The sequence below is a fragment of the Poecilia reticulata genome, chromosome 21, assembly GCF_904066995.2.
Source record: "Poecilia reticulata chromosome 21, P_reticulata-male-v2, whole genome shotgun sequence".
NCBI lineage: Eukaryota > Metazoa > Chordata > Actinopteri > Cyprinodontiformes > Poeciliidae > Poecilia > Poecilia reticulata.
Window position 1 is genome coordinate 12320836 of NC_088850.1, and position 55280 is coordinate 12376115.

At 38.8% G+C, this 55280-nt stretch overlaps 4 protein-coding genes across 5 annotated transcripts; 1 reads left to right on the forward strand and 3 right to left on the reverse strand.

Annotated features, from left to right (window-relative positions):
* Positions 1–240: 240 nt before the first annotated feature.
* prkg3 (protein kinase cGMP-dependent 3) lies at positions 241–26410 on the reverse strand. The gene is made up of 40 exons (XM_081602807.1): positions 26307–26410; positions 25847–25970; positions 25664–25749; positions 25418–25532; positions 25212–25327; positions 24859–24944; positions 24636–24779; positions 24440–24556; positions 23889–24017; positions 23699–23769; positions 22093–22221; positions 20711–20871; positions 20452–20634; positions 19479–19524; positions 18869–18981; positions 18617–18790; positions 18475–18523; positions 17240–17405; positions 16886–17140; positions 10629–10718; positions 9763–9825; positions 9518–9644; positions 9062–9228; positions 8825–8938; positions 7752–7857; positions 7561–7624; positions 7315–7392; positions 7148–7236; positions 6637–6702; positions 6470–6517; positions 6311–6352; positions 5213–5324; positions 4943–5079; positions 4760–4849; positions 4251–4392; positions 4000–4163; positions 2624–2740; positions 2356–2418; positions 1852–1927; positions 241–413 (listed from the first exon to the last, which is right to left on the reverse strand). Exons 2-40 carry the CDS (start codon positions 25967–25969, stop codon positions 327–329), a joined length of 4305 nt encoding a protein of 1434 aa, XP_081458933.1. The 5' UTR covers position 25970; positions 26307–26410; the 3' UTR covers positions 241–326.
* A 1133-nt stretch (positions 26411–27543) lies between these two features.
* On the reverse strand, positions 27544–33855 carry fdft1 (farnesyl-diphosphate farnesyltransferase 1). Of its 2 annotated transcripts, XM_008397834.3 has the most exons (8): positions 33625–33855; positions 31660–31757; positions 30857–31040; positions 30588–30716; positions 30014–30205; positions 29422–29598; positions 28614–28766; positions 27544–28532 (listed from the first exon to the last, which is right to left on the reverse strand). In XM_008397834.3, the coding sequence occupies exons 1-8, from the start codon at positions 33721–33723 to the stop codon at positions 28311–28313; spliced, it is 1254 nt and encodes a 417-aa protein (XP_008396056.1). In that variant the 5' UTR covers positions 33724–33855; the 3' UTR covers positions 27544–28310. The 2 variants fall into 2 exon arrangements, with proteins under 2 accessions (XP_008396056.1, XP_008396055.1); XM_008397833.3 differs by lacking the exon at positions 33625–33855 and having other exon boundaries at positions 31660–32251.
* A 6961-nt stretch (positions 33856–40816) lies between these two features.
* On the forward strand, positions 40817–48761 carry LOC103457577 (uncharacterized). The gene is made up of 3 exons (XM_008397837.3): positions 40817–41075; positions 41339–41449; positions 44670–48761. Exons 1-3 carry the CDS (start codon positions 41062–41064, stop codon positions 45799–45801), a joined length of 1257 nt encoding a protein of 418 aa, XP_008396059.2. The 5' UTR covers positions 40817–41061; the 3' UTR covers positions 45802–48761.
* gata4 (GATA binding protein 4) lies at positions 47842–55060 on the reverse strand. The gene is made up of 6 exons (XM_008397836.3): positions 54103–55060; positions 50275–50441; positions 50052–50177; positions 49151–49232; positions 48106–48275; positions 47842–47981 (listed from the first exon to the last, which is right to left on the reverse strand). Exons 1-6 carry the CDS (start codon positions 54620–54622, stop codon positions 47856–47858), a joined length of 1191 nt encoding a protein of 396 aa, XP_008396058.1. The 5' UTR covers positions 54623–55060; the 3' UTR covers positions 47842–47855.
* Between the last annotated feature and the right edge of the window lie 220 nt (positions 55061–55280).

The following is a 55280-nucleotide window of genomic DNA, read 5'->3' on the forward strand; positions in this document are numbered from 1 at the left end:
GCTGAATATGAAAACAAGAGTCCTACCATTTTGCCTCTACACCTCCTCCTCGTCTGCGGAGGTACATTTGTGTGTGAGCCGACGCTCGCTGCAACAGAGGAGCTTCCGCACATATTGTCACAGTGACTCCCTGGAGCTTCAGTGTAATTGGTGTGAAAATTTGGTAAGAAATGTGTTGTGTGATATGTCAATACCCAGTAGCATTAATCTTCCTTTGGCCCCTTTAGAGGCTGAATAAACTAAGGTTAGTGTCTTTAATTAGGGTCCTTGTTGGGATGGCATGGACAAACCACCCACCATTCGATTCTTCAACCTAAACGTGAGAATTAGAAATCACGGTCCCATCCAGAAAACTCCTCTTCTGCCACTGAGTGGTCCAGAGGAAATTTATCAAAGTTGATGTAGCAGGGACCCTGAAAAAGAAGAAAGATTTTTTTTTTTTTAATTAACAATCACATATGAGTCTTGGAAAAAAAATATTTTGTTTAATCTGCACAATCCCTATGAATGGCAAAAAAATTGTTTTGAAATCCACAATGTATTGAAACTAAATTAAAGGCTCACAATGACTCATTTTCTAATAAAGAAATCTGAAAATCTAGTTCCAGGTATGGGTTCAGGTTTCAGACAATATCACAACCACCAAAATAGTTTAAATACTTGAGACTCCCTTAAAAAAACGTTTATAACTTCATATTTTACTAGTTCAAACGCCCAAATGTACCTTAAGACGCATTAGACAGTGGAAACTGTCTTAGCATTGCTGCAGAAGTCAACATCCAATCCGCTCAGCGCAGATATCGTGTCAAGTAGCATTGTGCCTAAACATTTCAGCTTCCCAAGCTGCATTTTCTATTGGCCATTTAAAACACGGTCTATGGAAGAAATCAGCTAATAGGCAGATTTTCCACAGATAAATCTGCAAATAGCTTATCCTCGAATGCTGAAGATTGCTTAATCTCATGCAAAGCTATGCAGAGACTCTGCACTGATGAAGTCACCCTTTCACGCAGAATGCTTGAAGAAAAATTCACAGTATTGTGTGTGCTTCTTGTTTAATTTTAATACAAGTGTCTGGATGTTCCAATAAATAATAAAGTGTTTATCTCTGCAACATTCACTATGAGCAGCAGCTCACTGAATTTGAGGGCACTCTGCAACATCTTACTCTTCCCATTCAGAACAACAACTTCAGTGGGAATTTTTGCTTAATTTCCAGCTGAGAAACGAGAACAAGAATGTCTGAGTACAAAGAGAATCCACCATTACTCTGTCCTGACGCAGAGGCATACAGAGCCATTTTACACCTTTTATCGCAACCGACACGCAATTTACAAAGTCGTGGTGCATCATGAGCAACAACCGAGCTTCACAGGATTTGATATTTCACAACATAAGCCTCAGATCTTCAGAGTCATGCAAAAAACATTTTTCAGACATATCAGCAAATGTGGCAAGATAAGAAACAGTGTGACAGCAGCCTCAGGCTACTCCACACTGCGTACACTACCTTTTGCCTCACATACATTTTTTTTTTTCTGACAAGGTATATTTTAAGCCTTTTTTTATTATTGCTAGAGGTCCAACTTTTGTAACCTGAAATCTTTATAGTGCCAATTGTTAGATTATATTTCTTTAATATATTTTCACCCTTCTCGTTACATTTTAGATGTAATGATAGGTTTCAGTCCAACATTAGAGCTGCTATGTCCAAAAATCTGGAAACACAGTATAATTAAAAAGGACAGTAAATAATTTCTAGTAAACTGAAGTAAATCTGCTATCTGATATATTTCAGTTGTCTGCTTCATCTAAACATAATAAAAAGTATTTTGTGATGTTTTCACTTGCCTTGCGGACGAGTCGTATGGTTGGAGCGTCGAGCTGACCCATACGCAGCTTGTGCCAGTTCATGCTGCTGTACCACCTTAAAAAAAAAAGACTAATTAGAGAAATATTTGATCAGGCTGTCTGTCGATTCATTGTGAGAATTAATATAATCTGATGATACCCTGACTCTCATATGGTCACAGCATAAAGAAAGAAGCATGTTTGTCTGCGTTTGCTCATAAATTATGCAATTATGTAAATTCATATAAGCTAATGCAATTTTGTAATACATGCCAATGTTTTAACACATTATATGGGTTGACTAAATGTGAATGCAGCCACTGCGCTACGAATAGTGCTGTGAACCCAGACCTGGCATGCACAAGCGCATTTTGTTTTCCGGCACAAATGTTCCATAAAGCTCTACTCAGCGTCTAATGCACCGAGTGCTGTAGGGGATGACACATGAACAGATGAAGGATTTTTAGACTCTGCCTCCTGGGGACGACTCGTCGCCATGGTTACCTGTGATGCCGGACATCTTTGATTCCATTCTTGGTGTTTCCTAACCTCTGACCCGGCCGAGGTCTACAAAGAGCGTTCAAAGAGACAGTCAATCAAAAACTGCATGAGCTCAAATAGCACCAAACAAAACACAACCAAATGCAACTTTACAGCCGTTCTCTTGATTTTGCTCTATTCAGCTCTGTTATGGTGAAATATTATCTTTAAAATTCCCAAATTTTAAGAACCACCTTGCTCTGACATTATTTAGTTGGTTTTTTCTGCTTACCTGCACAGTTTGCTGATGATTGACTTTGCTGCCTCGCTCAGGTAAGGTGGAAACTTGAGTTCTCCATCCAAAATTTTGGAATAAATCTTCTGAGGCTCCGAGCTTGAAAATGGAGGACTGGAGGTTTAAAAGCAGAACAGAGAGTTGTTGGTAAATCTTTAGTTCAGACACTCAAGTCAACGCATAAGACGTCATCAATCCTATGTTTCTGCTGCCATCTGCTGGTAAATATTTTTTTCTGAATATGAAAGTGTTAGAAAATTATTTTGATATGAAAAAAAAAACTGGCCATTTTTTTTTAAGTAAATCAGCTCACAAAAGTACTCATGCCTATTGTACCTTTCCACACCTTGTTCAATTAAACTATCTATAGCTATAAATAATTCCCATTCAAGAGGATCAAACACATGTAAAAGTACGGACTCCAGTCACATGAGACAAAAAATTGACCTTCATGGTTTACAGCAGCCATCTGAAATGGCTCTTAACATGATAAAAATGATAAAAATCAAACTGATTTTTTTAACACATCATGGGTTTAGCGCTATTTTTTTATCTTTTTCATTGAATAATTGCATTGAAGTTCCTACTGACTCTAGGAGCACTTATGTAGCATGTGTTTTAATTACTGGTACTCTTTTCTTTTTTTTAATTATGTTGCCGGGTTTTATTATTTCTTTGCTTGTTTTTTTTTTTTAACATTATTTTTCACAAATATCAACATCCCATAGAAAAAAAATAGTTCCGTAATATTTTTGCATAAGTTTTACACCTTTCATTCATTTTAAAACCTAAACATAGAAATAAAATGTAAATTAAAATGACAAAACATATCCAATAGTACATACTTATCAAAAATCACAATGGTTATTTGGATTATAGAGGTTGCAGAATCCTGGTCTATACATGTAATGAGCTTATTCCCATAAAAACATGGTAGAGGCAGCATCTTGCTAAGGGAATGTTTTTTTCTGGTCAGAGTGGAAGGGGAACAGCATCACTAGAAGAAAATTTGTTATAAATTGCAAAAGATTTGAGATCGAGACCAAGGTTCACCTTCCAGCAAGACAATGACAACGAAACTAAATATACAGTCAGAAGAACGATGAATAGTTAGATTAAATGCACCACATGTTTTAGACTGTTTTGTACACAATTTTGAAAACCTCCTTTATTTTATTTTATTTTTTTCCAAATGTGCAGTTATGCTCTACTTTTTATCTTGCTCAGTTTCTTCATAAAAAAAATAAAAATACAGTGGCTGTAATGTAAAACAATGTGAAAAAAGTTGAAGCGGTATAAATACTTTTTCAATCTGAGAGAAAGTAGTGAGGCATAATTTGCTCTGAGGCCTGGATCCCTTCAAATGTAATTACCTTCCCACCAAAAGTTCAAAGATCAGGATGCCAAGTGACCAAAAGTCAACTGCGAAGTCGTGACCCTGGTTCTTGATAATCTCTGGAGCCATGTACTCAGGCGTGCCCACAAAGGAGTAGGTTTTCTCGCCACGCACCAGTTCCTTCGCAAAGCCAAAGTCAACCTGGGAAACAAAATCAGAATCTCTTCTAAAGCAAACCGTGAAAGAAATTTAGAGAGTTTAATGAGCCCTGAATGCCCAAGGACCCACCAGTTTGATGTAGCCTTTCATGTCCAGCATCAGGTTCTCAGGCTTAAGGTCTCTGTACATGATGCTCTTCTTGTGAAGGTAAGAGTAGGCCTCCACCACGCAGGCAGTGCAAAACACAGCAATGTGTTCATCAAATCGCCCTCTGTCATTACAGAGATGAAAAAGATTTTTAAAAAGAACTGCACTTCATTAACTTGGTTGGCAGTCTTAATATTCTTTCATTCGCATGTCTTAACCTAAGTTGTTGACTGCTCTTTTTTTCTTTTTTTTTGAAAAGCTATTGGGTACAAACGAGTAAATAAGACGGGTTTCGTACTTGCATGTCTTTTTTTGATTGATGTCATAAACATACAATTAATCCTAATTAAACCCAATTAAATTGTCTGAGATCCTGAAGAAAATCTTACATAAATATATTTCTTTCTGTTCTGTCTTATCAGATTTGCCAGATGTGATTCATTCATCCACTGTGCTGCTTTTCTATTTCACTAGGTTTTCGTTTTGCTTACACTTCTTTGAGCTTGGTCCAGATCTCGCCACCACCACAGAACTCCATCACCATGTAGATGTACCTTGTATCTTTAAATGCTGCATGAAGTCTACAAACGGCAGAGAGAGAAATTATTTGTGTTTAATTTTGTGGTTGTACAACGTCAAAAAAAAATGCAGACAGTATATTGGATGGCAGTTACTTCACAATGAAGTCACACTGGATCGCTTTCAGGATCTTCTTCTCAAACAACATGTGCTCCTCCTGTCTCTTGGAAACAATTTGCTTCTTGCTGACTCGCTTCATGGCGTAGTATTTCCCATTATTCACTGTGGCCATCTGAGCTCAACAAAAAGACGACATAATTTTTTACCAAACATGAAGCTACTAGAAGCCACCGTTTCCATCGCAATGCCACTTCTGTAAAAGTTGGTTAGTGCACTCATCCATAAGACGAACTGGCAACACCTACCAGCTGCACACGACCAAATCCTCCAACTCCAAGTGTGACAGGATCTCCTTGATAGCGTCCCTCCTGGTATAAAACAGGAACCAGATCCTTAAACTTCAGGCTGGAGCTCGGACTAAAACAGAAAGAAACGCATTTTTCATTTTAAGTAAGTAATTTGTAGCATTTATGTTTGCTTGCAGCATGAATTTTGGAGGGTGAAGTCAAGTCCAAGTGTATTTATGTAACAGATATAATCAGGAATTACTAAGATGCAATCAAAGAATTAAACCCAATCCAACATTTCAAGAACAACCCACATGAATTCCTTTGGAAAACTAGTTTCTGCTCCATGTGTTACACCTGCTGAGGTGGTGGCCCCACTAAAATAGCTGATTGAGAATGTATAGTAGGTGGTGTGCTAACAGAGGCTGGACAGCAAAACCCAAAAGTCGAGCAAAGCTTAGAGCTAATCTGCAATAAAAGTATAGCACAACGCTGCTTTCCTCTTCCAATCGCTGTTCCTTAACATAACTAATATAACCAAACTAATTACTTGCAGGTGTGAGTGCTTATGTAGAACGGATACCCTGAAGAAAGAAACTGCAGTGTTCTGAGTCATGCTGGAGACATTAGCAAACCGGCGGCTAACAGCTTTCTAAAACTGGTGTGAGATAAACTGATGCAGCAGTAATTGCTTGACTTAGACTTGAAGCAATGGTGAAAGCAATTAAAGTTAACACCACCATATTATCGAGTACAACAGTTGGTTACCACAGAAACGAAACGGAGTGTGAATTTTGTCTTAAGTAAATATTTGCAAAAACAATCTACTAACAAAAAATCTAACCATGATGTGTTATTTTAACAGCGAAAAGATATGTGTGAAATTATCCTGAATGAATTTACAAAAGAGTTTGGCAAACAGCTCTAATTTAATGCAAAAAAAAAAAAAGAAGGTGGTTCTGAGTTTCTGAACTTTGGTTTTGACATCATTAAAGTCTCTTAAGAACATTGTAAAGATGTTAACATACTAGATGATAAATATGGGCTTCTACATGTTCTTCCAGCCTGCAGGCACCAAAATCTTCGAGGCTTTAGTTTTCTTTCATTGTAACTCACCCTGGCTTTTCTGGACCTTGCGCCTCTTTCATCACTTTGGAGCTAAAAGTAAAATAAATAAATAAATAAATAAATAAAACAAGATGGAAAATAGCAATAAACTAGCTGGTAAAATATTTTCACAGTACGCTTTTGGGATCTCAGAAAATAGTTACATACTCGTCAAACAGCTCGAGGTGCTCTACTGGGATTGTCTCTTCAAAAACCCTTTAAAAAAACAGCACAGTCATGTTAACAAGTGGCAAATCACTGTCTAAAAATAAATGATGCCAAGGTAACAGAAACAAAGAGGAAATGCCCATCCAAAGCGTGACTGACTGACTCACTCCTTGTCAATAGAGAAGCATGTAACAGGGCCATCGGCCGTGCAGGTGGCAGTTCTCAAGATCTCTCTGTGAAAACAAAAACAAGCAAGCATTTAAAAATATTTCCATTATCAGTATAATTGATTACATTTTCAATAAGTCAAACAAAAACTCCTTTGTCAAAAAAAAAAAGAAAAATCTGATTGCTCATTTTAGAAAAGTTATGGCAATAATATTCCTTTCATGTGGTTAAAACAACACAATTATTATTTTTTGGTTTATTATTTACATCATGCAACATAATAAAAGCCCTAAAATGCATTTAATATCATAGTTAAATGCATTTTAACTGTTTGTTTTTCTTTTGTCTTTAAAGTCTCCAAAATGTAAAAAAAAAAAAAAAAAGAAAATCTGCAGATTTTGACTGAAAAATGGTAAATAGGGCAGCATTCAAGGCAGGTACACACATCTTCACATCTATTTTCAAGGTAAAGTACATTTCCTCAGGCGGTTGCTGCATTTGTATGCTTACCGTATGAGGGCCTGCTCTCCGAAGTGCTCCCCTTTTCCCATCCTTCGAATTTGTTTCTGTTGTCCGTTCACGTTCTTGCTCACCAGAACCTGTGAGGACAACACAACTGAGATCAGTGGAGAAACTCTTATGTGTCGGTTTACACACACATTGTAACATGAAATTACCTCTCCTTTGAGGATGATGTAGAAAGTGTTTCCTTCTGTTCCTTCTTGAACTATAACCTCTTTATCCTGAAACTTAACCTGTAAAAAAAAAAAAAGAATTAAAGATTTATGTAGCAATTATTGTATGATCAGTTGTTTTGACTAATAATATAAAGTATATATCAATCATCCGATCACTGTGTGTTTAATAAATGTTCAATAAAGTGCATGTTTGTCATAAGAGGTTAATCATATAAAGTTACGGACCTCCTCCATGGAGTCAATAATTTTGGACAACTGCACATCATTCAGATCCTTGAGAGTACGAGACCTGCAGCATGTTATTAAAATAGTAGAATCAGACATAATTCTGTTTGTAAAGTAAAAGAATGAAAAAATAGGACCACCTAAGAACAATTCAACAGATCCCACATCAGCTGGAGGACAATGAAACTCACGTCTTGAGGAAACCCATGAGCTGCTCTCGTTTCTTCTTGGACTTGTTAGTTATAATCGTCCTGTACGTCTGTCGCTCCATACGCCACAGATGCACATGTGTCTTAGCTGATTAAGGATGTGAACACACAACGAGGTCAAAACTTCTCAAACTGAATAATAGAAACACAGTCTTTCCAGGTGTTTTACCAATACTTCTTGTTCTTACAGTCCTGCATGGTTAAGGCAATTTCATTGTAAGGTTTGTTGCTATGTGACATTTATTCTAAATTTAAGGAAAAACAATGCAACGCCTTTCAGTGAATAGCTGTTAATAAGCTGTTTGCTACAAAGACATTATTCTGTTCGTCAAACCGAATCGAGCTGGTTCTGGTTCTGAGGCTCGGAGTTCGTCCAAGATTAATTTCTCCTCTCAGATTACAATTAGAGATCAAAAACAAAATTAGGCCATTAAATCAACTTTGTTTTTTTGGTTGTTTCTTTTGATTAATTAATCATTAATGAATTGATTTTAGTTTGATAAGTAATATATTCAGGGCTTGATTCTATTAAGAATAAGGCTTCCTGTTATTATTTAAATAAAATGTTTATTAATTACGTTTTGCTCTCAATAAAATAAAAATGCTGAGATAAACTCCAAAGATATTTCATTGGATATTTCAGGAGTTCATCACTATATGTGAACATATTAATTTTAATATTGTGAGACTGTTTGGTTAATAACTTTAATATAAATTAAACATACAAGGAGGTGCCAAAACCAAAGGCATGTAAAAATGTCCTTCTTCCACATATTTCATTCAATGTCATTTGATTTTGACCAAAACGTATGAAAAATTCTACAATCCAAACACGTCTTCCACAACTGAATATATTTACTATCGTATTACGATGGAGTTATTGAAGCCATTTGTCCATCACATTAAAATCTACAAGAAAGATGCCACACTTATTGATGTTCAGGGCAAACGTAAACTGCTACAATGCGGCATAAAATCACCGAATTAACAGTTATCATCTGAGATTAGAGACAAATCATCACATCCTAATGCATCAGTACAGCGAAGAATCTAACCTTTGACTGTCGCTGTCCTTTTGCAGTTGTAGAGGATGGCCAACTCTCCGAAAACGTCTCCTTTCGTCAGAGTCCTCAGGTCGCGACCCGACTGAGTCACGATGAGTTCACCAGCTGAAAAGAGCAAATACCTCTGACGTTGCTTTCTGGATAGGTTAAGAGTAATGTTCAGTTTTTAATTTCAGGTTTATTGTTATCGTGGCACACAGAGAGGCTCGCGTCCGGACATGATCCCACCTGCCACTATGTACATGCTGTCTCCCTCCGATCCCTCCTTAATGACTTCTTCGCTAGGTTTGTAGTTCGATGACATTAAGAGGTCCACCATCATGGCTATTTGCTCATCGTCTAGGCGGCTCAGGAAGTCGTTCTTCTGGATGGCTTTAACAATAAGATTTGTCTCACTGCAGAAACAAACAAACAAAAAAAAGTCACCTTGAATGTAAGATCACAGATCTCATCGAGAGATCCAATCACCAAACACAGCATGTGTACTCCGGGGTCTGATAAATGAAAAAGAAGATGGGAATTTTTACCCTTGGTCCAAATCATTCACTTTCCCTTAGCACTACTTTATGCAGAAGTATTCATTATTTTTTTTAAATGAAGAAGGGAAAAAAAATGACCCAGATTGGCCCCAGGAGTCCTGGAGGGATGGCGTTGTCAAAAGCAGTGAGCAGTGTTATTCCTGACCTGGCAGTCTTCTTAACCATGTTGCTTAAAATTTCCAGTTTCTCTGGAATTGGTTCAGGGGCCATAACGGCGGCTCGACTCGTCCTGAATTCAGGCTCTGTTTCATTAGCAGTCTGGGAGGGAAACTCTGTGGAGAGGCAGACAGACAAGAACAAACAAAAGACCAGAGATCATCATCAAAAATCACTTCAACCAGCTGATTAGGTGCATCAGGTGTGTAGTTGATGCCCATGTGGGCCTCATACCAAGATCATGGTACTGGCTCTGCAGCTCCTGCAAAAGTTTTTCTTTGTCTTTCAGCCGTTGCTCTGTGAAATGGGAGTAAAGATGCTTGTTTACTGTACAACGTATGGTTGAAAACGTGCATTTTTACCAAAAACATTGTTTTGCCAGAGAAAGCACATCAACAGAAGAAAGCAGTCAGACAAAAAGACTTTCTATCTCAAGCAACAGAAATAGCAGGAGTCATTCCTTAAAGTCCCATTGAAGAAACTTTTCTAATTTCCTGTAGGAGGTGGCTGTGCTGCAGTGCTAATGCAAACTTCTACACAACTACAAACGTGCAAATGATATTTCAGCTTCACTTTTTTACATTTTCTTCTATACCAGCGTTAAATGTATAAGCAGCTCTAAAAAATATACATTGCTTTTATGTATATGTATATGTATACATTGCAGAGTGCTGCTTTCCAGTAATGCTGAAATGTTTCAGTAAGTTCATAAATCTATGAGTTTAAATTACAATACAAAAATTACAAAAAATATGTAGGTACAATAATTAATCAAAGAATTTGAATTTTTAACCCCGCCCTACACAAAAACTGTACACAGATTTTCAGTAAACATTATAATATACATAAATATATATTATTATATATCACAATATCCAACCACGTGATCTGAAGCATGTTTTAAGAAAGAAAATACACTGTTTGCATGTACTGCTAGCAGTAGTTATATTATTCGTTTCATATTGTGCAAGCATGTGGAGACAGTGGGCAGGTTACTGCATCAACTCGTTGACTTTACCACTTTACATACAATTTAATTGAATTAAGTTCATACAGAATGCAGATTAACCAAGAGGTGATATAATGCTTGCTGTGCTCACCCAGGTGCTTATTTTGCCTCTGCAGCTCCTGGTTGATCCGACATTGTTTTTCCAGCTGCTGCTTCAGCTCTTCCAGCTGTTTCTCCATAGCTACAGAGAGAAGATAAGAAATGTAGCAAATTATCTGAAATAATGACAACATACACATAAGTTTTCTACTTATAGAAACACAAAAGGTACAGTGCCATGAGAAAGTAACATTAGGATATTTCATTAAATAACTAGTTCTTAATTGCTGTTGCCAGTTAATTCTCTGTCTAATTAAGGGGTTTTGTAAAGAGGCTGATTTTCTCCAGTTAAGCGCCAAATATAACCTTGTTATGTCCATGAATTTATTTTTACTTTTGTGTAACCAAATCATTAGGTGTTGCAGATTTCTTCCCAGGTCCCTCTTGCAAATGAGATCTGGATCTCAAATGGAGTTTTACCCGGTTAAATAAAGGAAAGACAGAAAAAGAAAAAAATTAAATAAAATATGTAAAGAAATTAAGTTACACTTGAGCGGTCTCTTTCTGATTGAGAAAGCCTGCACACATACATCAACAGTGTCAAGAGCCTGCGATATCTCCCACTTTCTGCCTTCTTTTAGCATCTTGCATGCTGCTTTCAAGGTAAACTTGCCTGGACAGTAACACCTCAGCATTTTGGTAAGTGTTTTGAATTTCTGTCTTGTAGACTATTTTCTTTCTGAAAGTCTTACGCACCTCTTTCAAACTTACTGTAAGGAGCTCAACAAACTAAATGTCTGCGATTTTAAACTTAAAAATGCTGAGTAATCGATCAAACATACAATATGTCCGATTGTAATTTCAGTCATTTTGGGAGGAGTAATTTATTCTCCACCAGAAAGGACCGTTTTTCGTTTTTATTGTGCATTTATAATGGCTGAAATTTTCAGTGGTGCTAAAACTTAGATTAAACTGCTGACTGCCAAATCGTGTCGTAAAGGTACATAAGGGGGAAATCATTTGAACTGTCAATGTCCAGGGTTTATTTTCAACAAATCACCAGCACTGCCTGTGAAACAACATGAGGTCTGCTGAATAATGCAAGCTAATGATGGACAGTCAACAGGGTTGCATCCTGTCAGCTTTTACTGGAAATCCTTTGCAGTTCTTATTAGTGACAAACATTTCAAAGTGATTGCATTGTGGGTAACTTTACTTTTTTTAACTTTGTGCTTTCACGGAAATATGACGCTGTAAAGGGCTGCCAATAAAAGTTATTCTTTATGCTTGAGTGAAACTAGTCATCTAGCTCCTCTGCTTTTTCTCCCCCCCAGCAGAGATCAGCTGTTTACACAAGCTCTGCAGATATGGTTCCTTCCCAGATATTAGGAGGATGATTATGTCACTATTGACGGGAACTCCATGGGAATTGTTTCAAACAATAGGTGATTGGCTCCCTGACCAATAAACTGAAGATGGACCTCTGTAAAAATCGACATGTTTGCTCTCGCTCACGGCGCACTTCACGTGACCCCGAATATATTGCTGCCTCACCCTGAACATTGGACGGCTCTGAGATTAGACGAGGAGTCAAAGCAAATCGTAAAGTTGTAGGGCAGCAGAGCAGCACGCTTTGAGTGGAGGTCACTCGGAAGATGGCGAGAAGTTAGATAACTCATAAAAATCACATGCTTTAAGCTTCAACTCAGTGACGGAGAAAGCGCAGCTGCGTAAACCTGCTGGTACAGAGTCAACAGACGTGGGCAAAATCAAAACTGTCCCTACTTCCTGCAAATTACAAGGATTTGCCTTTAAGCATTTTATTAACCGGCTCGTACAGCACAAGCACACAAGAGAGCTGTGCACAAACACATTTTGTGAGCTTTCTAGGAACTAAATGCTATAAAGAAGTACAGCCAAGGGACAGAGTGAGGAGATAACCTCCAGCTCACACAACATTAAATGAAAACCACCAGGCAGGTGTAATCGAGACAGACTCTATAAATATTTGCAGCTTGTGCATTCACAGATTTATTTTTTATTTATTCTTTTTTTTTTCCAAAATAAGACCATGTGAAGGTAATATAAACAATCTTAATGTACCAAGTGATCTGTGCTGGAAATGATACTTGGAGGTGTCGGGATGGGAAATGCATTCTTCAGCTGTGCAGCAGGAAGATGATGCCAGCTATCATTATACTGATCCAGCCATTGCACTGTACACTTCCTGCTGCTTTATCAATAATTCATAGGAATGTGTAACTACAGCTGGATTCTCAGAAGGCATACTGAAATAGTTGGATATAATTAACATCCCTTCTATATTAGGACTGTATTAGATGTTTGGTGTGATAGCAGTAAATAGACACTGGAATAAAAGCAATTGCTTGTCAGCATCTAAATATTCAGATGTTTCCAGATTGTACACAACTAGAAGTCGCGGAAAAAAACTGTAGCATGGTCAAACAGACAGACTTACCTGCAGGAGGTATAGATGAGTACTGAAGCTGAGCACCTGTCCAGCTTAGTCAGGCCGCATGGATCAAAGGAGCCAAACGATCAACTTGGCCTGGCCCCAGAATAACCACTTCAGCTGTGGAGAAGTTTCACTTCTGAACCTGCTTGATTCCTAGACGGTCTACAGTCTGCAGCCCTTCTGGCATTACCACCTATTCCCTCTTTTGTTTTTTTTTTCTACCCTCGCACACTTTTCCGACCTCACATTGCAAAGTCTGTGTTTCTCTCCACTCCGGCTTTCTCTCGTTCGTTTCCCCCTTTCCTTCTCTTTCCATATCTGTCAATCTCAGCAGCTATAGTGTTGAATCATTAACCCGTAACCTGAGGCTCCGCCCATCACACCAGGCAGGTACAGTAGGGAAGAGAAGGATGGTCTGGAGAGAAAGTTAAAGATGAGAATGATTTATGTGACATTAATTGACAAAATATTATTTTGCTAGTGCGTTGCATAAAGAATTCAAACATGAGAACCATAAGGAATGACAAAAGAGGATGGGTGGGTGAACATAAATCAATTTTATGTATTTTTTTATTATAGAAAAAGCTTTCTTCTACTTATTGTAACCATTGTATGATATTGTTAAAATTAGGATATGAAAATGTGTTGCATAACACTTTCCGCAACATATTTCCATGCATTTCTCTAGGTTCATCTAACCTAGGAAAGGGTTAGACAAACGTCTTACTATGTTAGATCGGTTAGGAATAACCAAATTATTTCCATTTGCAAAATGGCCGAATGACAAGGGAGATTTTTTTTTCATTATTATTTATTATTATTCACTTCAGACTTGGCTGCTGAACAAAACCAACAACGTCCTGGATGGGTTTGCAATGCGACTGACTTTGAGCTATAACTAGAGTCTCTGTCTTGTTGGCAATTAAAAGAAGAAAATTGCTAGAAAGTCACTAATCCTGGGTAAAGGCAGACAGGTTGTATAGCTGGTGGAGCTAAACATATACAACTGAATGTCTTCTGCAGAGACGTAGGATTCGTCTCTGAAGAATCAAATAATTTGAATTAACATAAGGATATAAAAAAATAAAATAAAAAAAACAACAGATCCAGAACTGAACCTTGTGGAGTCCCATAAATATGTAGAGACAGTATCAAAGAAGTTATTGTCTATCCTTACTGAGACTGTCTTAATGGACAAAATATAATATTATGTTGCTCCCCCATACTTACGGATTGGTGGTCTGAGTCAGACCGCATTTTTTTTTTTTTCTCCAAATGTCATGCTGGCCATTTTGACCAAACAGTTCAATTTCAGTTTCCTAAAACAAAATTTGTCTCTAAAGGTTCATCTGTTTGTCCATGAGTGACTTTGCAAAGTTTCATTTGTTTAGAAGTGGCCTCTCAGTCTATGTCCATACTCACTTCAGTATGTATCACTTAACCTATTAGAAGCTTACAAAGCCACGACATAACCATCTGTATTTTACCAAACTGTTTAAAGGTCTTCAGTGTATAAACCTTTCAGATTTTAAGGTAAGAAAGAAAATGCCCTTCTTTTTCTTCTAGCATTTAACTAACAGAAATAATGTTGGTAGTCCTAATCTAAAACAAGAAGTTTTTATGTCAAACAGTGGAAAAAATAACTCATGATGTATTTTAATAGAAAAGACATCATGAGTAATTTGAAAACAACCATTCTTTTCTCATTATTCTCATATTAAGTTGCTTTCCTCCTTACACCCACACAGTAGGAGCTGTGGACGGTATTAAGAGGTGAGGGCAATCAGTTCAACTCTCAGATTCCAATCTACAGGAGCTGTTTTGTTTCTATTTTTTCCACAAAGTAAATGCTGCTTCAGACCTCTTCGTATTCCACACCACAACTGAATCTAAACGAGGGTTTGGAGTGGTTAGGATTGTGACAGAGGGCGTGGGGCTTTATTGTTCCTGGTTAATTATTGATGTGTTTCTGGTTAATCAGCTACATTAATGACTCTACCGCGGTGAGATAAAAGGCCTGGGATCTGAATCGGTGAAACCGGAGGCAGCTGGCTGTCAGGATCGCCGTGTGTCCTGACATTTTTACATAAAGACGAACCTCATGTTATGCGTCAATTAAAACCATCTGAATTATTTGTTGATGCAGATCTTAGTCGCTTAACTTTTAATGGAGAAAAATGTTTGATGCCATTTGGTGCCTTAAACCTTTCGCACATTTTGACAGAGATAATCCATCTAAAACCTGATCATTATTTCTGTTTCTACTATATTTTCTATATTTATTGAGATACTTATTTTATTCAACTATTTGACTTGCCTTTGAGAGTTGCTATTTCTTTTTTTGTATTTTGTTTTGCTTTTTTGTGCTCAATGACAATAAAGGGAATTCTGATTCTGAAAGTTAACTGTTATTGGGATTTTAAGAGTAGTGTTTCATTATGAAGTGGACAAAAATAATACATTGCTTTCAAATATCTGTGAACAATAAGATGTGTAGATGTGAGCTGTGACTACATGAAAAACTGAAGGGGCATGAATTCCGTTGCAAGGCAACCAAAGATGTAAATCAACCAGATAAAATGTAAACTCTTCAGATGCCATTCTTTATTTGTTTCTACAAGATTCAGTACATCAACATAGAACAAATTATTTACACATTTGTGTATTTATATGTGTGTCTAATGAATAACAATAAAAAGTATGATTGTGTTTATAGCTCTGACAAGTGAAACAAGGGCAACAATGTCACTCAAAAACATAAAAACCCATTTTAAACATGAGCAAAAAAATGAAATGTCAAGGTACACGTTGTTAAAGGCCAACAATGAACAATTTTAGCTGCAATGATTTATTCATGGCCATAAATGATGCATGAAATCACTTCTCACTAAGAGTGACCTAAAATATAAAATAATGGAGGCATCTGTGATGAATAAAACTTCATTCCCACCTGGATTTTTATCACGTTGAAGTAGGACCCGTTCATCCTACTTTAACATGTCGATACAATCGTGAAACATGTCAGTGCTGCCACAAGAAATAAATTTGAAACGAGATCTCTCAAAACGCCTTCAGGAACAGCCTAGTAGATTTTCACAGACCAAAATTTTCTTCATTCATCTGTCGCTTTTTCATTGAACAACATGCAATCGGTCAACAAACGGCAAATCGTAGCAAAACAAAACTTTTTAATACTTCACATTCTTCCTGACAGAAGAACCTAATATTTTAAGTGCACAGAAAGATCAAGTGTGTGTCTTATACACTTTTTACTCATTTACGTTTTTATGTACTCTAAACTGCAAACAAGCAAACAGTACATAATTTGAGGTATTTAAAATACCTTGATGAGGAAGCAATGCTTAAAATCCTTTATATTAATACCAGAAAGTAATGAAAGTAGAGCAGTTCTATCTTAAACATTCTTCTTTTTCTATGTAATTTGTTTAAAAAGGCAATTGTTTTTTTTTTGTTTTTTTTTTTGCTTTTTATTTTTTGCACACATTACTTTGCTCCGTGTCCGGGGTGGATTTCGGTGGAGGGGAAACAGGAAGCAATTAACATTCCAAAAAATCATTTAAAAATATTTCTTTCATTTGTGCAAAAGCTTTTCACATGCTTCAGGACTTCATACCTAAACACTTGAAAAGTGGCTTTCCCTGCAATGGATTTTAAATTAGTTTGTTTTGCTCCCGTCTGAGGTAGATCAGCAGGGCTGAGATGACGTCAAAACATTTGGGTGGACGGCCAAAAGCATGCAAGGCAAAAAAAAAAAACACAAAAACAATACATTTCAGTGACTTTTTTTTTTCTTCTTTTCAAGATTAAGCTTCACTGACTGCTGACATCTCTGCTTGGTTTTTCTCCACCGTCACTATGTTGTTGATTCGGCTCGTCTTTCCCCATGCCGCAGGCTCTCTCGATGTCCTTCGGGTGTTCAAAGACCGCCTGGACAAACTGACCGAACAGGCGCTCCATGTAGCTCTCCCCGCGAGGAAACAGACCCTGCAAGAAGGCAATGTGTCCGCCGTGAGCCGTCAGTAGCAGGGCAACGTTTGGCAGCGTCTGGACTATGGAGACTGGGAACGCTGCAAAAGCCGCAGACACATTCAGAAAGGTCAGAGACATTTGGTATGTTGCGAAGTTAGTAGGTCTGTGAGGACCCGACCTTCCTGTCATCTACTCACTACTCTGTGGAGAGAAAGGGTCGTCGGCAGCATTGAGACACAGGATGGGCACGGCAGTGTGGGGGAGCTTCTTAGCTGGGCTGGCATCGCGGTAGTAATCGATACACGACTTGTAGCCGAATACTTGCGAAGTGAAACGCTCGTCGAACTCCCGGATCGTTCGCGCCTGGAACGGAGAACAGGATTAGACGACAGATTACGGGAAAACAAACGCTCAACTCATGCTCTTATTTTCATTCTTCTCTACTTCCATTTCGTACCTGTAAGCACATCATTTCATAGATATCTACTTAAATCATGGCAAATCTGATTTTATCTGTTATGGGAGATAAGGTGTCGTAAAGATGTTCAAATCTCAGGTACAATCTGAATCAGCTGTATTGCACTCTAATCCCTTTTACTTTGGTCCTGGTTCGTTGAACCAGCAGACTCAAAAAGACAGATAAGAGCCCCTTTTCAAACCAAATTAAATGAGTGACCTCCAGCTCACAAATATAAGACATTAGAGACTTATAAGCAAATATAGAAAATGACTTAAAATCGTTTCTTGTCAAAGCTGGTGCAGAACCTTTCCCACAGCAAGTTGTGTCCATTTGCTCTTCATCTCTTCATCATTCACAAATTAACTCCTTTCATTTGCTAAAGAAATTAAGTGGAGGTTAAAAACCTACACTGAAAAAAAATCTATAATATAGCATACATTTGCACCAGTCCCGTGTGAAAATTACACCAGTCATTATATGTGAAATACATCTTATGAATGTTGCAGTCCAACTTAAATGCCTTATGAAATAAAAAAAAACTGAAGTGTATGGAGGAGTAACACCACTGTAACGGTTTAATCGGTGTTAATTAAGATGAATAAGTCATGACTGCAATTCCCTCCATTGACCACTAGAGGCCCTACTAGAGAAAAATGTCATGGTACGACCTGTTTTCTCAGATGTTTTTTAATTATTGCACTTAGAGTGACTAAAATAAGCTTATTAGAAATTCTGATCAAGTTAAAAAGTAATGTACAATTTAAAAACATTTCAGTTATATTTGTTCATCAAGGGGTTTTTCTTTATGTGGGATTTGTTTTTCTCCACAAGGCAAATGTGCTAAAATAAAAGTAGAATTTTTCTGCATTTTAAATTATGATATGATGCTACGATATTAAAAGAGGAACTTATATTCGTTACCAATGGTGTCAATAAATCAAGTTACAAGAGAGGATGTTCAAAGAGTCGTACCTTCAAGACATAGTCGACATCCACCACTTTCTCCAGAATCTTCCTGTGCCTGCAAGAAACAAGGCAACGTTTAGTTTTCTATAAAATCTCACTCTACACACTTAACTGTGGCTAACTTGAATGTTACAACAAACTGTGCGACCTGGTGACTTTTTGGCGAAGGCCGTTAGTGAGGTGTTTGTTGAAGAGGAGCCAGTTGAGAGGCTCCTCCATTGAGTCGGACGACTTCAGCGCATCCCAGGCGACGGAGATGGTGATGCCTGCCACCATTCCCGACTCTGTGCGCTTACGGGCCAGATAGTTCAACAATATCATACTGCAGAGGAGAAGAAGGGCCGGGAAATAATTAGAACAGGGTCAAAGAGATGCGCTGAGCTGGTCGCCAACCACTCACCCTCCAAGAGATACACCAGCACCCAGAACCGGAGCCTGAGGGTACATGTTTTTCACATGCTGCACAACTTGCTCCAAATCTGAAGTGTTGGCAGCGCAGTAGGTGACTGGGGTCTGAAAGAGGTACAGATTCAAAGGAGAAGTGTTGGATTCACAGCTAAAAGGAGGGCTTTTATTTATCATCATCATTACTGGCAACTCCCACACTGCAGTTGCTCTAGCAAAACCCAGGGGGTCTTTAAACAACATTACTAAAACCAGTGTGCTTATAACAAACATTTAAATCCACAAAATGTTTTATTTTTATGTTTAACTCACTAAAATCAACAAAAAAACATAATATACAATTAATATTCACTAAATTATTCTTGAAATTATTTTTATTTTCTAACCATGTGAATGAACTTTTGAAAAGAAAAAAAAAATTGTATATTTTTTTTAGAAAAAATATATTTATGGTACATCTTACAATTTAAAAAATACCTTCTGAATAAAAACATTTTATGTAAGCAGAACTACTTCAGATCAATCGCATTTATGAGCTACAAAAGTGGCTAAATCTGCAGTGCTGGTCACTAAAACAGCGTCTCTTTGAGGTTCATATTACATACCAACAACTCTTCTCCTCCTACTCCTCTGTTGTTGAACACCACACATCTGGAAAAAGAAGAATCAATACAAGGAAGTTAAGTCTGTAGGACAGTTGAAATTAAATAAATATTTCCTTAGGATAGATTAATTTATCTATTTGATATTACTGTCTGAACAGAAACTAGTTTCGACAGCTCTCTCCGCAGACTTTTGGATGTTACAGGAGCCCCTTAGCACTTACGCTGGGAATTTTTCTTTTAATTAAATATAAAATTTTTACATATTGGTAACTCTTAATATTTATTTTTACTTCATGCAAATGAGACAGATTTAAATGCTTATTGTTTTCTAAAATGATCAGAGTAACTTGACACTCTTAATTTGTCCATGACTTCCTGTGTGGTGCAGAAGCCCATATCATATATATTATGATATTACATGTGTAATATGATATTTCTCACACCTACAAGAGACTACTTTTCAATCCATTAAAATAAGGCAGACGTTTTGATTTTTCCAAAGTCACGAAATAGCTACACACAAGTTAGAACAATGATTAAAAAGAGACGGCTCAGGTCTGAACATGTGGTCAAACGCTACTGGGACTTAATGAAACACACATTTAACTTTCTTTATTTAGATGTGGTATGAAAACAACCTAATGCCCGCTGTTATATATGGTGGAGAATCCATGACTCTGCAGGCCCATTTCTCTTACAAATTCCCTCGAAACCATGTTAAGAGGGCAACGTATTGTCAACTCTTTGAAAGATCAAGACTTTTCAAATAAAATCTGGTGGACTCAAGATTGTTTTCTCACTCTTTTGAGTAAATGGATTCGAATAAATATTGGATTTTTTCTGAGTAAGCTTATGCTACTTAGCAGATAATTGAAAGCTTTTAGCACATTCTTTTCAGCTGCATCAAGGAGTGTATGGTACATCTATCCCTAATTCTTTTCCTTTTTTTATTAAGAGCAGAAGCAAAGCTGACCTGTAGCCCCGACTTGTTGCCTGGCTAACAGCATGAAGCACGTAGGGCTGCTGGCTGTTCCCCGTCAGTCCTGGGAGGATGAGCACAGTAGGTCGCGCGCAAGAGTCCGGGTAGGTCTCACTGGTATGATTGTCAACCCAGTCCAAGGAGATCTGACCACCATCTGTTGTACGAATCAACTCACTGAAAAGAAATGAAGGCAAAAGTAAATTACCAAAGGCAAAAAAGTAAATCGCATAAATAAAAGGCTTCCTCTTACTTGCGATAAGAGACAGGGGGTCTGGATTTAAGGAGCGCACAGACCAGGGTCTGCAACCGTCCTCCCCAGCACCAGGGAGTGGGACAGAAGCGCTCGGCTACCACAGGACAGTGCTTTTTGAGGAATACACTAAAAGCTTCGCTACATATCAAGGCAGGAGTCTGAAAAGAAAGAGAGGACAAGTAAACTCTGAAATAAACAGAAAAGGTGTTGACATTAAAATCAAACAAGAATGTCTGCAGCCATAAAGCATTATGTAGCCAAAGCATATAGGGTCTTAGTATTGATCAAATGTAAGTAGCCGTAAAAATCTGCACTTCTTAATTTTGAAATTTACCAGATTAAAGAATTGCATAGCTGAGTTTGTCATTATTTATGGAAAACACCATAAAAACAGCATCCTGCAGATTGTGAACATGTACACTACATGAACTCCATAAAAGATTATAATCAGGGGTGAAAGTAGTTTTAAATTCTTGGGGGTACTATGGCAAAAATAATATATATATATATATATATATATATATATATATATATATATATATATATATATATATATATATGTACTGCTCAAAAAAATAAAGGGAACACTTAAACAACACAATATACTCCAAGTAAATCAAACTTCTGTGAAATCAAACTGTCCACTTAGGAAGCAACACTGACTGACCCGACGAGGGTCCCCGTTGTTCAGTTTGTCACCTCATGCCAAGATCGACTCAAAACCTTCCGCGATCGACGTGTTGCAGCCCTGCTCTAGCAAAGCACGAACAGTTCAGAAACAATATGAAATAGGGAAAAAGGTTATTTATTAACTGATTAAGTCGTGCTTTAGATTGTTCTAGAAAAACTAATCAGTCACGGCTGATTAGTGGGTGAACTCACGGCTGCACAGTGAACCCATTGATTATTTACAGCAGACAGCCGCTCCCCTCTCTTGCAGGTACTGCGTACCCCTGCTAAATCTTTTAGGGGTACGCAGTACCCTGCCGTACCCCTTTACTTTCACCCCTGATTATAATCAATACAAAATGAGCAAATTCATAACAAGGCAAAGTATATTTAGTGATGTTATAAATTATTAATAATCATTATTTCGAAGAATGAATAAATAAAATAAATTAAAGCATGTTTGCCGAGGTAAAAACAGAAATAAAATAAAAAACTCTGAATATAGAAAAGTAAAACCTATTTAACACTGCAATAATAACTGCATTTAAAAGAGAACGAACGAATTGAAAGAAAACAATTATTAAAAAAAAAAAGTAGCAATAAATAAACCCACATTCTGCGGAAAAAAACGAAATGAATAAATAAAAATAGAATTAGTAATAAAGCGCATATAAAGCAGTTATGTCAGCTAAACCAGCGCTGTGACTGACCTCACACTTGCGGCCCCACAGATAGTATAGAGCAGCGGTCACGGAGCAGATGAACACCGTGTACGGCCTGGAAACAGACTCCCAGTATGTTCTCCACAGCTCCACACTGGATAAATACATGCCAGTGACCTATGGCTATCCTCCAGCACAAACCTAAACCCGCAGTGCCGACAGCGCTCGACACAACAAAGACCTGACAAACAGAAAATGATTAAAGTAACCTCGGGGAACCTGCCTTCATCCCCATCAGCTACCGATCAAAGGTCGTTTCCCGATTTTCCACAACCCCGACAACAAGTCCCATCAGTGGTGACAGCGGCGACGTCCACAGCGGCCTTTATTGACCGGTATATTATCCGGGAAATGCAGCTTCCTGACTGTCAGGCCATTATCGAAGATTGTGTTTGGGTTTGAACCAACCAGAGTCTGCCTCTGATCGTGAGACGTTTAGATCCCGCCTTCTGGCCTTCTTCTATCGGCATCAAACTCAAAATGTGCTTCAGCGCCACCTCCAACGGTGTGGTGCTATGCTGTAAGTGCAGCTACAGAGGCTGTGATTATCCTGTGACTAAAATTAAACTAATAACATATCAGCATTGGCGAAATGTTCCAACATTCACTGAACTTTGACTTCAGTTTCTAAAAACTCTCAAAATCAAAGTGTGATATTTTTATGGCCACGAATGATATAACTTTACTTTGTCTTACACACAGAGACAATTCTTCAATAAATGGGGCTATGTGTGCACCCTTATTTCTGCTGCTCCACATACGTCTGAACTGTTGAGATGTTGAAATCCAACCCAATACCTTTGTCTCGTAAATACTGATTCTTTGGATTGTCTTTTACTGCAAAAAAAACTGCAATTAATAATTGGTTACCCTTCCAGGGAGTAAAATAAGTTATCCCACAGCCAGCATACCTGGGTGGGCCCCATATGGGGAAAAGGAGGGTAGAAAATATGAGTCCCGTATGGGTTTGTCCGTGGTTTCCATGGTGGCCCCACATGGGTTTGCCCATGTAGGGCCACCACCCAAATGGGCCCACATGGGCATGTGGGGCCACCATGGAAATCGTGGACAAACCCATATGGGACCCATATTTTCTGCCTTCCTTTTTCCCATATGGGTCCGACCTAGTATGCTGGCCGAATGCTCATTGTGGGGAAGGGGGTTGGCAGTCATGGAATTTTATGGAACAACCTTCACCAATCACCTCATTTTTTAACATGTTTTTTTTTTCTTGTGTATAAGCAAATAATTCATATGAAAATAAATGAAAGAAGAAAAGGCTCATATTTACTTTGGTATTAGATTTATTTAATGTTAAAACAAACCTTACAGAAGTACATGAAAATGCTTTTTGTGAGCTTAAATCAGCTTCTAACTCACAGTTCACTATAGAAACAGAAACAAAGCAATTCCTAAAATAAATTCAGATTCTTTTTAATCAGGAAATGCTGCTTCAAGCTCTATCATAAAATAATCATCTGGTCAGTGTTACCATGTTGTCATGAAATCCATTCTTTATGATAATCTTAACATGTACATGCCGGTCTTTGACCTTACAAAGAAGCTCGAATCATATTTTTTAAATCATCTAGTTGAGGGGCATTCCTGCGACCACTTCAGACTCAATTCCGCATTCATCATTCCCACGTTTTATTTTGAAGAAACCTGTTTGCGGAAAGCAACATGCAGACATTATTTCCAATTCTTACTGTATTAGAATGTTGTGAACTTTGCATTTTGTTTTGTAGAATGTGAATAAAAAAACGTTACATATTCACTTTTACCTTTGTCTCCCCAGTCATTGTTCCAAGAATTTGCAGCCAGCCAGTAGGGGGTGCCATTCTCCTCCCCCCAGCCTAGGATCTTTATGGCATGACCTCCCAGCATTTCTCCAGTCACATGCTGATACACGCCTGTTACAGCAAGAAAGAGCTCATTGACTTTATTCTGTTCAGGCAGAAAATTGTAATTCAGCAGAAGTCCCTGATGCCTAAGAAAGAGCAGGAGTGTCATAAGTGTCAGTTTGAAGAAGACAGGAATATGTGGAAAATCAGTTGTGACTCAGTGGTTTAGATGAATGCAACCAGCAGGAAAAGACTGAATAGGACTTCAGCAGATAACTGGCCTGCTTATCTGCCTGAGAAAAGAAATGAGGTGAATCCACCTTGCTATGTTGTTGAAACGCTTAGGAAAGAAGAAGACAAATACTTAAAAGATATAGTGTTAATCATAAAATGAAGTTAAACTCCTCAAAAATCAAAATGTGAACAGTTTTGTTTGTAGAGTGGAGATGTGTGTGCGTGTGTGTACACAGCTGGGATAGCGAATGCCTCACCAGATTTGTACTGCAGGAAATCCTCATAGACACTAAAAGCTGCCTCCACAGGCCCGTTCTTATACAGCTCTGTCATGATCTGCTGCTGCTCTGAAGGGATGCTGTACGAGCGCTGGCCTAAAGGGGTGCAGACAAAGCTTAGAGTCAGACACGAGATAAACCAAAGCCAGCAAAGCTGTTTTGAAAATGCCTCTACCAAAGTGTTTGTCCTTTGGGTAAGACGGAGAATATCCATCCCTGCATTGCTGCACACATTTAGGGGTTTCTGTTTCGCCTTGGCACGGAGGACGGGTTCCATTTACGTGATGTTCACAGGCGGCAATGGTGTAGGGTCTGCAACCTGTAACATACAATCACACACACAGCTGCTAAGGTTTTTGGCCCTCAAAAGATGCAGTTTGAGTGCGGGATGAACTTACCGACTTTGGAGTCATACAGGCCTCCTGTCACAAGACCAGTCTTTGTCCAGAACTCCCAGGCAGCTGAGGGGTAACCACCAAAACACCTGCAAGCAAACAAACCCACGGTATGTGTTGCTTTAAAAAGTATTTCAAAAGGGCACAAGAATGAAAGAATATGAAGGAAACACACAAAATGGCTTGAATGTACTATTTTTTCTCCTTGATCAGCTACCAAACTGTTCACAATGCTACTGAGCAGTGTTTTCATTTGAAGAATTGAACCACTGTTGTCACTTCTCAAGCATAGTTATCTTCTGGATAATTAAGAATCTAGAAGTGCCCTTTTATGTTGAGACATTTCTTTTGCTCACCCCATTCCACAATCATCACAGCAGGTGAGCAGATCTTCAGCAGAGATCTCCAAAGTGACCTTACCACCACTTTGGATGCACAGACGGTCAGATATTGCTTCCACCGCCCCAAAAGCCTGTAGGGAAAAAACAAGATAACTAACAAAATGTTGTGAAATAAAATGCTGGCTTTTCTTTTATTTGTAGGGGTGTTTTTTTTTAATTACCCAGCAGGATCCACAGGAGCCCTGGTCTCTGATCTGATTGAGGGTGGGACAGTTGGGCCACTGCTGGCGTGCGTCAAAACTGTCTGGAAGGTTGACACTTTCAATGTTATGAACCCTAAACGAGAGAGGAGACAGTCTGTGACACACTGCAGATGACAGACCTGCCTATTGTCACCTGCTTCGTCACGTGAGACTTTGAACACGCACATCTCACACCCTAAAACGTGAAACACTGTTAAAACTTACACCTCTGGCAGTTTGGGTCCCTTCAGGATGGTCCCACAAAGCCCTCTCACATAGCTGATGTCAACATTGTGGAAGTTCTGGCCAGCCTAAACAAGAGTGAAGTAATACAGCTGGATTATTACCACAGTCTGTGGCTGTGTCACTTTCATCTTGGGGGGGAAAAAAACAAAGGAATAGTCTCACAGTCCAGGTGGTGTTGGCTTTGTTGATAAGGTGGATCAGTTCTGAGGAGAAGGGAGAGGGATTGGGTCGAGCCCAGGCAACGGACCCCGCCACCGCGACACAGAACAGGAAGAAAGGATGCATCCTGAATAACAGATGGCATTATTAGTCAATGGGAGAAACATTATTAAAACACCTCATATCATAAAAAAAATATAATTGTATTTACTGTTCCACATGATGCTAGCTGTTATGCTTATTTTCTCTGATTAAAACCAGAGACATTTAGTTCATTTTATTTAATATGACACCATTTCAAAGAAGTCAATTATTGGATAACTTTCCAAACTTTGAAGTATTAAATTCTGAGACAAACCAGTGCTGTAAGTATTAATATGAATAAAAATTATTTCAATATTTTAACTAGTACAATTCTAGTTACAAGAGCAAAAAAATACATCTTAAATCAATGTCCTCCTACCTGTGTTGCTGTTTCAAAGTCGAAAGCTTCTCTTCAGCGCTGTTTTCGTTCCCGTCAAAGAACAAGGTCTGTTGCGGTCCTTTATGTGAGATGCAAAGTCATGGAATCACATGTTTATGCAATAAATGTATCATAATCGTTTGTCTCATGTGACCTGAAAAACTCCAAAGGTTAACTATTGCTCTTGGAATTAGGATACAGGTGAGAATAAAAGCAGAAATATGCAAACCCATGCAAGTCCGTCTTTATTTTGGTAAACAGGAGATTGTATGGATCTCAGTCTTCTGCTTTAAAATCTATACTCCTGCTAAAAAAAAAAAGTAATTAGTATTGAAGGATGTTGATTTACTTCTAAAGAAAAAGCAAATGAAATATATTTTCATAAATCTCATGGAACAACAAAAACAATAATTTGCTATAGCTTGCCTGGTGGTGGCCATGAGATTGAATGACGATCACCTGCCTTCCATAAATCTGAAGCAGCTTCGAATATTTAATTTTTGTTTTACAGTTATTGTTAGGTCAGTTTTAAGGTTGCTCATGACTTATGTTTAGCATTATATTAACAAGGCGTCATGTGCCTAAAAACCAGCTGTAAACTTGATTTATTATATTCCGCGCTGCTGTGAAAAATGTTTTGCTGTTACAGATTTCTTGCTGTGGTATCTGGTAATAAGTTTCAAATTGCTAAAAAAATGCAAGATTCTGCTTATCTGAAATTTCCACGCATTTTGGATTTTAAAGCATGAATAGCCCGTTTAAGATAATACTGCCTGATTTAAGCTCAGACTTTGACTAGGCTACTCCAACATCTTATTTTTTGTCCTTTTTGAGTCACTCAGATGTGCACACACAGATATACTAAAGGTCACTATCCTCCTACAGACCAACTCGTGTGCTTTAGCTTGAAGTCGCCCATTAGAAATTATCTTTCAGGTTCCACATGTCTCATAAGTCTATAAAAATGTTTGTAAGTCTTCAGATCATTCAGACATTTTTTGTTAGGAAATATGAGATAGGTCCTTGTGTTAAGCCACAGTTTAAACGTTGGGACTGTCTCAGGGAAACGTAAAATAGGAACAGTGAACTGAACTTAGGGAAAGGAGGTGTGCAGCGTCACTGTTGTTCATTTAGTAGCCGGAAAACACACAGGTGGGGAAACAGAGTAGTAGCTGTGAACATTATTGGTTCAAGTTTGCATAAATGTAACTACTCCATCCATAAAAATAAAAATTGCTACCAGATACATTATTTATTTGTAGGTTCATTTTAACAAGGCTCTCCATCTTTGACTCAAAACGAAACAGAAGTTGTAAGCTTACTCTGATTTCACACAGATTGCAGCCTTTAACTTATTTCTTCAAATATGTACAAATGAAAATGACACATTACATAGCAATGTTTGTAGCCCTCCTTTAGTTCTGTACAAAGTCACTCTTTGCTAGCCTTTCTACTCACCAAAGCTGTTAAGGACACTTTGCCAACAAATTCCTTTTGTTCAAAATATATTTCACTTTATTCCATTTTATTTTAGTTCATGACTGATAAAATTAGCAGAAAGACCTTTCCCACATGTTGTTGAAAACTGAATGAAACAGGAAATGTTCTAAATCGGTTAATAGAATATGTCCATGTGATCCAACAGTGCAAATTCTGGCGTACTTTCAAGTGTCTCTCAAAGTGAGGATTCAACAAGAACACAAAAAAGCTAAAGTTTCAGAAAACAAAAATCAGTGAAATTTCACAAAGGTTGATGGCTGTTCTCTAAGATCCTAAAATTGTCCTCTTGCGGCAAACACAAAATGGATGAGAACGTGTCAATACCGCAGAATTTTTTATAGATCAGGCTGCAAAAAGAATCCCAAAGTTCAACAAGTCTGTGGTTCTTCAACAGCTGGTGTGAGACTCCAATGTGGGAAGACAATCCTTAGGTTTCCCAAGGAAGAGAAGGACTAGATGTTCAGGAAAAGACGGAGGTTTTTTTTTTTCCAGTCAGGAAGAGAGTCACTGCATGTCCCCTGTGCCCTGCGCCTGGGCAGCTGTCGTACTGAGATACTGCCAGCTCAGCGCGGCCAGCAGCATGGCAGCCGACAGGTACACAGGAGACAGGTGGTGGTTCCTGGAGCTGAGGTCGGGTTGAGGAAGGGCCGATTTCTCCTGGATCACAGCCAGGATGTGCAGCGTTTTGTCCCGCGTCGGATCGGTGAGGGAGACCTTCTGTAAGATCTGCAAAAAGAGAGAGGAAGTTGGGTCAAGAGGTTCATGTGGCAGAAGCCGGCAGAGAAAAGACTGAGGGAACCTACAAACCTCTTGGCTGTACTGGGCGATGATGCTCTGCACTGCTCTCATGTTGGTGGCTTCCATCATGAGGGTGACAGCCTGTCCCTTTCTGATCTTCACCACACCCTGAAACACCATCGGGTTGTTGTAGCACGTTGAGAGGGTAGCTATTGCCATCACCTGGTTGACAGAGGAATTGCATCTTTTCAGTCGACAAAAATCAAAGTGCTTGCCTGAATTAACGTCCAAAAAGATTTTTTTTTTTTAATGCATGCCAGAAATCCATTTAACATACATATACATAAAAAAACAGTATGTATTTGGGTGTCTGATGTAGCTACTACTATGAAACCAATGACAAAAACATCAACAACTCTTGGTATTTGATTCTGGGATTTTCCAACAGCTAAAGTATCCATAATCTTACATGGGCAGATGTAATTAAACACTGTTCCAGAAAAGAAGGCTGCAAATTATTTAAAAATGAATATTTCTTATAAAGAAGAGACTTCTGGTTTTATAACGATTTCCAGGCGTTGTAGAAATCAGCATAAAGTGTCAGTCCCAGTGAACTCCCCACTACGTCGACATTGGAACTACTTTATATTGCAGTAGCCATATTACTATAAACCGGTAATAGTGCTTACTACTGGTTTTAATGTACACCAATTATTTTGAAAGTTCAATTCCAAATCTACAGACAAGTTGTCGTCGTCAAACCTTTCCTTTAGTTTAAAGTAACTTTACTGAGACTGTATGCTGCACAGTGAGTGAAACATCTGGACATGAAGCGAAACCACCACATCATTTGAGTAGCAGACCAAATGGTCTTTACTTGTGGAATGGCGCAGAAATTGAAGACGCTTTGGTTGCGCAGCCGAGACAGGTAGGAGATGACGTCGGGGACGTGACGCAGAGCGTCGGTGACCAGCAGGTTGAGGCAGGACAGAGCCGACTCCAGCTTCTCGGGCTGGGCTAGATCCTCCAGACGGCTCGCAAACTGGCTCCACGCCTGCACGGCGACACAAAAGAGATGTCATTTACAGCATTTCCTGCAGTCAACGTGTCCCTTGGTAAGAACTGCAGCTCAGGGTAGGAGCATCTGGAATGAAGCCATATCAAGTCCTGTTTGCAGCTTGTTACAAGCCACGTATGAAAAACACCAAAATATGTAGAACGTGGTGCTCTGATCAGATGATTGACTTTTTTTTTTTTTTTTTTTTACCTACATGCAAACTGCAAAGTGTAACAGTGGGCAAAAATGAATCGTCTATATGTCTAATGATACTAATAAACACTTTATTTCAATTCAGTGGGCATCTTTTGTAAATAACTCACATTCCTGAAGCCAATAAAACTGCCACAACTGCAACGCCAACAAGCTCAATCTAACTTGACGTTTTTGTTGCTGTTGTTGTCGTTGATACCTCTTTTGGCCAGAAGGCCCGTCCCTCCTGAGTATCTTCCAGATAGTCTCGGATGATGTTGGTTTTCTGCAGGAACAGGCCCATTGAGTTTGCCAGCTCCGTGTCCCGTCCCACCTCCGGATCCTCCAGCTGGGAGGCAGAGAAGAGCCGCGACAGACCGATGCCGACGAGACCGGCAACGTAGTGGCAGTACTGCACGGATCAAAAGCACACACAACGAGGCTGTTATCGTTACGGCGAGGTACTAATACCGTTGTGGCTGATGGGTCACCTTACGTTGCCCCTGGATTAGTCATTAGTTCTCAACTTATTACACATTTACAATTATAGTGACAAACACTTGCTAAATCTATTGTAACTTTTTTCCTAGAATGGAAAAAAAAAAAACTGTGTGTGGAATTCAAAACATGCTAGATTAAAGATAAGGCAGTGATCAGATGCCAGCACAAACAGTCTATTGCAATCATTAGGCAGAACCTTTATAATAAAATCAAACATGCGTAGGAACCCATTCAAAGTCATTTATTTTGCCGTTTTGCTTCCAACATGACTGTGACACACGGATAACACTTACCAGGTCCCACTCCTTCATGCATCCCACCTTCTTCTCCAGAAATTCAGCCATCCCGACTCCCATCCGGTGGCAGATATCGCAGATGACGTCTCTGTATTCCTGAGCGAGGTTTCTAAATTCCAGTGATATCTGGGTTCAAACAATCCAGGACAGTCACAGTTACTCTTAAAGAACTGCTCTAATGTAAATGTACATAAACTCTCTTATGTAGGAAAGCCTTCTGCAGAGGTTTTAATGGCTTCCATTGCGCATGTATGGGTGCCGCTGACCGTAGGGAAATCCTCCAGAACTTGACGGTCCTTTTCATGGCTCTCAGTGAAGCACCACTCCTCCTGGTACAGGTAGGTGTGGAAATTGTTAAGCATGGGCACCTTCTTCTCCAGAGGGATGGTCATGTCGTCCTCAACTGTGTCCAGTGCACGAAGCACCAGGTAGAAGATGCAAACCGCATGTCTGGATCAAAATAAATAAATTAATAATAATAATAATAATAAAAAAACTTGCAAGGTTACAACTACCAAGTTTAATGTGTTTTATTGGAATTTTATTTGACAGGCCAAAACAATCTGTTAGTTTTAACAGGAAATAAACAGACCATTTAGATATTTTCCCTTTCATATTTACATAATTTTCAAACAATTTAAATAAATGATTAAACCAGTCCTTGAGAAAGGTATATTGGGTAATCGTGAACTGACGGTTTGCTGCAGCCAAATAGGATTTTACAAAGCAATGTGCAAAGTACACTCTAATGACTGTCATTTAGGATAGCAAATAACTGAAGAAGTTATTGATTTATTGGGGCTGTTGACTGTTTTATAAAAGTTAAACTGATGCAGCGTGTCCCTCAGGAGGAGACCATTGCTTTTGCAGACAGACGAAGGAGCTGCAGATGTCTCCACATGCCTGAAGTTTTATAGTGCAGGACTCAATAATACCTGAAATACACGCAAATCTACCTTCTCGTTTCTTTATGTTTTTCCAAGGGAAGATCCAAGCAGCAGCCATCGTGCTATGGAACATTTTGCAGACACGCCTCTCCTCACCTGCAGCCAGCTGAGCTCTGACTCACCTCAGCTCTCCGTCCAGCGCCTGAATCACGGCCGCAAAGCTCCTGCTGGTCTGATTCAGATATACGTAGCAGGTCCGCAGGCTGTCGCTCATGGACTCCTGGCAGGAGAGACAAAGAAAGGCTGTTTGTCGGTAGAAACCCGCGGCTCTGAGGGCGCTACTGGGTCTGGTGGCCTCCTGCAGGCCCCTCTCCCCGCGCCTCCTCCAGCCCTGCAGGACGGACCGCGGGGGAGCGGAGCCGCAGCCTCGCGGCGCCACCGAGAGAGAGCGCTTCAACACGGACAGAGAGGCCGGACATTTGCAGCAGGCTCCGGCCATGCGAAAACCCTGACGGGAAGAGCCCGAGCCTGCAGTTAGGAGACGACACGGTCCATGTGGAGGCCACGCTGCTTGGGGGAGTTTCAAACTCCGAGTCCATGTAGAGGACAAGCGAGCGGAGAGAGGGGTCGAAGCGCGTTGTAAAATCTCTTGGAGGGCGTGAGGTCGCTCCGCAGGTCTACAAGCAAAGCTTATCGCTGCATTAGCAGAGCGGACGTGGCGCAGAGCGTTTGTAGATCTGTTGTTATGATCAGACACACTTCCCCACCCCCCCTCTACCCAAAACACGAGCAGCTGCAACGTTGTTTCCTAATCCAACTTGAGGAAATATTACCGTTTAGATCAGTTTAGATCTAACGCTCGTCATGAAGATATGCACTGCTGCAGGGTGTTTTTTTTTTTTTTTTTTTTTTTTTTAAATCGAGTTTTAATACAAATATAGGCTTAAAATAAACCTTGTCCAACCAACTGGTATTTCCGCAAATAAAATGTGGGAAAGCGGTGCTTAGTTTTAGCGTTCTCGTCATCATGACTGACAGAACGTGTGCATTGTTACAGTCTACACAATGCACTGCAAAACGAGTGTTTGCTTCTGCGAAATGAATTCTGGCAAACAGACCGAAAAGCAGAACTAAGAGGTTCCTCCCAGTGCTTTGCTGACACCTCGTGGAAGACCGTGGGAACTACACCCGTTTGTATTTTCTTGAAAAGCAGTGCAGTACATAAGGTTTAACAGGCTCAAATGAAACACAGGGCACTAAGAAAAAGTTCTGTTGTTGTATTTTCAGGTGCAACTCCAGAAATTCTTTGAGGGTTTTAAGAAGAGTTGTGATGGAGAGTTTCATTTACCTTGAGCCTGTGAAAGCATTTTCCATGATGGCCTAAAACAAACTGTCACCCTTCCAAACAAACAAGTTTATGCTATGCTAAATGTCAACCAAAGTTCCTAATATTTTCAAGGCGTTAATAGTGGAATACAGTGACTCACCTTTCAGTGATCACTTCTCTACATCCATCTTTGATATTGTTAATAAAGGGAGCCAGAGTGGCTTTTTGCTCTAGCTTGAAATAAAGGCCACCCAATCAATGCTATCCCTTTAGAGTGGGTTAAGATTAATTCGGATCACTACGTCTGCCAGGATACATTTAGAAGGATGCAGCACCCTTTGGAGCAACAGCCTCCGCATTGCAGTGACATCTATGATGCGCTGAGATGTCGGCAACAAAAAATCCGAGTCTGTTTCAAGACATTTTTGCAGCCTGTTGTTTTTTTTTGTTTTTGTTTTTTCCAGGTCACATTGGTGTTTAAACTGTGGGATTATCATCTCCCCTTAGTGGTGAACCCTCCAAGCTCATTATGCAATTTAAATCCTACGTCAGTGGTCACCTCTGCCTGGTCAGAGCACAGATCTAATTTGACAAAGTCCTATTAGTTGCTTGCTTCCACTCTCGTCAGCGCAATTAATTGCACTGCAAAGTAGCAGGCCTACATTCTAACAGGCCTGTCTGTTCATTTTATTATGATTTGCATATTTCTTGTAGCTGTTCTGAAAAGCAGAACATGACGTGCTGCATAATCCTGATAAATCCAGCCTCTCTATAGTGCAGCGTCTGCCTCAGAGCTTGTTGCGGAACGTATTTTACTCACATAATCCAACTTTGGCATGACAGCTCTGCATCCTCCCATCTTAAACTTAAACAGGTTAAATATCTCCTCCGGATGTCCCAGTGATTTCAGGATGTCCATGTTGCCTCAGGTTGTCCCGGTCTCACTCTGGCAGACTGGTGTGCAGTACCGAACAGATGCTCTCCATCGGCTATTTCCTCGCTGAGATGCAGCTGTCCAAAGACCACCATTAAGCGAATGATGTTTTCTGTCTCAAGCGCGTCATATGGACTGACGCTAACGATTGGCTGACTCGTCATGGGTTTACAGCGAAAGGTCCAATAAGCGACCAGAGTGTCTGGCGTGATGCCCCGCCCCAATAAAGTGTCATCTGAGCGCACTTTTTGATTGGCCCGTTGATCATCCGAAAGAAAAACCATACCTGCGCAATAATACTTAACGGATGTTTGCCTGTATGGCAGGCCATTAAAACATTATATGTTTATACCACACTGTCTATACCACACTGTCTGTGGTATAGACAGTGTGGTATACTAACACTATCAACATTATTTATTTATTTATTTATTTATTTATTTATTTATTTATTTATTTAGTGTGTTCCTTGCTGCATAGTCAAAAAGCATTGAGTCTGAATCCCTTCAGTGTCCTATTTTCTATAAAAAAGCAGAGGTCAGGGATATATCAGCTGTTGACTTCGCTGAATTAATGGAAACGTGTTTGGTTTGGGAAACTCTTTTATTAACTAATGAATTAATTCATAGAATTAGGACCTGCCGACAAAGAATTTTTGCAGGAAGTTATTGTTCGCCAATTTAATGTGTCTAAAGAAAACACTAAAAGTTGTCAGAGGTCATTTTTCATTTTAAAATGCTATGTTGAGCTTATATTACAGATTATTATTATAAAAAACGTTAAACACACACCAGCTACTTCATAAGTGTTACTGCTTACAATAATTTAGGAATCCACATGTGGTGAAGAGAGACAACTTGCTGTGTGGCATCAGAATGTGGGGGGAAAAAATGGCGAAAGAGCCAATTTGTGAAATTGGGTGTTTCCCAAATTCATTCGTCTGAGTGTTTATTTTCAGGTGCCTCTGGGGTTTACAGAAAACGGTCTACAAGAGAGAAAATATGCAATGAGCAGCAGTTGTTTGGAACAATAAATCAGAGAGAGGTCAGATGAGAATGAACTATCCATTGAGGGACAGTAACTTTAACATTACATACACCTTTCTGAACAGGCGAGGGCGCACTTTCTCTGTTTATAATTAGACATTAAAGCGACTTGAAACCATTCCTCCCTCCCTGGCACCTCCAGAACCGTGCCCCCATGGGCACCCATCTGGGCCCGAGCCCGGGCCGGGGGGGCAGCCGCCCCCCCAACTCCCCTATAGCTCCGTGCCTGCTATATGTGTATTACTTACCAACGCTGAATACACAACTCATCAAACCCTGAAGCAGATGGGCTACAGCAGCAGAAGACCACACCAGGTGCCACTCCTGTTAGGTAAGAACAGGAAACTGAAAGGACAATTTACACAAGCTCATCAACGTTAGGTGACAAAGTGAGAAGAAACTTTTGGGGTTTGATGGGTATCAATTGCAGATGATATGGTCAGATTTGGCATCTACATAAGAATATAAATCTATCTAGCAAGGAGTTTGTAGGAAAATTAGCTCTGCTATAGAGCAGACACTGCTCTATACCTATAACATTATTATAGGTTAATAATGTAGCAACAATCAGATGTTTTGGGCAACTTTTTGACTCAGTGCAACAAAAAACCTAACAGAGTGTGTCTAATTGAGTGACTGGTGAATATTTATTTATTGTAGAAGTCCTGTCTTGCTATTATGTGATAAATTAGCTTGCCCGGTCATTTATGCTAATTGTTATTTCAAAAGTGTCCCCACACACTAATAAACCGTGAAATGAAGAGAAAAAGTCAACCAAATTTAAACATGAATAAATACATTATTTACTTTTACAACTTTGACATGAAGGGGTGAAAAAATAATATTCTACTTTCTAAATAAATGCTAATATTCAACTGCTAGATGAGGCTTCAGGTAGTGTCTTGTCTCTAACTGTGGATTACAGCTTGTTGACACTGAGATAAGCTGAGCTCCCTGATTATCACGTAGCACATAAACAAGCCACTGGATTACAGACAGCTCTGATGTCCAAACATGTAGGGCACAGACATTCGAAATCAATTTTTTTTTTGCTTCCCATCTTGTTTGACTTCCTCCTTTACAGGCTCTCTTACACAACGCCTGCATAAACCAGCACAAACACAGAGTAGGTATACAACGTTGCAGAATTGTACGTGAAAATATTAAACACGCAACCATAAGAGAAAGGACAAGAATTGTTATCTTTAAACACAGTTTGACCTACATTTCAAACATGAATCAATAAATTAAATGAGTGGGTTAAAAAAAAAAATCCTAATGCACATACACACATGCTGGTACATGTAGATATTTTTCTATTACAATAAGGCCACATCCTGCAGACTACGGTTATTCGGAAAAATGCTGGCTGCATTACTTTCAGACGTCTCAATTCCACAGCATGTCACTCAGCACCTTACTAGGGGTTGTGATGATAATCACACCAATTCAGGAGCTTATGTTTCTGTATTGGAGAAATTGGTTTTCTTGATAATCAAGGATGATTAGTTCAGCGAAAATTCAACAAGCCCAAACCTGCCTAATCAGAGAAAGAGCTCTAGAAATCTACCAATAGAGGTGCGTGACAAGTTGCCACTTATTTAATGGTACACTTTGCAAGCACCTGTTAACTTCCGTTTTCCTTCAAAACTGCCTTAGTTTTTTTTTGGTATTATTTCATCAAAATGTCATAAATATTGCTCCATGTTTTATTCTGTATTGAGTTCCATAAGTGCCAAAAATAAGTTTATGTCTGTAAGAAGTGTTTATAGGTGACACTTTCAATGCATCATGTAAGAGCATATGTAAAGAGTATGTGTATTGTGTCTATTTACTGCATTGTGTTTATGTACCACACTCAATGTGGTATTCTGACCTACAGCAATTCAAAATAAAGACTCATGCTCTAGACATTTTATGTTTTCCATGTCAGGGTTTAAGTTCAAGATCAATAAACATCCTTCTAAGCAAAATAATTATTGTATGTATTATTGTATGTATGCAGAACACTTGTGAATGCTTCAAATTTATCTTTATACGTCTCAGTTTCAGTTTGAGTGTGATATTTATAACAAATGGGAGCTCATTCAGTTAGTCTGCTGCATGGAAACAATGCTTTGTTCATATTAAAGGATCAAAAATGTGTCAAGAACATATCCCCCACACTGTGGTGGGTCTTATGTCGGTAAAATAGCTATTAAATACTTCAAAGTGGTTTTTTTTGTTGTTGTTTAAATGTTATTAATGGGGCCTTTCATTTGGCGCAAAAATTCCCAACAGATAAGTAATCCACTCATGCAAAGAATTCAAATAAAATCATTCTACCCCTGAAGGTATGGATTTGGTTGCAAATAATTAAACAAGGTAATTGTCAACTATTTCCACTCTTGACCTAAGTACCCTAGCACATCTTGTTGTTTTGTCTTATAAAATTAAAATTAAATATTTTTAAAATGTTATAAGTAACAGTGGTTTTATTGTAGTAACATGTTTATTTATGTTTACCTTTAAACTAATATAGTTTACCTTTAAACTATAAGAAAAAAACTACTCAATGCTGTGTCAAAGCTGGAGAAAATACTACAAATATCTTGAAATCACTTTTTGTTTAAAGAACAAGGAAGAAATAATAATATAAAAAACCTCCCAGTCAGGTCTAATGAATTACCACTTAACACTGAAACATATTACAGATGCTATTACCAAAGCTAAAGACAATCTGTTACATAATCGTTATAATTAAGTAGCTTTCTAGATAACTGCAACATAAATTGTGAAATTGCTGGTTCCAAGTCATTTTTGCCACATCTAGATGTGTAAATGCACAGACTTAATTGGTGGATTTTTTACATTTGTGTTAACAAGCATTTGAACAGGCATACTTAATAAAGTCTTTGCACAAAAAGAAATGACAGTAGGCAGCAGCTGTCTGTTTCTGAAGTTGAGTGCAGGCTTAGACATATTCCTAAAATGAAAATTACACCTTTGTTCCCACAGAGTCTCTGGTTACCTGCATACCTTTAACTTTAGATTTCAGATGAAGAAATTCTGAGTGAGAAGTATTTGTGAGTAAAACCTTGTACTTCACTCACATTATTTGCATTGTGGGGAAAAAAATGACAATAAAAAGAAAGAAATTAAAATCAAAATAATCATATAACTGGGGTCCTTCTTGCCTATTTAATCTACACGCTACAAATTCATAGAAACCTACTGCCAATTCTATGCTGAGAGGTGCATTGCAAATTACCTCACATTAGAGCAATGAAGTTAAATTTGGTTTATTAGCACTAATCACCAAAAGAATGGTTGCTTATGAAAGGAAGGCGATGTAACTGAATCGAATCTTTGACAATGCAGCAATCCTTCTTCTTGAGCAAAGAAGTGACAAAGCACGTAGCCAAGAATGCTTTCTAGTTTAAGATAAATAGAGACTACAAAGTCAAATATTCCGAACAGGAAAGACATGTAGAAAAACACAGAAGCATTGACCCAGAAGGAATTTCATAAGGATAAATCGCTTCTCACCTCAGGCCGTTCATAACTCAACAAACGAAGATGCCAACACCCAACACAGCTGTTGGCTTTCATAAATCAAGTCAGCATTCAGGGTTGAGACGACGTGGGGCAGTGACGCCAGACCTTTGCATGAATCTTTGACAATGCAGCAAAGATTCATTTTTGTCCTTGCAAAAAGTTGCAAGGACAACTTTTTGCAAGAAAAAGTTGTCCTTGCAACTTTTTCTTGCAAAGGACAAAAAAAAAAAAGATTTAAAACATCTGGGAACAGCAACTTTAACACATAATTTGCCAGGTTAATATCAACATGCCAGTCTTTTCATTTTTCTTACATATTAATCTTTCAGCATTAACAATAGGAAAGAGGCTGATAGCTCCCCTTCTGATAACTTTAGTCAATATTTCTGAATCTGTTTTATGCTTTTTAAATACTATGAAAACTGTACATCATCACTACGTTATCTTTTGACCCAAACAGGTTTAGGTCAGCTGGTGTAATGAAATAAAACACAAGATCATTCAGCCAATCACCTTTTTAACAGAAAGAACGTTGCAGCAGGACTTATACGTTTGTCCTGCAGCATAATTATACAAGAAGTGTCAGCAGCACTGAGAAAGTAATTAAGCTGTCTTTCAAGCCTTTTGCTGAGGGAGATCAATCGTGTCTTTTTATTTTATTACTTGTGTCTAATGAAAACAAAATGAAATTCAGTTTTCAACACCTCTATAAAACACAGTACGTTTTTTTCCTTCTTTTTTTTCATAACACATAAACTTGCAGCCAGATCTTGTCTAACATGTTTCTCAGCATATTTTTGTTTATACAGCAGAACCTCTTTGTACAGTTCAGTCTGTACATGTTTCCCCATTTTAATGAGATGAGATAAAATTTCAAAGAGAACAAAAAGAAAAAAAAAAACAACAGGCAAATGGAAAGTAAATAAGTGTTAACTATAGCCTACTGTCTTCGGCACCTTTTGTTTCGGTTTTGCCGTACCGCCCCTGCTCCCCTGAGGAGTTATATATATATATATATATATATATATATATATATATATATATATATATATATATATATATATATATATATATATATATATATTAGAGGTGTGCCGATCAGTCGGTCACCGATCATAATCGGGCCGATTTTTGTGAAAAAGTGCATGATCGGTGATCGGCAATCATTGGCTCTTGTTGCCGATACCGATCACCTGCATCTCATTTGGCAGCCTGCCTGTGCAGCTGGTCTCCTCTTTCCTTCACACTGTGCAAACGCGCAGCAGCAAATCCTAAGCGATGTGGAACTATAACGCATTGAGTGAATGGGGAAGTTTGCGTGTTGCGGCGGAAAATTGAAGCAGGTCAAAATGCATCAACACAACAAAGCTAATACGACATAAAGACAATGCCATACTTGACGGAGTTTGGCTACATCGAGGCTCACTGCAGTAAAAAAGACATATGGAGGATCAGATAGCAGGTAAAGCAGCGCACAGCTACAAACACTCACCCGGATTAGCATGACGGTCAGAAAGCTAAACAAATAACCCGGAAAATTATTTAAGTCTTCGAGCTGCGATGTAAGACGCTGGTTCTGCTCTCGCTGTTGAATCGCTGCTACAGGTAGTAATATTTCACAGACGAAGCACCACTTCTGCTCCACCTGGTAGTGACTCTCACACCGAACCTCTGCTTAAAGCTGCAGCATCTAACCTAAAAAAATACATTTTACATACGTATTAAAACTTTCGCTGTCCTAACATGAGACGGATAATCTCTAAAAAATAATCGATCTCCTCCCTGCTCTACATAATTACTCCGCTCAGTCAGAAACAGCCACTCAGAACTGGCAGTAATCAGCTAGCCGCCATGCTATCAGGAAGTTTTCATTCAGTAACTCTGTATTGTTTATTGTAATGGATCCTGTATTTGCCTTTGAATGTAAAGTTTTATACTTGAACTTTTTGGCAATGTTGAGAAGTTTTATTTTGGCTCTTTGCATTATTTAGCCTCTTCAGAGCCTTCAAGTGTTTTCAGTCTGTTGAAGATAGTATTACCGATAGCATTACAATTTGCACAATGCCTGTTTTGTTTAGTTTTCCTCTTGGAAAGTTAGTTAGTTTTTGTCTAAATTAAGGTGAATTCATGGTTCCTTTTTCCACATAATTTTTTTTTAATGAAAAATAATTTTGAGGTTTCACTTTTAGGACAAAAAAAAATTCTCTTAAACTATTTAACAGCAAACAAAACTCACAATTGAATTTCTTAAAACCACATTAAATACCGCTGGATAGTCTTCGTGTGCAGCATTTACCTCAAGGCTTCAAAGCTGGATTGCAGCCAACCTTCATCATGAACATCCATTCATCATTGTGACTTGTCACGGTTTTATCTTCTCTTTACATTTTCTTTTTCTTTCATGAGGCATTTCTGTCCCCTTGAAAGAAAATGTACTCTTTTTGATTTACACTTTCTGCACAGCTGTGTGAACTATTCACCTTACTCCATAAAAACAAGGCCACCGTGCACAGATGATAACAGTGTGGTTGACACAAACTCACAGAGTGACTATAGAAACAGTTTGCGGGATGTTTTTGTGGGGCTGTGTGTGTGCATAAGAGGTGGAGCTTTGGGCTGGCAGAAGCAAAGCTATGAGCATAACTGTCACTTCATATAGCAGAAGTCCTGGAAGCAACTCAGCGTTCGCAAGCACCGAGATAACCTGAGAGTAGTACTTCTCGGCAGATGAAGAAGCAGCATGGACATTCCCCTGTGAGTAACCTCAATATCTGAGTTTAGGAAAACAATAGATCTATCTTCGTAATATTTATGCTGAAATAGCCCTTAACTCTTCTAATCTTGTCAGCCCACAGCCCTGTTGCCATAATTTAAGACCTTCTGAACATATTCTTCTCATCGGCTCTGTTCATCGAAATGATGTGTGTGTGTGTGTGTGTGTGTGTGTGTGTGTGTGTGTGTGTGTGTGTGTGTGTGTGTGTGTGTGTGTGTGTGTGTGTGTGTGTGTTTTCATCCAGGTTTGGTCGTAAGCGGCATCTGTTACTTGGATGTGATGATCAGCTTCCACTCCGTAGGAGAAAATGCTTGATGGACTGGTCAGAGTCAGCTGCGCATTCAGGCAGACTGATGTGAGTCCACGCTAATCTGAATATGTGGTGAAAAACTGTTGTCATTGTTCATTGTTTGTTGGACGGTGTGGTGTGTTTTTGTCAGGAAAAACATGATTTGTGAAACTTTCAGAAATGGACAGTTTACCACTCAAGTTAATTTAATTTAGTTTGAAAGTAGAAGAATTCAGTATGAAAGTAGAAGAATTCAGTATGACGTTATCGTAATCACGGGAGGTCAAAATCTAATGTTCCAGCTCTATAACTGTGGCATTCCCATCTAAAACCATCAGACTAAAAACTCCATATTATCTAATTGTAGAAATATTAAAATGTTTTCTTTCCTATTGATTTATAAAGAATTTGGACATTCCTTGGCATAAGGAGATAATGGAAAAAAAGAAACAGTTTTATTTCTTTGAAATTATTTAAAATGGCTATGTTTAAGGCTACAGTATGTTTTTTTATTTATTTACTTCTGTCTTAAATAAGCTAACCTTAGCCTAAATGATTTAACTTGAGAATAACTTTTTGACTAAACCATTGCACAACTGTCTTCACCCTCACCTTTAAATAAGTATAACAAAAACCATTTTGCAGACTTCATTTAGGCAGATGTTTTCACTTACGTCTGCTGCTCCGAGAGCGGAAGCGAGCTAAAGAAGTTTCTAAGATGTGGCCAAGGAGAGACATGGTTCCCTGCAATGATTTTATTTTTTTCGCCTTTCGTAACTTTACAATTGTACAATGTATTTAATGGAGGCCTTAAGTGAGTGACCAAGCTAAGGTGGATGGAAAACATTTGTGGATGTCAGTTTTTATGTTTTAACACAGATTCTCGACTGGATTTAAGTCTGGGCTTGACTTAGCCAGTCTGATGTGTGAACATGCTTTGATGTAAACATGTGGGTTTTCAAACCCTGGGAGCCATTTGCAAGGCGTGTTATGAGTTGTGTCAAATTTTCTTTTCCGATCCCATGTAGACAAAAGGTGGGCGCCAGTATTTGTTTACTTTTTTAGAGCCACATTTGGATGCATTTGTGTACTGAGGTCAGCTGCAAGCTTTCTTGAAACTTTATGTGTGATTATGCATCATAAACATGCACGTAAAAAAGCAGTAGGCATGACACAAACTGTCAGCTAACTAATCATTTAGTGATCAAATAAAAACAAAAAGGAGAAACTGATATTTACGTATTAAACACAAATAATAATGAAAGGCATTTATTAAATAAACTATGCAATCTCCATATTTAGAATGAAAGTTGTGGGACTAAATAAAATATTTGAAAAATAGAATCTATTCATTCTTTATGTATTCCAAGTACTTTTTTGTACAATTCAACAGAAACAGTATGTTGCTGTATTCTAAGGTTGAGACAGTTTTTTGAAATAAAGTCACTCTGTCATGTTTTGACAGGTTGATTGTAAGCACACATACAGAACAGCAGAAGTGTGGAAGTGATGATGAAAATATTAAATGAAGCGATGAGGAACAAAAAACAAAAAACTTACTAAATCTACAGGAGGCCCTGGTAGAAAATAAATCATAAATCCGAGGAATTTATGATTTATAAATTCATAAATTCCTCAAGGGGCAAAGAGCCCCTTGAGTCTGACGGAACCAACAAGGAGTGACTGAGAAAGAGGTGAATAAGTACTGCAGGTAGAGGGCTTGAACAAAGAGCTGAGCTGTTTGAGTAATAGATTGCAGGTGTGAGGGGAGAGACCAAACAGCAAGAGAGAGAGAGAGAGACATGGCACAAGGGGTGAGGGAGAGTACACTGGGGAACAGGAAATAAATTTAACACTAAAGAATAACTATACTGAATAAACAATTAAACTAGAGGGACTAAGAATAACTAGAACAAATAAACATAGTTAGAAACACTCAGAAGGACTGAACTAAAGAAGAGCTGAAACAAGATTAATCTAATCAAAAAACAGACTAGGGAACACGAAATGATGAAATAAACCAAATTCTAAAACAACTGAACAAACCGGGATCCAAATCAACTCAACAAAGTATACTGCTCAAAAAATAAAGGGAACACTTAAACAACACAATATAACTCCAAGTAAATCAAACTTCTGTGAAATCAAACTGTCCACTTAGGAAGCAACACTGATTGACCCGACGAGGGTCCTCGTTGTCAATCAGTGTTGCTTCCTAAGTGGACAGTTTGATTTCACAGAAGTTTGATTTACTTGGAGTTATATTGTGTTGTTTAAGTGTTCCCTTTATTTTTTTCAGCAGTGTATTTTAAGTTGCATCCCTTTTTATTTTATGGAGGGTAACAGTAATACAATCTGCCCAAATTCTAATTAGCTTTAATTGTCACTACTTCCTGGTTTGTTTATTGAAGCAAATTATCTCCATAGTGAGAGTATCTTCAGGTGCTTAATGCATTCAGTTGTTTGATAAATCCTGTAGACTGTGATGCCTGCACAGTTTTAGGTGGTTGATCTTCAATCTTTTAGCCGTGTTGGTGTGAACTCCAAGTCTTTTCAAAATCTGTGAAGACAGTGAAAGGCATCTGGAGTATCTGTGGCGGTAAAGTAGTACGAAATAGGATCACTCAACACCGCGTGGGTGCTGAGTCATTGATAGAACCACACCCTAGTATTTTCAGCAGAAGGCAGGGTGTGCCTTCTCGTCATGCAGTAGAAAAACCTGCACATACAAATGCATGAAAACAAAAGATAACAGAAAAATAAATTTAAAAAACTGATAAATGCCAGGTAACTTCAGTTGTAGCAGCAGGTTACCATTCTTTCCTAAAATAGCCATTTGGCTCATAACAAAAACTCTCCCTCTGGTTTTCGTGATGAAGTTTGTTTCATAATTTTCTCTAATGTACCTCAGTTGCCTTTATAGGTTTGTTTACGCTGAAATTAATTTGCACACAGCTGGACCGTGTTTTCCTTATTAGGAGACAGTTGGATGAGTTGGATTTTATTTTTGGTTTATTTGGATAAACGGGACCAAATTACATGTGAATGCCTACTGCTCTTTTTAGATCTTGAACAATCATCTTTAATCTGAAATTTAGTTTTCTTCTTCAATGTTTAATTGGCAACTTAGGGGACACAAAATGGTTTGATGTAAGTAAAAAAAACAAAAAACAGATGGCACCCAAAGAAGGAACACTCTCACTAACTCAGCAAGAAAAATATGTTGACAAATAAGCTTCAGGCCAACTGACAAAATGGTTGAATAAATTACTATTTTGATTTTCAGGACAAGCAGTTCTTCCACTTGGTTGTTCGACGCGTGTGTGAACAGGTGGAAGAACAATCACCAGAACACATTGGAGCTACTGGAGTTGACGCGGCTCTGGGCCAACACCGAAAGTTCTGTGCAGAAAGTTTTAGAGCGACTCAAAGCCAAACGGGGCGACGTCTTCCTAGACCACGTGGTGAACGGCAAGTTTCTAGCCTTTCACAAAGACATCACGGATGAATATGGCATGGAAGACAAGCAGCATTCGTGGGCGGTCATCGAAAAACAGGAAGAGGTCGTCATGTATGGGCCTTATTATCCTAACTACAACAGCGGAGAACACAGTGAGGACGTTGTCATTACACAAACTCAAGAGCTTCTGGAGGCAGAGGACTTTCCTCAAGGCTGGACAGTGTATATTTTCACCATGAACAGTCCATGTTTGGCAAGAAATTCGGACCCATGCATGCTAAACCTCGTACGTAGGGCCCGGGGCTGGTGGAGCATGTTTGCAGTAAAGACTTATATTGGCTATGTGAGAAGTTGGGGCTTTAAAGGAAACAAAGAAAATGTTTTTAAGGAAGTCAATTACAGACAAGTGGAAATTATTTCTCAAAGTGTGGACTATGGGAGCTACGTCGAATCAGTTGATAAGATCGATGATCTCAGTCCTTTGTGTGAAACTGTGTTTTTTGTTGCTAAGGACTTACTGAAAGGTGAGAAGCTCAACTTCCCTTTGGTAACCACAGAAGAAAAACAGGAACAGAAGAGTTACTTCAAAAATATGAACGGTATTCTTGAGTCCAAACAGGAAGAGGAGAAGAAACTCCTCATAAAGGAGCTGAATGCACTTGCGGAAGCAGCAGAGACCCTGCTTTTAGGTGAAAATCAAGTCTTAGAGGAACATTTGGAGAAAGGAAAAGTGTTTTCACTCAGTTACACTTTCAGCTCAGAGGTATGTGAAGGCCTCCAGGAAGAAATGAGAGTCAGGTTTCAACAGTGCTGGAGGGAGATAGTACAGGACAGGTGTGCGGAGTTTGTCAGGGAAAAGCTGACTGATGAGTTTAATCAACTCACTGTTCGGCTTTTTGTCGAGGACATTCACAGGCTTACTCAAGCATATTTGCAAATCGGAAAATTGAAGTTTTAAGATTCAAATCCTTAGTAAAACTGAGGGTTTGGAAAGATTATGGGAATAGTAGCGTTAGGAATCCCCTGTCATGCATTGAAAACTATCAAAAATCTCGCCCGTCACTTATATTACGTCAAAATGCTTTATCTTTATTACATTTGCGTACAGTATATCACAAATAACAGAGTACATGATTATAGTGGAGTGATGTTTTTACAGAAGCTTGTACATTTCTCATTCTTGTAATTACATATGGTAGTATCCCACATTTACACTGGTTATCTCTCGTTAGCAGCCAATTAGAAAGCATTGCAAATAATCTATACAGTTTTACCCATCAATAACCATATTATATAGGACGTGAATTTTAATGTAGATTCCCACAAACATTTCAAAGGCCCCGTGTGCTACTGCCTAAAAGATGTCGATCTGATCCTAAGCCAGCAGAGGGCGCTGTGTGCCTGCTGTCACGCTCTCATAAGGTAGTTTGTCTTTGTAACTTTTTCAGACGTGACGTGCAATTAAGGAATTACAGCCAATGAGCCACGACGGAGGAGTTCTTGTTGCACTAAACTGTATATCACTTTCGCTGAGGTAATACTTAGGGTGAGGAGTGACGGATGAGACAGACTAGGAGGAATTTACAGGAATAGTTTGTATTCATTTATTTTGCCTCGGTTGTTTTGCTGAGTGTTTCACAATTTCTAACTGATTTTTTTTCCTTTTAAAAGACTTTTAAGTCTTCTTGGATGCTGTGCATCTTAGAGGATTTTTGCTGTTACTTCTTTACTTGTAAACAATTGTTATGATGCATAGCCGTAGCTACTGTTTTCCTGATAGGTGAGCCAGGGTTCCTCCTCTGTTGAAAAGACTTAAAAACTGTGACGTTTGCTTTTATAATTACCAAGGTCTGGCTATGAAATCAAATAGAGTAAGGAATACATTTGTTTTTTCAGACTTTTTTTTTTCTTGCTTCATACTCTAAAGAATAAAAATCTGTTAATGCTTAACAAATGCAATTTACTTTATTTATATTTGAACAATGTATTTTAACTTTGATTTACCACCTCTGAACTTGAATTTAACATTTTATCCATGACTGAACACACATTTTTTCAAACATTTAAAGACATATTTTACAACTTTTTTGTTGGATTCAAAACAATTTCTGGTTTAATGAAATTGTTACTGTGGGTCTGAAGGAATATTCTTAGTCATATCCGAGAGTCCTTGCAAATCCAAGAATTATTTATTTTACTCCAGACCTGAGTGAAGCTGTGAAACATCCGTACTCCACATTCCGAAAAAGTTGACTTCAACATTTTTTTTTGTTTTATTTGTAGAACCTAAAGGAAACATGACCCTTAGGAAAAAAATGTCAACTGTAAAAGTTGCTACCCTTTTTATCAGTTAAAACAATTTCAGGCTATCTCTATGATTGTTGAGGTTAATTATCTGTCCAAGTCTATGTTTTCTTTTTTCTTTTTTTTTAGTATATAAAATCTTAAATGCTTTCATGTCATCTGCTGCCAATGCAACATTATACTAATTTATCATTAGCACAGTCTCCCAGATGGATCATTTGAAAGTTTGCCAGGAATTAAATATTCTTCTTCTACTATTTTCCTGTAAAATGACCCTGATAACACTTGGTGTAGCACCTCTGTGGTGTAACCTTTGTCACAAAGTTGTCCACTTATGATCTGTTTTTGTGTTTTGGATGTCCATAACATCCAGAGAAAAATGTCCAAAGGCAATACTTACACTTAAGTCTCTCATGTTTCTCATAATTGCCATGTACTGTTTCAGTATCTTTAAGGCAGCTTGTGCTTCCATACTGGCTTTGTAGTAGGAAAAGGTTTGAGTTCGAAAAATGTTCCTTTATAATCCCAGTTTAACTGTACTTAGTCCGACTTCGGTGTCTTCTCATCATGTTTTGGTGTGCAGTCATGACACTGATGCCACCGACTGGAGAAAACGGTGCAGCTAGCAGTTCCTGGAGAGTTTTGTTAGGATGCTGTACATAGGTAGTTTTTTTTTTGTTTTTTTTGAGATGCAGAGCTGTAGGTCTCCTAAGCCATGATTAGGTTGTTCCAAGGCTCTGTTTTGGAGCTGGAGGACCCACCGTGTCCACCTGGAGACATCTTCAGAGGAATGGCGCCTCCCTGGGCTGCCATGTAGGCGGGTAGGGCTGAAATCTGAGGAGAAGCATACAGATGGTGAGAAACATTTGATAGATTGAGAATCATATCAGAGTCTGCTTGGCAGTGTTGTCTCTCTCTGGCCAAAAGCTGTTGTCACGTAGTTGTCAAAGTGGCTTACTTGTGTGTGCGGGCCGTGGTGTGTGTACAAGTTGTGATTTTCTGGCTCTGTCTTTATCTGGCGAGGCTCCACTGCGGTGCTGGAGGTGGATGTTGTGGAGGAAGAGGAGGAGGAGGAGGAGCGGGGAGTGCTGCTTGGAGTAACTGGAGCCCCCTCAGTGCCTGGAGGTCCTACAGAGCACAGCAGAACTGTGAATGTGATTCGTATCTACAACTGCTTGCTCTTGAGTTTCTCACTGTGTGAAATCAAAACCAGTCTAAAATATTCCGGTTGTAGATCAGTGAGGATGATCTAAACAGTGATTTCTGTTAGCTAAATGTAATAAGAATTATTTAGAGAACTATTTAGTTATTTCTTCTAGTTAGAAATCATTGCGATAACCCTGTGTATGCGTGGGTTTTCTCCGGGTACTCCGGTTTCCTCCCACAATCCAAAAACATGACTGTCAGGTTAATTGGCCTCTCCAAATTGCCCCTAGGTGTGAGTGTGTGTGTGCATGGTTGTTTGTCCTGTGTGTCTCTGTGTTGCCCTGCGACAGACTGGCGACCTGTCCAGGGTGTACCCCGCCTCTCGCCCGGAACGTTAGCTGGAGATGGGCACCAGCAACCCTCCCAACCCCACTGAGGGACAAGGGTGAAAGAAAATGGATGGATGGATGGATGGAGTTCAGCAGAAATGCAGTTGCACCAGGTATTTGCTGATTGCTGCTGGCTAGTCTGGAGGACTCTCCAGGAACTTCTGGCTTCACCGTTTTCTCCAATCAGTGGCGTCGGTGTTATAACTGCACATCAAGACACTTTGAGAAGAGACCAGCTTGGGACAATGTACAGAAAATGTCTGGTAATCCTAACTGACCAAAAACATGAAAATTTAGTCTGGTTCAAATTTAGAAAAATGCCTGTCTGTCTTTTTACACAGGCTTAGTTAACAACTGGTGTAAACTGTATAACCCCTAAAAAGTACCGTGATCTCGGACAGGATATAGCAGCTCGTTAGTTTATTTTTGGTGAAGTCTCAAATCAGTCCTTGTGCGTTTGAAGCTAACCTGTTTGGGACTTGTTTAGGTTCTTAGGTTTGCGTTTGCGGGTCTGGATCCCCTCTTTCTTCATAGCAAGAGGCCGGGGGACCTGAAGAGACGAGAAGAGACAGAATGAATTTGTCTATGCAGAGCATTCTTGCAAATCCTTAAAATAATTTGTAGATTTTACATACAGTGTCTGGCAATGGCATTCTTACCCAGTGAACCAATATTTTGTCACTTTACTCCACAAACATCAGTTATTGTGGAGAGATTTTATCTGACTAAGCAACATAAAGTCAACCCTCTTGAATAAAGAACCATCTTTCATTGTGGACATAAATGTGATATATACCATCAAGTTTTTGACAGCATGTCTTAACCAGCTTTCCACAATTGCACATCAAAACAGTACAATATTTTCCCTTTGTTTATTGCAAAGAAGTTCAAGCTCAGGAAAAAAAATAAAGACAAGTATCTCCAGAGCTTGATCTGATCCCACCATGTTTCACCATGGGAATGGTTATGACCAGAGTAATGGACAGTTTTCTATTGCTCACAGTGTTTTTTCCTTAAGGCCAAAAAAAAACTGATAAGAACTCTTCTTCTGTATGTTTGTTTTTCTACTTAATAGTCGGCTTGCAGACATAGTTGGCTGCAATAGAATTTAATATCAGCGTAAACAGGGTTGAAAACAAACCAGACTTTTAAAAGTATTATGGGTGAAACAGTTTGAAAAGCATTTTCCATCCGCTTCAAAATGATGCACTACTTTCTGTTAGTCTGTCCTATAAAATCCAGACGAATACCTTTCAGTTTAGGTTGTAAAATGACAAAGTGTGGAAAAGCATGGCAATGAAAGGCATTATGTTTTTTTTGTTGCTGTTGTTTTTTTCCCCCATTATTATTATCAATGTGCTCTTCTTACCCCGTGGAGTTTCATGTAGAGCCCACAGGCGTTGCAGACGGGTTCTCCCTCTGCGTTTCGTCGCCACAGGGTGGTGGTGGTGGTATGACAGTTTGTGCAGGACAGGCCCACCCTCCTCGAGGCAGACTGCAACAGGCAAGACGCGTCACTCATCAAACAAAGATAAAGAGGGAAAATGAGCGAGGAGATGAAGGTGAAGAGCATTCATTCGGTGATCACCCACCAGCCGTCTCTGGGGTTTAATGAGCGGCCTGTTGATGCCGTTCATCTTGTGGTACAGGCCGCATGCGTTGCACAGGTAGTGGCCGGTGCCATCGCGCCTCCAGAGGGGAGTTGACATTGCACCGCAGTTCACACATTCTCGTCCCTCAGCAAAGTCATCAAACAAATCTGAAGGGACGTTAAAAAGATAATGTGAGTCAGAAAGGTTGTTTTTTAGGGGGGTGGCAGGGGGAAAGGGAGGTATCGCAGTGGCATACATAGACCAGTAGGAGGCATCTCTATGCCCCCCCACATAGCAGCAGCCTGAATGGAATCCCTCCTTATCACAGCTCCCCTTAAGATAAAAACCTGGCTGGAAATAGAGATGGTATATAGAGCTCCATCAAATTCAAACGTCCATCACATCTCCTTCTCCCTGGGCCTCTCAGATAGCCAAACATCTGATAAATGTAATCTCCAGCCTCTCATTTGCCAAATAACAGAGTGTCTCCCAGGAACCACTTAGCCATTTAGAAAAAGGAGACATCAATTTGCAGAGCGGAGGAGACAGCTTGGATTTTCTCTCCTCGCATCGCCTTCATACTACCAGCAAGAACACTTTGATGTGTTGCAGAAATTAGCACGACAGTGAATTTTAAACCACATTTAAACCACTACAAAAAGACTTTTTAACTGCACACTTCAAGGTGCATTATTGCCCCTCCTTCAGATAGCATAAATCAGGCCTGTATCTATCCCTCCCTCCTCTGGCTGTGCAGCAGAGCTTGTACGAGGGGCCTCCTCAAGGCTGAGAGCCAAAGCATAGCCGGCAGGGCGAGTTAACCTTGGGCTATAGGCAGCACATGTAGCCAACACAACAGTGCGAAAACAGAACAATGCACAGCAGAAATCCTCTATCTGAATGGATGCCTTTTTGTATTTGATAGCGTGCGTGTCAGAGAGCGTCTTTATCAGGTCTCAGCTTAAAAACATCCACACAAACACTTCAGGAGGCCAAAGGTGAAAGTGGAAATAAACAGCTACACAGAGTGTTACAGAGTAGAAGTTACTGCCATGCAGACAAATTACTGAGTGTGAGTTCCATTAAAAGTTCTGAAAATCTCACTCTGATGAACCTTAGACTGGAAATAAATGATGCCAATTATAAATTGGGGGGGAAAAAAGACCTCAAATATTTTTACTAGGTTTATGCAGCCAACATTTTTTTTTTTTTTTTACATTTTTGGTTAATATTTAAACAGCAAAATCAACTTTCTTATGTTGAATTATACATTAACAAGAGTTAAATTGAGTTCTGAGAAGCTTCTCCTTCAATTTTAAAATGTTGTTTTATAATTTTTTTAAGTTGATATGTTATTATTTTTCAAGAAAGAATAAAAACATCTCTGAACAACCAGAATGGGTGATTTGAATAATTTCTTATCTTGTGCTTCAGCCATGAAAATCTACAATAAAACATACAATATTTTTCAATAATACAAACCAAGTCTTTAGGTGTTTAGGTGTGCAGAGAAAATATTTCTAACTCTGTTTACTCATTACTCAATAATAATCACAATAATAATAACAGTAATATTGCCATTAATACATAATAGGAAGAAGTTGTTAGTCTTGTCTCTTTTTATTATTTTACTTTCATATAAATGTAAATAATTGGACATAGTCAATATGTGAAGATTGCTTATTATAATTTATTTATTATGTAATTTGATTTGCTTTATTTTCATTTTAACTTGGATGAAATAAAAAGACACAACAATGAATAACAACAGCACCACATGTTTTTCCCTATTTTTTTCTTTTTATATATATTTTAAGAATAATACAGAGCATCTATATTGTATCTTTAAACACTCTCAACTAAATCTCATTTGAGGATGACATAGCTTTGATAATAAAATTAGTTGGGTTTTTTTTAATATAATAACGTCCTAAATAAAGTCTGTGTTAAGTGCTTCTGAAACAAAAAAGACATCGGAAGCAAATTTTAGATCAAATATTTAAAGATTCCTTTGAAAAGCAATTATTTAGTGCTTTTAATATGAAAGGTGCTTTATCGTTTTTACATCAAAGTATATACTTTATTTCAGTATTTCAAGGAACAGAGAAATAGACATATATTGTTCCATGCAAAGGTCACTGAATTCATTTACTTCCATGTTTACCCAACAGATAGTCTTTTTCTTTCTCTCTTTTCTCCCCTGAACACCAAGCTTCCTGCTGAATGTTGTTCATTCAGCCTGAGATTTGATGTCATTTGTTGTGACTGAAACATCAATGTATGCCGGTGGGCGTGTGTGTGGGGGGAGCAATCTGCAAAGAAAACAAGATTGCCATTTTTTATTTTTTTTTTTATTCATTTATTTATTTATTTTTTACGAGTGTGAGTGTAATGAGATGGACGGTTCAGAATGGATCAATGTTGATTTTTTTTCTCTCTCTCTTTAAGCTCACGTAGATGGAAACTTAAATAATCCTAAATCACTTATTTAATCACTAACAGACAGTATAGAGCAAATACGATCCAGAAAGGAATGATGTGATCAGGAGCTGCAGTGGATCATAATATTAGCAGATGCTTTAAAGAGTTACTCAATGCCGCCAATGAGGTTTTGAGTTAGCCAACACTGAGCTGGAACTGAAGCAAAACAGCAGTGAAACAGATACATGGGAATAATTTCCCCCCTTATTGTAACACAACGGCGGGGAAGAAATAAAACAGCAAAAAACGAAGTGTAAAGAAGATCAGATATTAAAACCTGGCAACACCAATTGAACAGTGTCATCTCTGTCGTACAGCACACTCCACAAGCTCACCCAGCGCAAAATAGGAAATAAAATGCTTTATTTTTGAACATTCTCAAAGCTTAAAATAAAAGTTTACATAAAATTATTAGTTATAGTTTCATGTCTATTCTCTTCACTTTCTAATCGGCCTGATGTGATCTGAAATGTCACATCAAATAAAATCCACAAAACCCTAAACTCCTCAAGCAGCGACTCGTCAGCCTCGTTTAATGTTGCTTTTAAAAAAGATTCTGAGAATTATGTCTGCTACGTTTAATAAGCCATTCAGGTGCACCCCTTTGCTCTGCAAATGAAAGTTTTATATTCAGAGCTATTTTTCAATATCATGTCCAGTATTTTTAATGCGTGGGGGAAAAAAAACTTATCTGTACTACACATATATTTAATGCACGCATTAAAATGTTAATTTTGCTGCACAGTCTCCGTATCGTTTTTAGTTTGTCGTCATTTTTAATTGCAAGTTTCTTTGCTCAATTGAATTTTTTTTCAAACTCTTTTTTTTTATCAATTACAGCGACCATCATTTGTTGTATTACATTTTATATTAATCAGTCAGTCGTTTTTTTTTTCATAGCAATAACTGAACGGTAGTATCTCATTGCTTCCTTTATGAAAAAAATATTTCTGTATAAGAGTCAATAATCAAAATAGATTTAAATTTCTAAATGTTTTTTTCTGCTTTGTTTAGTTTTACATATTGTTCTTTAACTAATTTATACGAAAAGTCCATATTTATATGTGGGAATAAAAGAAACGTTTAACAAAACGTATAGATTTAAAGTAATTTTTGACCATAAATTATATTTTGTTTTTAAATTGATAGTGTTTCTTGTGAAACACAAAATGTACAAAATATATTTTAATTAAAACTTTATTATTTTGCGGGGGTGGGGGAGGCAGCAGGGTTGTTTATTTATTTTTTCACATTAAAAAGCCCTTAAAAACATCAACATTCAAAATATGTCCGTACAATTTTTTTTATTATTTAAATATATTGTTATGGTATTTTTCTGGTGCTCACCTATGTTTGGGTGCCGCGTCGTGCCAGGAGAAGCGCCGGTCTGTAGACCGTGCAGCACCGGACTGTCGAAGGGGGACGCCGGCCACGTTCCTCCGACGTTAGGGCTCATGTAGGCCGAATAGGGACTGGGGTACGAGCCGCCGAGGCCCCGCGGACCATAGTGCTCCCTTCCGTTGGCAGAGATGTTCAGCGGGCTGGTGTAAGAGACCGCCTCCCTGGCCGTGGCCACACCGGACGATAGCGGCGGACTGGTGGAGAAGGAGAAGCGCGGAGACACCGGGGAGTGGTTGTAGGAGGGCACCGGGTCTGCACCCGGCTGCGCCCAGACGGAGTGGCTCGAAACCGGGCTGCCCTGCTGCGAAGCGCCGGGCGTCTGGAGGTAAGGCAGCGCGGAGATCATCGGGGTGACGACCCGGGTGGTGGGCACGTAAACCGGAGAGGTGGCCGCCGAGGCGTTGTGGAGAAAGCCGGCCTCATAGGAAGAGGATCCGTGGTTGGTAGTCATAATGCCCTGATACATATCCCCACCTGGAGCTGGTCATCCGTGGAGGTAAATCTGGAGAAGCCTGCAAATCACCGCAAGGCTCGCTATCTGGCTTATTAACGCCCCTGTCCTGGTTCAGATCTGATCTGCTGAGGTCCAGCGGAGCGACCGCATTATTGAGAAAATTAAAATCGGTCTGAAGGCAGGAAGACGATAGGCTGCATGAGAGAGGAGGAGGAGGTGGAGGAAGAGACTATCCAACTAAATCAAGATCCAGCTGTTATCTGCCCCCTCTCTGTCTCTCTCTCTCTCTTTCTCACTCAAACACATACTTTTAGCCAAATTATGCTCATTCATGCCACATTTTTCCCCTTATTGCGCGGTAATGATTTCCCTCTGTTATTTATTTATTGATTTATTACTTTATTCGTGTTAAGGTTTTGTTCAGATATAAGGGTCTTCTTAAACTTCCAATTCCCCTTCTTAATATCTAACATACTTCGAGTTTCTATTGTCAAAGTTTTTTACAACAATTTTTTTTAAAAATGAAGGAATTTAGAAAACGAAGTACAGTATTTTTTCTTGATGTTTGTGAGAATTTGTATCAAATAGCAAGTTACATTACAAATGTTTAAATTTGTATAAAAAAAAAGAAAAAGAAAAGTGATTTCTTGCATATTTTCTGCCTCATATT

Coding starts and splice junctions, on each gene's coding strand:
- prkg3 (XM_081602807.1), bottom strand. CDS start 25,969: ATGCATCCTTTCTTCCTGTTCTGTGTCGCGGTGGCGGGGTCCGTTGCC. Junction 6,703..7,147: donor GGAGAGCAGGCCCTCATACG/GTAAGCATACAA, acceptor TTGTTTTCACAG/AGAGATCTTGAGAACTGCCA. Junction 6,518..6,636: donor TGCTTCTCTATTGACAAGGA/GTGAGTCAGTCA, acceptor GTTTTTTTAAAG/GGTTTTTGAAGAGACAATCC.
- gata4 (XM_008397836.3), bottom strand. CDS start 54,622: ATGTATCAGGGCATTATGACTACCAACCACGGATCCTCTTCCTATGAG. Junction 50,178..50,274: donor TTAAACCCCAGAGACGGCTG/GTGGGTGATCAC, acceptor TGCCTGTTGCAG/TCTGCCTCGAGGAGGGTGGG. Junction 47,982..48,105: donor ACCACGGCCCGCACACACAA/GTAAGCCACTTT, acceptor GCTTCTCCTCAG/ATTTCAGCCCTACCCGCCTA.
- fdft1 (XM_008397833.3), bottom strand. CDS start 31,976: ATGGCCGGAGCCTGCTGCAAATGTCCGGCCTCTCTGTCCGTGTTGAAG. Junction 29,599..30,013: donor GGGCCTTCTGGCCAAAAGAG/GTATCAACGACA, acceptor GTCGCCGTGCAG/GCGTGGAGCCAGTTTGCGAG. Junction 28,767..29,421: donor ATTTCTGCGCCATTCCACAA/GTAAAGACCATT, acceptor TCTGTCAACCAG/GTGATGGCAATAGCTACCCT.
- LOC103457577 (XM_008397837.3), top strand. Junction 41,450..44,669: donor GCGCATTCAGGCAGACTGAT/GTGAGTCCACGC, acceptor TTTGATTTTCAG/GACAAGCAGTTCTTCCACTT.